This window comes from Pelophylax lessonae, assembly GCF_965119305.1.
Source record: "Pelophylax lessonae genome assembly, chromosome: 2".
Classification (NCBI taxonomy): domain Eukaryota; kingdom Metazoa; phylum Chordata; class Amphibia; order Anura; family Ranidae; genus Pelophylax; species Pelophylax lessonae.
The window spans coordinates 520,048,700-520,120,788 of record NC_138769.1 but is presented as its reverse complement, the minus strand read 5'-3'; positions in this window follow the sequence as shown (position 1 = coordinate 520,120,788).

Sequence of the window (72,089 nt, the reverse complement as noted above, 5' to 3'; positions counted from 1 at the left end):
CGTGCCCCTTCCCCTGATTTCTCCATCAATATCAATGGCATTACCATCAGCCCATCCCCACATGCCAAGGTCTTAGGTGTTGTCCTGGACTCTGAACTCTCCTTCAAACCCAACATCCAATCGCTGTCCAAATCTTGCCGCCTCAGCCTCCGCAACATCTCCAAAATACGCCCCTTTCTAACCAAAGACACAACAAAACTCCTAGTTCACTCCCTGGTCATCTCGCGCCTCGACTACTGCAATTCCCTTCTCATTGGCTTACCTTTACACAGGCTATCCCCCCTTCAATCCATCATGAATGCTGCCGCCAGACTCATCCACCTCACCAATCGCTCAGTGTCTGCTGCTCCTCTCTGTCAAGCCCTCCACTGGCTTCCGCTCACCCAACGAATTAAATTCAAAATACTTACAACATCTTACAAAGCAATCCACAGCCTAGCCCCCAGCTACATCACCAGCCTCATCTCAAAATACCAACCTAATCGCTCTCTTCGTTCCTCTCAAAACCTCCTGCTCTCTAGCTCACACATCACCTCCTCCCATGCTCGCCTCCAGGACTTTTCCAGAGCCTCTCCAATCCTATGGAACTCCTTACCCTTATCTGTCCGATTATCCCCCACTATATTAGCTTTTAGGCGATCTCTGAAAACCCTCCTTTTCAGAGAAGCCTATCCTACCAACCCCTAACAAATGTACCTCCTTTTTCTCCATCAACCCATCCCCCACGGTTATTGCCTTTTGTTTCACTTGACCCTCCCTTCTAGATTGTAAGCTCTAACGAGCAGGGCCCTCTAGTTCCTCCTGTTTTGAACTGTATTGTAACTGTATTGTCTTCCTTCACATTGTAAAGCGCTGTGCAAACTGTTGGCGCTATATAAATCCTGTATAATAAATCCTGTATAATAATTGTTTCCCCCTCTGTGCTATGTCAATAACCAGGAGGGACCGCTCTGTCTATGATTGGCTAAATTGGAGGTCTGAGGAGAGGTATGGGGTCTAATAGACCCAGTGGCGGCCGGTGCATAGGGGGCGCCAGGGCGCCGCCCCCCCTGAAAAAAGGAAGAAAAAAAAAAAAGATAAAAAAAAAAAAAGATTGCAAAACGAGCAATAAAGTTTGAAAAAAAAAAAAAATTGCGTTCGCCGCCGCTGCCAGCCGATGTGGAGGGGGTGGGGGGGTGGGGTTACCACCCAGAAGAGGCGCCGATTGGCTGCCTTCTGGGGGGCGTGGGGGGCGTAACCTGGGCGCAAGGCAGATTCCTTGGAAACCCCCACTTCGTGGATTCCTGGCTGTGATTGGTCCAGCCTCCAGCCTGGACCAATCACAGCATCCAGGACATCCAACGCTGACCAGGCTGACGTCACTCGCAGCAGTGGACCGGACCGCGGGCGATGGAGTCGGGTGGACACCGAACGGGAGTGACGGCGGCACCGGAGAGGAGACCAGACCACCGGAGGTCATCTGCTGGAAGAAGACATCACCACCGGTGAGTCCTCGTGGTCCTCCTGTCCTGTCAGTCCTCCATGACCATCCATCCAGCTTTTCCACCGCCATCCCCCTATGCTCTGCCTCATCCCATGAGTCATGGGATGAGGCAGAGCAGAGGGGGATGGCGGTGGAAAGGCTGGATGGATGGTCATCATGGGCCATGACCATCCATCCATCCATCCATCCATCCATCCAGCCTTTCCACCGCCATCCCCCTCTGCTCTGCCTCATCCCATGACCATCCATCCATCCTTTCCACCGCCATCCCCCTCTGCTCTGCCTCATCCCATGACCATCCATCCATCCATCCAGCCTTTCCACCGCCATCCCCCTCTGCTCTGCCTCATCCCATGACCATCCATCCATCCAGACTTTCCACCGCCATCCCCCTCTGCTCTGCCTCATCCCATGACCATCCATCCATCCAGCCTTTCCACCGCCATCCCCCTCTGCTCTGCCTCATCCCATGACCATCCATCCATCCAGCCTTTCCACCGCCATCCCCCTCTGCTCTGCCTCATCCCATGACCATCCCTCCCACTGCCATCCCTCTCTGCCTCATGCCCTCATCCCTCCCACCGCCATCCCTTTGCCTGATCCCATCTCTCCCACCACCATCCCTCTGCCTGATCCCATCTCTCTCACCTCCATCCCTCTGCCTGATCTCATCCCGCCCACCGCCTGATCCAATCTCTCCCACCTCCATCCCTCTGCCTGATCCCATCTCTCCCACCACCATCCCTCTGCCTGATCCCATCTCTCCCACTGCCATACCTCTGCAGGGGGCATGTACGCTGGTCACTGTATTGAAAGGGGGCATGTACGCTGGTCACTACATTGAAAGGGGGCATGTACGCTGGTCACTGTATTGAAAGGGGCATGTACGCTGGTCACTGTATTGAAAGGGGGCATGTACGCTGGTCACTGTATTGAAAGGGGCATGTACGCTGGTCACTACATTGAAAGGGGGCATGCACGCTGGTCACTGCATTGAAAGGGGGCATGTACGCTGGTCACTGTATTGAAAGGGGGCATGTACGCTGGTCACTACATTGAAAGGGGGCATGTACGCTGGTCACTACATTGAAAGGGGGCATGTATGCTGGTCACTACATTGAAAGGGGGCATGTATGCTGGTCACTACATTGAAAGGGGGCATGTACGCTGGTCAATACATTGAAAGGGGGCCTGTATACTGGTCACTACATTGAAAGGGGGCCTGTATACAGGTCACTACATTGAAAGGGGGCATGTACGCTGGTCACTACATTGAAAGGGGGCATGTACGCTGGTCACTACATTGAAAGGGGGCATGTATGCTGGTCACTACATTGAAAGGGGGCATGTATGCTGGTCACTACATTGAAAGGGGGCATGTACGCTGGTCAATACATTGAAAGGGGGCCTGTATACTGGTCACTACATTGAAAGGGGGCCTGTATACAGGTCACTACATTGAAAGGGGGCATGTACGCTGGTCACTACATTGAAAGGGGGCATGTATGCTGGTCACTACATTGAAAGGGGGCATGTATGCTGGTCACTACATTGAAAGGGGGCATGTACGCTGGTCAATACATTGAAAGGGGGCCTGTATACTGGTCACTACATTGAAAGGGGGCCTGTATACAGGTCACTACATTGAAAGGGGGCATGTACGCTGGTCACTACATTGAAAGGGGGCATGTACGCTGGTCACTACATTGAAAGGGGGCATGTATGCTGGTCACTACATTGAAAGGGGGCATGTATGCTGGTCACTACATTGAAAGGGGGCATGTACGCTGGTCAATACATTGAAAGGGGGCCTGTATACTGGTCACTACATTGAAAGGGGGCATGTACGCTGGTCAATACATTGAAAGGGGGCCTGTATACTGGTCACTACATTGAAAGGGGGCCTGTATACAGGTCACTACATTGAAAGGGGGCATGTACGCTGGTCACTACATTGAAAGGGGGCATGTACGCTGGTCACTACATTGAAAGGGGGCATGTATGCTGGTCACTACATTGAAAGGGGGCATGTATGCTGGTCACTACATTGAAAGGGGGCATGTACGCTGGTCAATACATTGAAAGGGGGCCTGTATACTGGTCACTACATTGAAAGGGGGCCTGTATACAGGTCACTACATTGAAAGGGGGCATGTACGCTGGTCACTACATTGAAAGGGGGCATGTATGCTGGTCACTACATTGAAAGGGGGCATGTATGCTGGTCACTACATTGAAAGGGGGCATGTACGCTGGTCAATACATTGAAAGGGGGCCTGTATACTGGTCACTACATTGAAAGGGGGCCTGTATACAGGTCACTACATTGAAAGGGGGCATGTACGCTGGTCACTACATTGAAAGGGGGCATGTACGCTGGTCACTACATTGAAAGGGGGCATGTATGCTGGTCACTACATTGAAAGGGGGCATGTATGCTGGTCACTACATTGAAAGGGGGCATGTACGCTGGTCAATACATTGAAAGGGGGCCTGTATACTGGTCACTACATTGAAAGGGGGCCTGTATACAGGTCACTACATTGAAAGGGGGCATGTACGCTGGTCACTACATTGAAAGGGGGCATGTACGCTGGTCACTACATTGAAAGGGGGCATGTACTGTGTGGTCTGTGCTAGGGGGTCTGTACTGTGGGGTTTGTACAAGGGGCCTGTACTGTGGGGTTTGTGCCACTCTGTCAGTGTATCCCATAATAGGGCCCCTGCTCCCTATTATGGGATATACTAGTACTGATGGAGCCCTTAATATGTGATATATTGGGAGAATTGGTTCACGCAAGCAAAATACAGGGGACAAAATGGGTGGGGTCTATAAGGGGTGTGGCTTCTGAGAAATGGGAGGGGCCCAAATAGAAGGGCGGGGTCTTGCGCCCCCCCATCTTAAAACTTCACCAGCCGCCACTGAATAGACCCCAGATCTCTCCATAAAGAGGACCTGTCCCAGACCATGTCGTCACAAGGGTATTGCCACACTCAGAAGACATAGCAGAATGTGTTTTGGGGTGTAATTCTAAGTATGCCAATGCTATGTGTGAAAAATATCTTATTCAATTGAGAACTTTGTGTAGAAAACATATTTTCATTTTCTTTCTGCATTTTCCAAAATCTTGTGGCAAAAAAATGATATCTTTAAAAGACTCCCCATGCCTCTTAAAAATACCTTGGGTGTTTACTCTCCAAAATGGGGTAATTTTGTGGGTGTTTCTTCTGTCCTGGTGCTCCAGGGCATCCAAAATGTGATAAATAGTCGGGAAATTAGATGAATAATTTATTCCCCTAGAAAGCTTGAAGTTGCTCAGTGGATTTTGGGTCCTTCTGTGTGCCCAGCCTGTTAAAAAGTCTCACACATGTGGTATCATCACACTCAGGAGAACTAGCAGAATGTGTTTTGGGGTGTATTTCCAAGTATGTCCATGCTGTTTGTTAGCTGTATCATTTTCTTTTCTACATTTCACAAAAAGTTGTGGCAAAAAATTAGAATTACTTTCCCCACTAATACCCCTCTCTTTGGGAACCTTTTGCTTCATTGTAGGATGCTTTCATGGCACTGGAAACTTGAATGTTAAGAGTTGGATTCCGGGTTTACACCATGGTTGTTGGAATCAGTCCATTGTAATTTTGCCTCTCTTTCCACACTACTGATGGCCTCTCCAGAATCTGGGTTTACTGCAATTGAACTGAGGTTTAATATACTGAACTCACATTGTACCTTGCTAAAGATGCTTGTATTTCCTAATTTTTTGTGGATGTTTTGTTATGATTAAATAACCAGGCAGACAAATGCCTGTAAAACATCTTTATTGCACTTAATAAAAATGATTGCAACTCAAAAAAACATAAACGATAAACAATTGTTTATCAAGCTAAATGCTATCCAGTCAAGTTTTAAATCTATTTTTTTGTAGTACCCTACAAGGTAGGTGCTAGGTAAGGTATTGTGGGCCTTGTCTGCTTATCAGCAGGGCCATGGTTTTCAGCTGGGCTGTCATGTCTCCCAGGTGTGGCTGTTGAGATTGGGGAGTCTCCCCACTGTGCTCCATGAGAGGATTCTCATGGGGCAGTGGAGGAAACCCAGCCAATGGCACACTCAGGCCTGTATCTACCCCATAAAGACATATTATACCACACAGCATTCTGGGAGTGGGTATAAGTTTGAGGGGAGCACATGGCGCAGTGTTTTTGGCAGGAAGCAGAGTCCCAGGAGGGAGGGTACGGCTGTCTCTCCTCCTGTCAGAAGATTCGGGTGTCCCGGGCGGCTTTCCTGTGGGGACCCAGGGCTGAGCTGAGCTGCAGAGAGGATCCAGTGTACCGAGTACCAGCGGAGCTGAGAGGGGTCAAGGTTCAGGAAAGCATTCCCAGTTCATGAGTACTGCAAACTGCCCCTGGGGTCTGTCTAGAGAGAGGGGACCACTCCGGTGAAGGTCGTAGGGATCCAGGTGCTAGCTAGCCGGTGAAGGAGCAAGTGTAAAGGGGGTTCCAGTGTTCACCCCGAAGAGCAAAGAGGGTGCCAGTGTGTGGACCCTGAAGTGTAGAGGGGGTGACTAGTGAGAGGACCCTGAAGTGTAATGGGAGTGCCTAGTGAGAGGACCCTGAAGTGTAGAGGGGGTGCCTAGTGAGAGGACCCTGAAGTACAGAGGGGGCGCCAGCAGTTGGGCCCTGAGGTGTTAAAGTGTACAGTGTGCAGTGTACAGTGTTGAGAGTTGAAGCAGCAGAAGCTACCTCAGTCAGCAAGGACTGGAGGGAGCAGTGTTCGGGACTTTTGAGCTAACCAGAGTGTCAGAAGTCAAGTTCAAGTACAGTTCAGCAAGTCAGTGTTTTTCTTTTTTTTTTTCAAATTAAATTTTTATTAAAGTTTTAAACGTACAACGAAAGTCACATGGTACTAAGCATTACAGTGACAAAGAAAAGGAATTACAAGATGAGCAACTCAAGTATAGATGGTGTACACTCCGTATGTATTGTTAGGATAAAACACAATAAGGCAGCATAATGGTAATACATGTATATACAGGAGTGGGCATGATGACACCCCCCCCCACAGCACCCCAACTGGGAACATCCTGTGCCAGGTAGGGGGACAGGCCGACGCCCCACCCCAATAATTCAACTAAGACACATTGAATAAGAAGGTTTTCAAACCATAACAACTCAATAGAACAATAAGAACAGGTAAATGCATACACAAGGAAGAAGGTAAAATTGCAACAAGCAAGTCAGTGTTTTTTAAGTGCCAGCAAACCTTGGTCGGCATCCAGCTGGTGTCAAGACAGCGCCGAAAGGTATTTTTCTTCAAAGTGTCTCATTTGTACCTAGTTGAGCCAGAGGAGTATCCCACTCATTCCCTTCTCCCATCCCCAATATAAAATAAACAAAACAAACCAAAGATGCCGGACTGGTCTTTGACTCAAAGCTCACACTTGGGTATTCAGCTTAAATGGGCTGCTGGCGTTTCCGGTAACCATGGCAGACCCACATCAGGCCCAATGCCTGGAAATTCTGCTACATTTTAATAATTGTTTATAGGAAAATTTTGTAACATACCTTGCTACATTTTATCTTTGAACCAATGGATAAATTAACCAGGCAACTAAAGCATGTGAATCTACTCAATTCCCAAAAGATATTGCCTTTCCAAACTGTCTTCTCTGACTAATTGGCATATGGTGGAAATGTGTATGTGTATGTAAAAAACATTCAGGTAACAATGGAAAATATTATACCAATTGAACTACAGATTTTTCACCAAAGCAGAGTAGGATCGAGTTAAAACATTAATCTGATGTACAGATTCAAAAATTTGCCTTAGAAGATAGAATATGAAAAGTGCAGAGCATGTGGCAAAGTCATACAATTTTCATGTCATAACCAAGTAACTATAAGTAAACAAAGCTCTATATGTGAATAAACTTCAGCATTTAATATGGCAATAATTACCAATGTGTCACCGTTCATGGTGTCACTATATATCAAACTGCTTCAATCAATAAGAAGCTGTAAAACCCTTTCCAGCAGAGATAGTCTCTTATATGTGGACATTGTTTTGCAGCCATTAATTTAAAAGCTGTGAGTCATACATACCTAACTATTTGTTAGAACTGAAAGCTGAACATCGCTGTCTTAAACTACTGCCTCCAAGAGATTTTTTTTTTGTTAAACTGATAAATGGATGTTGACAAACTGTTATAATTATATGTACTGATATGCTGCACTTAGCTGAAAGTAATGGAATGTGTAAACTCTATGCAGGTAGGCACTGATACAAATAATATATCCAACTTCAGATAATTTACCATCATGCTTCACTGTGCAAAAATTAATCACAAGCAGCATTTTTGGTGCAAGAAATATTACAAGCTAACTACATTTTAAATACAGTAGGTTTTGTTCATCATCAGAATAATTATTTTATGCTGTATTCTGCCTCTGCCTAATGCCATCCCAATGCCTGATTATTAGCCAATGTAATGAAGATCAGAGTATGTTTTAAAATAGTTTTCAGGGACACTGGGGTTGATTTACTAAAACTGGAGAGTGCAAAATCTGGTGTGGCTCTGCATAGAAACCAATCAGGTTTTAATTTTTTGTCAAAGCTTAATTACACCAGCTGAGTTTGGAAGCTGTTTAGCTACCATGCACAGCTGATGCAGATTTTGCACTCTCCAGTTTTAGTAAATCAACCTCACTGTGACTGCCAGCATTGGTGTGGTGAGTGTGTAAGGGCTCATTTACACTTGCGGTTGGGCAGCATTTGTACTGACCTCAACCATTCCTTCCTTGACTGGGAAGGTTGTGGCTGGGGGTGTACACTACTGCCAACTGAGTGCAACCCATTTAATTGAGTAGGGCCACGCTGTAACTGACCCACAATTGTACATAGCAAATGTGGTGGCTGCACAGTAGTCCAGCATTTAGGGGATAAAACAGATGGTAAGGAGGCTATACAAAGTCTCCTCACCACCTGGTAAATGCTCTCTGAAGAAAGATATGAGCACAGATCCCTCTTCAGAGAACATTACAAGTGTAAAAGAGAAAAAGGGAGTTAAAAGTTATCATTGTGTCTCTGATCATTTACCAGAGCAATACAATGTCACTATAGTGACATTGCATGAATCTAGTGACAGTAATCTTTGTGATTAGTATATATTTCCTGCTTCTTGTTGTGTAGTACAGTGCGCAAACCACAGAGGGCAGAGATCTGAAGGAAGAGTCTGCAGGTTCCTGATCATGGGTGCAATACTTTGCAAGCACCATGCAAAAAATAATAGTAGATCCTTTAACCATAAAATGTGGCTCTAGAATTATTGCTCTCACAATGAGGTTCCTGGCACACACATATAGCACAATTTATGTTTATATACACATGCACACCTATTCTGAACATTTGCATTAGGGTGTGTATGGAGGTAAGAGGAGTGCTTTTATTTATTAATTCTTTATGTGTTTTATTATAACCTATTTATTTTTTTTATATGTAAGAAATTTTTATTTGGAAGAAGATACGCGATATCAGCATACAGAAAATAAAAAAACTTGAGCACAAAAAAAAGATGGTTTACATTATTGTTATAACAGTTAGTGTTATAACAGTTAGTGTTATAATGAAGCAAAATAAACAGCCATCTGTTCTAACATCCAACGGAGGTATATGTAGCAAGTCTTGTTAGTCTTGCTTTTCTAAATTAAAGGTCCAACCAAAAATGGATCTTGTGGATAGCAAAAGAGTTAGGGGAAGTGGATGAAGAGTGGAAAACGGATGAGGGAAAGGGTGGGGATGATGACGCCTCCTCAGTCTCAACCACAAACAGGATGATATCATCCGTTTGAAGGCAGAATTGTGGGTTGGGGAATTCAAGAATGGAGATAATGGCAGGTATCTGTTCATGGTGTTTTTCCTTGACAGGGGTCCTGCCAGACTCATCCCTTGTGTAGGAGTCAGAGGCCCTTTGTCTAAAGTATGAAGTAACGTCCAGGTAAGAGGTCTCGTATATACATCTATTTGTATTCACTTGCCACACAACAAAATTTATATATGTGATTTTGTTCAAATGGTTATACTGGCCATGGCTGTGGCTGTCAGCCATAACTCCAGTACTAATCTTTTCAGGCAGTAATTACCTACATCTTTAAAAGTGATCGGAGTGGCTGAATAGCTGCTGGATCACTCCTACAGGCAGCGGGAGGGGTCAGCCCCCCTCCCGCCACCTGCCAGTGCCTCTCTGGGCTCTCCCTTGTGATCAGGAAGCCAGGCATCCAGTCCAAAAGTTTCACTGACTGACCATAGAGCTGATCAAAGACTGGAAGGTCTCTGATCATCTCTATGGTCTAGAAGACCAGAAGCAACAAGCATTTTCCCACTTCTGGTTAGGGTAGATGTAAACAGAATTTGCACTACATTAGCTCATCCCCCAGCTACAGAAGGTGGTAAACGATAGCTGTGAATCCAGAAGTAATGAAATGCACAATGCTTTTGGGTTCATTCATTGCAGGGGGGATTGGGGAAAGGCTATCATTTACTGCAGTCCTGTGCTTCCTGTATAAACTAGTCTTTTAGTTCCCCATCAAGGTCTGCCAATCCAAGAGGCACTGTAGTCATGGGGATTTGTTTTCTATCAGGTCTGCCTCCACTGTGAGGCAAATTATTTCCAAAATATGGGCATTGCCATATTTGGGTATTGACATCATCAGTATCCTCGGCTCCTTTGGTTCACATTTAGATTTCAGCCAGGGAATCTCCAAGCTGACAGCTGAATGGAGCAGAGAACAAAACCCTGTGTGGGAAGCTGTCACATTTATAACAGTTTCATCAACGCTACATACTTGTGTAAAACAACTCAGAACTGGTCTTAATTACTGCCAGTTTCCTAATACTTACTTTCGCTCAATTTTTATTGAAAAGAGAATAAAATGGACATCAATGGATGAACATCCAACAATTCAGCAAAGCATAAAATGCTCGTAGCAAATAGCCTACAACAGGCTTACAGTATCCATAGCCCTGAAAACATGGACCATCTAACCAAAACAAACTGCAGAGACTCATATCCCCTCAACAATTGTGACACCAATTTTCCTATTTTTTTTAAGAATCTGTCATAGTAGCAGGTTTCTAAAGTGGCAGTAGTTAGAACTACCTTAATTTGTCATGCTTGTAGTAATGTTTCTGAAACAGACTAGTGCTTGCCCAGATTAGATGCAGGTTGTTCTAAAACAAATTACCACCAGAAAATATTCATAAATGTTTTATTGAATTCCCAACCTGGGTCTTCTATTGTACTGTAGATGTATGAAAGATCATCATAGTTCAAAGTCGCTCAGCAAAGCATTTCTTCGTAAATGACTACATGCTCTGAATAGAGTGAAAACCCATTATGAAATATCACTAAGAATAACCCACATCTCATGATATAAAGACAACATGACATACAGTTGGAGTTAGCAAAGATGTGCCACCTTCTTGGTGACATCTGATTTCTTTGAGAATAGAGCTCTTTATTTTCTTTGAATTTATCCACCATGGCATCATCAGAAAAGGAACAATATTTGTTCCTCTGGACATGTGATAATAAGAAACTCATATTTTTGTATAAAACCAATGAACATTTTTATATATTCATACACAATAAATACAAAGAGAGATAATATTTATTTTCAAACAATAATGTAGAGCTGTCTACACATCGAAAGAATTCTGTATGGGTAGTTTGTTTTATATGTTAGAGCACCCACTCTTGTCCCTATTATATGTGGACATATAGCACATGTTCCGCCTAAATGTATGAAAATCTTAATGACATATAAAAGACTTTTCATATTCAAAGAAAAAAACTCATTATATTATTCTTTCTTTTCTTAAAAAAAAAAAAAAGATAATGCTAAGCAACATTTTGCACCCTTTAACTGTGCCTAGATAATGAGTTCATGTGATTTACTATGTTACTGTTGGAATTTGCACTAGATAAATTGTGGTTTAGATCAAATAAATACTTGATTTTTCCCTAATGTTCTTTTTAACCACTGTTAACATTTATTATTGTTCATACTATGTAGGAATGAAACTGTATTTACTGCTATCATTAATGAAGAGTAAAAGAAAAAAAGGGAACTGTATATATAGGATATTGTGCATTTTTGAAGTTCACACGTTCACATTTGGCTTACAAGTTTCGATAGGATGGCTCCAGTGATATATATGCATACATATGCTGTCTTTTTTGTTATCATAACATGGTGTACAGGTGCATTTTTTGGAACATTTCATTGTTTGGTGAGGGAATTTTTTTTAGGTAAAAGTTCAACACCTGCATGCTTAAGTGCACTATGTTAAAACAGAAGGTACAAAATTGTAAATTGTAACATTCATCTTTCCCTTGATCCTGACTAGACTCCCAGTTCCTGCTGCTAAAAAACATGACCACAGCATGATGCTGCAACCACCATGCTTCAATGTAGGGATGGTATTGGTAAGGTGATAAATGATGCCTGGTTTCCTAAAGACATGAGGCTTACCATTCAGGTCAAAGAGTTCAATCTTTATTTTATCAGACCAGAGAATTTTGTTTATCATGGTCTGAGAGTCCTTAAGGTGTCTTTTTGGCAAACTCCAGGTGGACTGTCATGTGCTTTTTACTGAGGAGTGGCTTTTGTTTGGCCACTCTACCATACAGGCCTAATTGGTGAAGTGCTGAAGAGATGGTTATTCTTCTGGAAGGTTCTCCTCTCTTCACAGAGAAATTATGGAGCTCTGTCAGAGTGACCATCAGGTTTTTTGTCATCTCCCTGACTAAGGCCCTTCTCCCCTGATCTCTGTTTGGCCGGGCGGCCCGCTCTAGGAAAAGTCCTGGTGGTTCCAAACTTCTTCCATTTATGGATGATTGAGGCCACTGTGGTCATTGGGACCTTCAATGCTTCAGAAATGTTTCTGTACCCTTCCCCAGATCTGTACCTTGATGCAATCCTGTCTCAGAGGTCTACAGACAATTTCTTGGACTACATGGCTTGGTTGGTGCTCTGACATGCACTGTTAACTTTGGGACACTATATAGACAGGTGTGTGCCTTTCCAAATCATGCCCAATCAACTGAATTTACCACAGGTGGACTCCAATCAAGTTGAAAAAACATCTCAAGAATGATCAGTGGAAACAGGATGCACCTGAGCTCAATTGTGAATGTCATGGCAAAGGCTGTGAATACTTATACACATGTGATTTTTTTTGTTTTTTATTTTTAATAAATTTGCAAAGATTTTAAACAAACTTCTTTCACATTGTCATTATGGGGTATGGTTTGTCAAATTTTGGGGAAAATAATTAATGTAAAGCAAAATTCCACCTCCCCCTCCAAAAATTAATAGTCAGCAGGTACACATACTGTAGCTGCTGACTTTTAATATCAGGACACTTACCTGTCCTGGAGTCCAGCAATGTCAGCACTGCAGCGGATGTTTCCATCAGTTGTTGGGTGCTGCTGCCTCCATTGCCAGTAAGGGAACCCGGGAGTGAAGCCTTGCAGCTTCATGGGCGGGTCCCTACTGCGCGTGCGCAAGCGAGCAATCCTGTTGGCTCGGCGGCAGAGGAGGGAGGAGGGGGCCGAACTTCAGAGGGACGGTGCCGCAGCGCCGTATTCTGGAAGTGGGGAAGGGCACCTGTCAAAAACAGGTACCCCCCCTCCCCCCTGAAAGATGCCAAATGTGGCACTGGAGGGTTGGAGGAAACAAAAGAGCGGAAGTTCCACTTTTGGGTGTAACTCCACTTTAATCCATTCTGGAATAGGGCTGTAACATAACAAAATGTTGAAAAAATTAAGCGCTGTGAATACTTTCCGGATGCACTTTATTGTAATGACTTATAAGGATTAAAAATGCTGAGGAGGAAATGGTGGCTAAAAATCATGATCATGATCAACAAGAAGTTTAGAGGGGCCTGGCTGACTTGGATAACATTCAAGGACTCTCCCCAACTACAAAACTATTTAAAACACCTTCACTGAAGTCACTGTCATGGCCCCATTGACCTGCTTGCTGATTTCACACCCACTGTTTTTTTAGCACTTTATGCTGTCACTAGGGGTTCACCCTGACATCCTCCTCACATCCACTGCCAACTCTTAATTTTAAAAAAGGGCAATACAATTATAATTAAATATAATATAAAACATATATGATAGCTTACAGATTTTTTTTTTCATGTTTTCTGGGAGTAGATAGGCTCTACTAGAACTAGTATTTACCGTACTCCAAACTAAGGCCTAAGCTATAAACACAAATTATACACTATGTATATATACTGTATATATTTTTGTTTATCCATTTTCTACAGTGTCCTGTAGTGATGTAGGAACCGCTGTACATGGTGTGTATGTGTGTGTGTGTTACAGAAGATTCATGCTCTCAGAAGTACTTTGTGGGCTGCAAAGGTAAATATTCACTTTTTTCTATACAGGGAGAGCATTTATTCCAAAGTTAAGTTTAGTTATGGATTCACTTTATTGGTCAACTTACCCTTCACTTTTTTACCCTCAAACATTTTTTCAGCAAGCCATATAAAACCATGCTGCTAAATCTAAATTGTAAAATGATAATACATTACACTTTTGAAATTAAATTACTTATTTATTTAGTCATCAAACACTTCCTTCCCCCAAGTTGCTTAATCTCATACAAAAATAAAAGTCCAGCGTTTTGTCATTTACATTACTCTTCCAACTTTTTCTTTGATTTAAAGTTGTGCCTTGGAAAATTATGTTGCTGCTTTTGCTACACAAAGGTTTAGCTGCATGAGGATTTTTGTTTTGTTTTTATTTGAAAATAAAAGGGTAAGTTGAAAGGACAGTTTTAGTTCATGGGTGTTAATGGGCTTCTTCGCATGAAGTACCTACTTCAGCTCCTTCCACGTAATTTATATAGGATAAAACAATTCCAGAATGTTACATTTTTTCTATTTAACAATTCTCTTGTAGATCACCTTATGTGTTTATTGCCATTCTCCGGCTACATAACCCATGTTTTTTTTTTTTGCTAAAGTTCATGGACAGATGCCCTAATATATATTTGCAAAATTTGCAGGTACACTTCTGCATTCATAGTTAAATCAATGACCCAAAGGCAGCAAATCAGGCCAAACCATGACACTGCCACCATGTTTGCAGATAGGATAGGGTTCTATAGGATAGGGAATCTATGTTCATTGTTGGAATAGAGTGATTACATTTTGCCAAACATAACACTCTGTCATCAGGCTCAAAAAAGTTCTCTTATTGGTCTCATACAGTAAATCAACAAAACAATCTTCCAAAGACCTTTTGACATATTCACATGATATTTAGCAAACTGTAAATGAGCAGCTATGTATTCACTGGATAGCAGATTTATCTCTGAAACCTTACTATGCACATCATTGCTGTTCAGGGGCCTCCTTATATTGAAATCATGAACAGTGACATTCACAGTGCAAATGAAGCTTTTTCCTCCTTAAATATTGGCTTGCGGTTCTTTAAAATGCATTACCTTAAAAACACCTTATTTTTCCAGTGAGATTTGTTGGGTAACCACTGCTGGAGGGTTAGCAATAATGTTAAAATACCTCTATTTGTACACCAACATCCTGACTGTACTGCTGAAAATAAAAATAGAAATATACTTCATCTATCACTCAAAGCTCATGTGAAATATGTGATCCAGACAGCCAGGTTATCAAAGTATCCATCCCATATCCAAAACCACCAGTAGAAATGAATTAAGTCCCCCCCCCCCCCGAGTATACATTCAGAGGGAGAAGAATCCACCTTTATAATAGACATTTGAGTCTTTGGATTCAGCAGTGATGCTCAGTTTTTAGTAGATTAGTGAAGTCCAAATTCCTTAGAAATTGATTTGTAACCTTTTTCAACCTTCTGAGCATCAATGCTGTTTTTCACAGGTACTGAGAAATCTAATTTGTTTGAGACCTGGATTGTTGAGGTCAGACTTGGATAAAACAGATTTTATTCCTATAAACAAGATAGGACCTTCTATACTCACACCTGATTATCATCCCATTGACTAAAATATCTAATTCCAATATCAGTTCAAAGGAACTGAGTGTAATCAATGTCACAAACCTTTGCTATACAAAAATGTTGCTACACGCAAATATATGATGTTGAATTATTATTATTTTTTTAATAATTAATTTAACATTAAAATGTGTATTGCTCATTTGTTTAATTGGGATCGTATTATCTATTTTTGAGAAATTGTGTAAAAAACTGATTATATTTAAATTGGGTTCATGCAGAAATATTTAAAATTCCAAAGGTTCACAAAGCTAATAGCACACATTTTATGCCACAGTCCAGTTGGCCATTTACCCACACCTTATGGTATATTTAATTTAGGGATTTGCAGAAACAAATACATGTTTTAGGTTTATGATCAAAGATAAATGCACTTTTTAGCAGAGTGGGGAAGGGTTATAACTCATGATGGACGAATGTGCCCCAGGTTAAATTTAAAGAGTTGGTGAATTTGTTTTAAAGTTTAGTGAACAACCAGCCCCCTACTGGTCCTTCTAAGCCTGATGGCCATAGGTCAAAGGTAATACAGTGTATTATCATTTAACGAAATTCTACCTGCAGAATTCACACATAAAGCCACCAGGAGCGTGTATCTCAAACCCATATGCTTCGACTTGAACCCATGGTAGAGATGAACCTAAATTGGGGAGATACAGTAAATTGTGATGCCATTCAAAATGGAAAATACTGCAGCACACCAACACGCATATGGTGTGTTACTGCACATTGCGGAAACGTGAGTTTTACCCTGCATTACCATAATGCAATGGTGTGAACAGCTCCAGACAGCTAACATTATATAACACTTTGCTGAACTTTTTCTCACAGTATAAAAGAAAAGTAATATCCATTACTTAATACTGAATTTACACTGTAACACAATAATATTATTCATATAAAAAAGAGGAAGCAAGAGCAATAACTAAAAGAAGGTTATTCTGGCAGTATGTTGGTGGGTCAAGTCCCACCTGTTCTATTTCAACCAAATTGTTTCTTTAAAGGCTAAGTGCACTTTTTTTTTTTTTAATAATGTACAGTTTGCCTATGTACCAATATATTACCCACCTCAGCTCCAGAAATGTTTTCTCTGTTCATGACCAGGGCATTTTTTGCTTTTCACTCTGCTACTTTAACTGGCAATTGAGTTGTCAGTCATCACTGTACCCAAATCAAGTTTATAATTTTTTTTTTCACACAAATGGAGCTTTCTTCAGGTGGTATTTGATCATCACTGTACAAATTATATTTTATTATATAAATAAAAAAAAGACCAATATTTTTGAAAAAAAAAAAAACAAACAATATTTTATATTACAAAAAAAATCCATAAAAAAACACATTTCTTCATAAATTGAGGCTAATAAGTATTCTGCTACTTGTCTTTGGTAAAAGAAAAATATCAATAAGAGTATATTAATTGGTTTGTGTGAAAGGTATAGCATCTTCAAACTATGGTATATACAGTATATTTGAAAATGGATGTACTGAAGGCCTATCTCATTTCTTGAGGCCTTTAAAATGCCAAAACAGTTTAAATATGTCCAAAATAACCCCTTTTTGGAAAGCAGATAGTCTGAGATATTTAATAGGAGGCATGGCGAGTTTTTTGAAGTTGTAATTTTTGGTCACAATTTATTGAAAAATGAAGAAATTAAATAAAAATATTTTTTTCCACATTTTTTTTTTTTTACATACTGTCACCAGAGCCATACAACATCATCATATGACTGTGTGGCAGTGATCAGGAACACTGACTGGTGTTAAAAACAAAATAATAATTTTTTTATTCAGATTTTTAATTTTTTTTTTCCATTATTATTTTTTTTTTTTTACTATTTTTTTTCTTTCATCACTTTGGGTACTGAATACTAATCAGGGATTTCTTTTTTTTGTTACACTTTTATTGCTGATACGATGAAGTTCATTTTACCAGCAATGCTTTGAGCTGTCATGAATGAGTTTCATTCATGACAGCTGTGATTACTGGTGATCTGTAATTGACCAAAGCTAATCACATGGTAAAGGCTGCTGTGATTGGCTCAGGTACCTTGTGATAGCTGTGTGCCAGTCACAGGTCCCTATTATTGTTCACTGAGGTTCATTCATAACAGTTTTGTTGACATTGTGACATGTGATTGAATAACGATAACATGATCCCTGGGCTACTCAAAATGACCTGGAACTGTGAGCTGCAATCGGCTGTTGACCGGGGGGTGGGGGTGTATTGTATCCCTCCCTTAGCATGAGCAGACACAATGACATACAAGTACTTGATTTTACCTGCATGTGCCGCCTCACCGCAATATATGAACTTTGGTGGGTTGACAAGTAGTCAATATTGTACCTGTCTTGCAGAAATGAAAAAGTTATCTCTATGTTCTAGGGCAGGCTTCACTTCAGCCTCCAGTTTCTTCTCTAGAAAACTCATCCATGACTACCCTGATATTCAAATCATGATAGCCAAATTAGTAGAGTGAGGAACTTTTCTGCATCCTCAGAACCTGTGTTCAACCCCCCCCCTCTCCTGTTCCAGAAAACCTATCCACCACTCCAGGAGATAGCTCATGCCCTCCTCTGTAGTATCCAGTGCTCCAGTGCTGATGTATTTTACTTTTCACTCCTGATTGCATGAAAACCCACCCTTCACTTTGTGTACACACAGTAGAATCCCAGCACTGCTGAACAATATTTGTGGCCATGCACACACACATTGCTCCACTTCTAGCTTAATGTCTTTTAGGCAGTATCTGTTCCCATCCACTGCTACTGCCCTCATAAATTCTGCTAGAAATGTCAAGTTGTGCTAACCTCCGATCTCTGCTGCATGCCATTTATTCCATTTGTATTGCCTTATGGTCCTCCTCTCCTCTCAGTGTACAGCTCTCTCTCCCTCTGGATGCACAGTGGAACAGATTGCCAAAAATGCAAATACAACTCCATTGTACAACTCCAATTGCCATCAATGACAATGGCAGCCCCCCTCCCTGAGCTGGATTACAAGAACAATGACACATGGATGTCTCCAGCCACTCCTTCCCATGTACTTGCAAAAATTAGGACATTAGAAAGTTAAAAAGTGGGTGGAATTAAAATAAGTGGTATAGTAATGGGGGGTGTAGAATGGTCCAGTAATAGTCCAGAGAGAAAAAACACACCCTATTCTTTTATGCAGTAAGGTATTGCATGATGGGATATAACGTTTCATGGATAATCATATGATACTACAGGAAGTCAGAGCTAATACGCATCTTTTTAAATTTTGAAAAGTGAGGGTGCAGATTGAAGGCTGTCATAGACTAGGTAAGTGAGAGATAAGCACAATGGGATGGCTTGGGGGGGGGGGACATTAGAAATGACTTTTATTTATTATGAAAAAAATAAATTCTGCCTGAAAAGGTGAATTTAGACTTTAAGAAATGTATTTATTTCCCATTCATTTATTAGCAAACAATTATTTGTATCATGAAAAACATAATGCTTAAGCCAATAACATATAATTACATATAACATACCAATAACATATAATTTCCACAGCAAGAAACCTGATGTTTAGAAAAAAAATGATATAAAGTAGTTCAGTATGTTTATGTGTCCATTTCAACTCTTTAATTAAATGCTGTGAATTTTTTCTTTTGTTAGTTTTGCAATAAACTAAAAATGTCAACATTTGTATGAAAAAAAATAAAGAAAGAAATACTGTATATACTGTATATAAAGAGAGAGAAAAAGAGAAGGGGGGGGGGCAAAAGAGTCAAGAAAAAGTGTTTTCTTGTTTTTCCAATAAGCCAGTCTGATTACTTTTCTCATTTTCTCCAGAAAGAGAACACTTGCCAACTTGTTGATAGCAGTACAATATAATGCTGTTTTTTCACTTTTTAAACTGGACAACTTTTCAAGTTGTATGATCCAGTATAACTACTTTTTCTAAACTCTGATTGGTGACATTTTTTTATTAAAATAATACCCTGGTACCTGGGTTTGGTTCTGGATACTTACGATTAACTGTACTGAAGTTTGGAAATCATTAATGCCATTTTCAAAGCTAATAGGGAAATGATTGTCAAACAAAGGGCATGGGTGACTGGGCACTGCCCAGGGGGATATGCACCAAAGTAAAAAAAAAAAAAAAAGTTAAAACAATTCTGTATGGTGGAAAGACGCTACTTTAATAATGTTTGAAGTGAAAAGTTAAATTGCAAAATTAATTTAAAAAACATGCTTGGGGGATTCCTTGACTCTGCCTGTGAAGTGGTACACCTGCACCATTTATACCACTTTTTGTTAAAAAAATGGCTAGGGATTCCTTTAATCTTCCTAGAACTATTTAAGTTTCCCAATTCTATCCATAGCTAGAAATGGACTTGGGATGGAATTGTGGTTTATGATAGTAAACCTGGCCAGATTCAGCTCAAGCGAAGTTATCCAAACCCAAGGGGAAGTCCATTAACCCCAAAATTAGTTCCAAACCTCTTTGAAGCCAAAAGCACTAAGCTTTGAGAATTTTTTGTTTCAGAGCTTTTCTGGTTTTGACACAATTGGTATCTATCAAATGTTGATCTATCAAATGTTGACAAATTTGGTATCTATTTACTCTACACTACAGAACCTCATATTTTAATATATACAAAATAAATTGGGGATTACATTGTGTTGAAATTCTTATGGAGTATCTTAAAGCTGAATGTGCTAATAAAAAGTGATACAAATGGGAAAGTGGTGTGGGATATGCCATACAAATCCAACAGAGACTCTTATCTAGGCATGACAAACAAAGCAAAAAAAAAAAAGATTATTGCTCAAGGCGATCAGACAGCAGACACCTTAATGGGTAAATAAACCTGTTTGTTTCACACCACAAAGACTACAAGGACTCAACCCTCAATAAAATGACCATTTATACACTGCACAAATAAAAATTAAAATAAAAAAAAGAGGTAATGCCTTGTGCTAAATATGAATTATCTCTCACAGACTCGACCAATTTGATTAACCACTTAAGGACTGGAAGGTTTTACCCCCTTAATGACCAGGCCATTTTTTCAATACATCACTGCATTATTTTAACTAACAATTGCATGATCGTGCAATGCTGTACCCAAATAAAATCAATGTCCTTTTTTCCCCACGAATAGAGCTTTCTTTTTGTAGTATTTGATCACCTCTGCAGTTTTTATTTTTTGTGCTATAAACAAAAAAATTTGACAATTCTGGGGAAAAAAAAACAGATTTTTTTTTTACTTTCTGCTATAAAACATTCCCAATAATAATAATAAAAAAATTAAAAAACATTTTTTTTCATCAATTTAGGCCAATATTTATTCTGCTACATGTTATTGGTAAAAAAAAAAAAAAAACCCAGTAATTGTATATTGATTGATTTGCGCAAAAGTTATTGCGTCTACAAACTAGGGGAAAGATTTATATAATTTTTGTTAATTAAATAATTTTGTACTAGTAATGGTGGTGGTCAGCAATTTTTAGCAGGACTGCAACATTGCGGTGGAGAGATCTGACACTTAATTGACACTTAGGGGGGGACCAGTGACATTAATACAATAATCGGTGCTAAAAATATGCACTGTTACTGTACTATTGACACTGGCAGGGAAAGGGTTAACACCAGGGGTGATAAAAGGGTTAAATGTGTGCCTAGGGGATGCTTTCTAACTGTGTGGGGGTTGCAATCACTGGAGAAACATAGAGACCTGTGTTCCACTGACAGAACAGCCATCTGCCCTGTTTACACTGCTGTTCTGTCGCCATGTGGAGCAATCCTGGGTGCCCGACGGACATTGCGTCCGCCGACCTGCTAATTGACTCCCCCTCTAGCCAATCGGTGCGTGTGCCCCCACTATCTGCTACATGAAGTGACATACATGTTGTTTCACGTAACAGAGCTGACATAGCTCTGACATAGATATATAAAGAACTTGTTTTACTTAGAAAATATATACATGGAGAAATCCTTATCAGTACAGGAAAATGCTATGTTATCACCTAATTTGGTATATAAAAGTTGTAAAACTAGAATATAAGGGGTGACAATATAATATTTGCATTTTTTATTTTATTTATTTATTTGTTTTCCCTTTTTTTACCTTTACAGTTTTTATATGCTTTATTTCACATCTAAGACTCTAGATTTTGATCTATTGGAGAAAAAAAATGCGAGAAGTGGTGGAAGCCAGAAATGAACAATGAATAAAGCTTAAAGGAACTTAGTGGTCGGAGTTGGTTTGGTGATGGGTAATAGAGAGAAGGAATAAGTAAAAGACCGGGATAATTGACAGTATTAAATATTGGTCTCCCTTTTCTTTGTTAATGTATAATTTATGTGTTTGTTTTTGGAAAGAAAATATTCAGAAAAAAAATAATTTTTTTTTTAAAGAATAAAAAAAAAATAATAATAATTTTTCTTTAGGAGACCCATACACTAAGTGATTTAACACTATCTCCTTTGTTTTCTTCATTATTTTCCATGTCCAGCATGGCCAAAAATATTTTAAGGATAAGAAAGGCTGGGTATTCCCCATTAAAGTTTTACCTTGTTCCTCTAGTTTTTGAGTTTACATACTGACTTGTCCTTGTGGTCTCACCTATGTGGGGAGGACCATTAGACCACTAAATGTGAGATATGGAGCATAGGGGGAAAGTCAAAAAAGGTTTGAAAGTGAAGCACATAGCCTTAAATCAGCTAGTGTATGGGTTCCTTACAGCAGGGGTCCCCAACCCCTGGGCCGCGGCCCTTTGCCTGGTATGGCCTGTTTGCAGCAGGGCCACGAAGGCTACGCTGTCTGAGGTGCAGTGGCAGGCAAGCAGAGAGATTACATCTCTCACTGCCCACCTGCATCACCACTGTTCCGCCCTCACAGCAGGGCTGCCACACTGCTCGGGGTGAGGTGGGGGAGCAGAGAAATTAGATCATCTCTCAATGCCTGCCCGCATCACTGCTGTTCTCTCTCACTCTGAAGCCACCACTCCAGGCCTGACTCTGTATTCTGTGGACTAATGTGCATGCCTGTGCTGCCACTACTGCATTGACAATCTGCATCTGGTGGCAAGTGATAAACCATGTCTGGTGGCAGGTGATATGGCAAGTGACAATCCACATCTGGTGGCAGGTGACAAGCCACATCTGGTGGCAGGTGACATGGCAAGTGGCAATCCACATCTGGTGGAAGGTGATGTGGCAAGTGACAATCCACATCTGGTGGCAGGCAACGTGGTAAGTAACAATCCACATCTGGTGGCAGGTGACATGGTAAGTGACAATCCACATCTGGTGGCAGGTGATGTGGCAAGTGTCAAACCGCTTGTGGTGGCAGATGACCTGACAAGGGACAATCAACATCTGGTGGCAGGCAATGTGGCAAGTGACAAACCACATCTGGTGGCAGGCGACATGGCAAGTGACAAACCACATCTGGTGACAGGCTAAATGGCAAGCGACAATAAACAAATGGTGGCAGGCAACATGGCAATTGATAATCTACATCTGGAGGCTGGCAACGTGTCAAGTGATGAACCGCATCTGGTGGCAAGCGACCTGGCAAGTGACAATCCACATCTGGTGGCAGTCAACGTGGAAAGTGAGAAACCACATCTGGTGGCAGGTGACGTGGTAAGTGAGAAACCACATCTGGTGGCAGGTGACGTGGCAAGTGACACGCTGCTTCTGATGGCAGATTCTGCATTATGGTGAGTTTAACTATTTAATTTCATATTACAATGTAATAATAGAAATAATGTGTGTCAATAATCCTGACACCACATCAACCATGGTGTCTAGCTGATTGAAGAGCTAACACCAGCCATTACCCTGATGAATTGATTGCGAAAAACTGCATAACCTCCCCGTACCCCCCCCACCCCCCTCGGCCTTGCCACAATTTTCTTCCACAACAACGGTCCCCGATGCCAAAAAGGTTGGGGGACCACTGCCTTACAGATTACGTCTTCTTTTTTGTATGCATTGATTTTTATTTAATGAAACAGAGTGTTTAAAGAAAATTCCCTTTTGTTATTTATATAATTTATACAATTTATTGATATACTGTATGTATTAACCTACATTCACTGATAGCTGTTGTAATAAAGATAAACACATTTTACCATTTCTGAGTATGGCACTTCTTCATTTAAAAGATGTCCTCCAATATATTTCCCCATTAGTGGGGTATAGAGAGGGTCACCAAGAGTTAACCTGTATATATACCGGATGTTATTTCTGTTAGCTAGCCTGATGAAGGAGATCCTGATGAAGGAGTGTCCCATCTTCCCCTGTGGCTAAATAGGAACAGATCAGCAATGTTCGGATGATGTTCTCCTGTCAGGATACTGGTACCTGTGTAATATAGCGAAAGTACACAGAGTGGACTGTAGGTGGCCATTGCAGCAGTTTCTCCTGCTTTATCCAGGGTGAAATCCTCATGTTCGTGAGTTGTGCCACTCTACCGCCTGTGTGGCCAGGAAAGAGAGGTCAGCGAGCTTGCCCCCCAATTTTTCTGAACCTGATCAGGCCACATGCTTTTCAACATGAGGTGGATACCTTGCAAGTGAAGCAGCCTCTCCTTGCAATGCACTTGGTCCAATGTTAGGACCTCTTTCCCCCATCCTGTCCCCTGTGAATGATCTAGGGATTTGTGGGGGGGGGGGGCTAATAAAGGAATCCAGAACTCCCATAATAATAGGAGGGCCCCATATATCCTTCCCCTCCCAGGGTAATAATAACCGATGTACATGAATTAACCTTTATTGCTTATTCCAAAATAAGGGAAAAGTAAACAAACACCCACACCATGAAAAATCCTTTAATAGCAAATTAGAAATAAATAAATAATGTCTCCCAGTGTCAGTGAAGTTACATTACAGACACATTTTAGAGGTAGTGCAGTGAGTAAATATCGCCAGTAGGGATGGGCAAACTCATGCCTGCTCTGCTTTTCACCAAACACCCGTATTTGCAGGGTGTTCGCCGGGTTTTTGCCCTGACGAACACCACTGAATAAAAAAAAAAGTGCCAGTAAAAAAATAAAGAAAAAAACGACATGGGGTCCCCCCTAAATTTTATACCAGACCCTTATCCCAACATGCAGCCTGGCATGCCGCTTTTTTCTTCATTTTTTTAAAATTGCCGGGTGCTTGGAATTGTAACCACGAGTCTTTTTAAATTGGATTTTTGAGAATGGCACTTTTGATTTTTCCTGTTCGGCTCCCATAGATTTCAATGCGGTTCACTCTTCGGGTTAGAACATTTCCCCTATTCGGGAGTTCTGCTGCAAACTGAACAGGGGGTGTTCGACCCATCCCTGAATCGCCAGATAGAAGGGTGCATATATGCTTACTACCCCCCCCCCCCCCCACACACACACACATCACAATTCCAAGCTGTCTGTTTATGTACAGCATCCAGGGATATGGACAGCTCTGGAATGGTGAACAGTCTGGGTTCATCCCATTTAAATACCATACCCTACCCAGTTCTGTGCTTGGTTTGCAAGCCAGAACTGTTCATTGTTCATATTGCAACTGTCATAGTTTTACTGTGAAACAATACAAATATTGAACAAGAAATACACAATACAAGATGTCAAAGTACCAATAATTTGTGACAGACATTTTCTTAGTAATAAACAAATAAAATTGCAGTGGTTGCATGGACAGGTTTGTTAGAGTTGTGCCATTAACAAAGGTTACAGACTTTCTTAACTGGTCATTGCAGGTAGTGTGGATCTTGGTACCTAGCCTGATTTACAGGCTGGGCATCAAGAAAAAAATGAGAGGAGAAGAGAATCTTAAAAACATGATTAGGCAAATTCAAGCCAGACAAATATATCAGGTTGGGTCTGGACTTTTAATAAAGACTACTGTATATATGACTGGAGTGTTTTTTTAACCTCTTGCTGACCGCCCACCGTAGTATTACTGCGGCTGGGCGGCTCGGCTGTGCAAAACCCCGTAGTACTAAGTGATTTTGTGCATGAGGTCACTCCCCCCCCCACAGTGAGCAAGCATATTTAGGCATACATTAACCCTTTTGATCACCTCCACTATTAACCCCTTCCCTGCCAGTGTCATTTATACAGTAACAGTGCCTAATATTTAGCACAGATCACTGTAGTAATGTCACTGGTCCCCAAAATGTGTCAAAAATGTCAGTTAGGGGTCCGATCTGTCCACCGCAACGTCACAGTCCTGCTTAAAAAAAAAAAAACGCTGATCGCCGCCATTACTAATAAAAACAAAAAAAATAAATAAAAAGTTCAAAAATCTATGCCGTAGTTTGTAAACGCTATAACTTTTGCGCAAACCCATTAAAATACGCTTTTTGGGATTTTTTTTTACCAAAAATATGTAGCAGAATGCAAATTGGCCTAAACTGATAAAAAAAATAATTTTAATTTTTTTTTTTTATTGGGAATGTTTTATAGCAGAAAGTAAAAAATATGCTGTTTTTTTTCAAAATTGTCGCTCTTTTTTTGTTTACAGCACAAAATCTAAAAACCGCAGAGTTTTTGATCAAATACCCCAAAAAGAAAGCTCTATTTGTGGGAAAAAAAGGACATCAATTGCATTTGTGTACAGCGCCGCACGACCGTGCAATTTTTCCTTAAAGTACCGCAGTGCCGAATTGCAAAACATGGCCTGGTCATTAAGGGGGTAAAACCTTCCGGGCCTGAAGTGGTTAACCATCATTTAATCACTTGTTTCTATTATTTTCATCTTAGTTTTCTATAAACTTCATAACCTATTAACAGGCACACACATTGTATTAAGTTAGTGCACTGTATGTACTTAATGTGCTATCAAATTTGAATTTAAAAGTGGTTAACCTCTGTCACCTTCCATTAGTTGCTGGGGTATTATATCAATAACCTTTACAATTTTCGAACAAAGCTCTCTTGACTTTAAATATATTTTGAAAGAAACCTCTATCCGATCTTTGTCACATAAGCTTAAGCAGTTTTAATTGCCTGCAATCACTACCAGCATGTTGTGCTATCTGATTAACCTATGCCACTACTACACTGCCTTTGTTAATAAATATTTGGCGGAGAATCAGAACACCCAGGTCACTATTGCTCTCCCTTACATACCAAGATATCTGATCTCACTCAGATAAATGAATAAGGTTGTTTTTCTGTCAAAAATGACTAATCTGTACAAGCTTGTTTTTTTTTTTTTTTTTACAAAGTTTATATAAAAAATATTGCCAACATTAAACAGAATTCTAGGTAATCCAATTAAGACTTGAACAACAGCACTCAGAACGAAAGTTACACAGCAGGTTCCTTTTAACTGTGTTGTAATAGATGAGCTGAAATAGACCTGCAACGATTGAGAATGCATTAAGTATGCCAACAGGGAAAAAAATGGAACGGTAAAGAAAGGACTAGATGGTTGAAAAAGTGATGCCTTGTTCTTAGGAAATCCAATCTGATTTCTGAAGTTAAAACATTAAAATCACTTGCATTCAATTACTACCCACTCTTCAATCTTCATACATCTTGATACATACAGCCGGAAACTGTTTAAAGACATTATTCACATAGCAAAAGAAATACAAAACCACTTTGGGGGGAGATGACACATTTCAGTGTACATGGTCACCCAGTCTTTAACGTGTTTTGTGCTATCTATCTGAGAAGTGTATTTACCAAATGGAGGCACAACTATTACAGCTTAAACAGAAATAAAATCCACAGTAAATGAACATTTTCAATGATAGGATATTCCTAGCTATTTTCTCAATCTATCCTCTGTGTTATTGGTATAGCACACAATCCATTTCAAAGCAGTATAAAACAAATGAAAGGTTTTGAATTGCAAAGGATAACATTTTGCAGAAGGTGAAGGAATCTGAATTATAGTCTTGTATTTTTTTCAGATCAAAAATCAAAAACAGAGAGCTTCACTTTTATAGAGATCACATTCGGAAACTGAGGTTTGCTCTCTGCTCAAGTTCCAAGAATATAAAGTTTGTATACAATGCTTATGCTAAGTTAAAAAGATGTTTCTAGCCACTAATCGACCATTTGTAAAGCAGCAGTATAAAAATATATAAAAATAAGTATAAAAAAGACACATGTATGACACTCAGCACTGTGAATGAAAAAAGAATGAAAAAAGAATTGCCAGGAGGAGGAGCGCTTTGCTTCATAGACTGTCAAAGTCATGTCATCAGCTTATCTTCTAATCACATTGTGTTGTACAGAAATATATAACTGATGCTGGACCAGCGCTATTAAACCCACAGTGTGAGGGGAGAATTATAAAAACGAATGAAACAATAGATATAAAAGCAGATATAGAGAATCAAAAAATATTGATAAAAAACACAATACAGTAAACCCCCCTCCATTGCGGGGGTTACGTTCCGGACCCAGCCGCGAAAAGTGAAAATCCGCGAAATAGAAAAACCCTATTAAAATGCATTGTAGGCATGTTTTTTTACTGTCACTGTACGTGTAGAAGCATTTTAAGGTCTTTAAACACACTTTTAAAACAATAGAAACTAATTGAAACACATAAAAGATACCGAGAGACATAGCAAGAGCTAAGGAAAACACAAAAATATTTCATTTTTAATGATTTATATAGTAAAATAACATTAAAAAAAAAAACGCAATATACCGGGACCGCAAAAACTGAACAGCGATGGAGCGGGGGTTTACTGCAATGATAAATGTTTCAGGTGTATATAGATACAAAGTCCATGGAGTAAAGTCTATGTAGAGATGGATGGCTGGGTGGCCGCCGGCTCTATCAGAGTTAGGAGGGGACTCTGTGCATGGCAGATAAATAAAAGAGAGAGAACCGAGCAGCGCCACCTGAGTGTAGTATTAAAACAATCCTTTATTGGCATAAAAGGTAATGCACTCACATGAGTGATAGGAAAGTAGGCTTTACAGCAAGTCATCCGATCCACTGCAGGGGAGGCAGGAGAGGTGTAGACAACCCTGGGTCCTGGCTGTGTCAGTGGCTTCTGGCACTTCCTGGTGTCCTGTCGGCATCACAGCTTCTCCCTCATCACAATCCGGTGGAAGCGGGGTGGTGCTAGCATTCGGGGCATGCGTGCCCCTTCATATATGCCAACAATCGGTGCGTGTGTACTGCAATGGTCAACCATTGATTGAGCCTTTGATAATTCCTCCCCCTATCTTTGTTCAGCAGTTGCATCTGCAAGCAGCGTAAATGAGGTTTAGGCTGGCTGTTACATTTTTTTTAAAGAACTGAACCAATTTCCCTATCTATGCAATCCAGGTGAATGTGGGAATCCTCCATGCTGTGCTATTGCATTCCGACAGAGGGGGGACTCTTGCGTTGCCAGAGTGCAGAGATCAATGCTGCAGCTATTGGATGTAGCTGCTGATTGAGCGGCTTTTTTCTAAACGGTCCATTCAGCATGTTTTTTCAAATGGTCTGTTATTGAGCGGCAGTGGCCACAGAGATCAAAATGTGGCTGGTCCCTGTTGAACTGCCTGCATTTCCATCCATCTATGGCCAGCTTCAGAGAGTTCTAGAATAGGTGCTAATATTTGTCCTGCATATTTCTTTCTAAGAAGCATACACTATCTTTTGCCTTTAACTAATTTTAGATGAACAGGTATTACTAAATTTAAATCAAACTGTTTAAAGATAAACCCCAGACAAACAACTAAATTCACAGCTGAAATACATTTATGTGAATATTCTTAAACCCTGTACACACGATAAGATTATCGAACGATCTGTCGTCTGTTTTTTTGTGGCATGCTAGTCTGATGTGGAAAGTGAAGAGGTTATTTTCATACGAATTTTCCCGTACGACAGAATTCTACTTCAGAAGTGATGTCATGTGTTGGATTGCTTTGTATGTGTTCTTTCATCTCTGAGTATGCCTAGTCTTGCTCTTAAGATTTTTATCCGTCGAAATCTGTACTAATGAGACGAAAATCGGACATTGTATTACGGACAACAAAAATTTTATAGCCTGCACATCAGGATTTTTTCGGCCAAAAAGTCTGAGTCGGCTGTCGAAAGCACCATACTAACAATCCTAAAATCGACAGATCAGTCGTCGGACGAATTTTCCCTACAGATTTTCTTATCGTGTGTACGGGCCTTTATATTCCAAAGAAGTTGCGATTTTGTGCAGCCATTTTTGTGATACAACTCTTCCAGAAAGTCCCACCAGGAAAGTTACACCACCTTCTGTGTTATAGTTAAGGAGTACAAAGGTGTCATCTCCCCACCCACATGTTGTCAACTGGACAATGAAGGAGCAGAAACAGACTATAGGTGGTCATACACACTACAATCTGATCTGTACAACCTTCATTAAAATCATGTAATATGAGGACAAACCTAATCATCCGTTCAATTCTTATCCAATCAAGTGGGCCCTAAGATGAAACGTTATTGGTAGATTTGTTAATCGGCATGTATAGTGTATGATCAGCTTTGTAAGAAACTCCTCTTTTGTAGGAAAAAAAACAACTCCTATTGGGTGATTAGTGTACATTGCAGGGATTTTAACAAACTTTTGTTTTTAACCTCTTCCCACCGATGATACACATATATGTGGCCTCTCAGTGGGTAGGCTTTACTGCTGAGAAGCTGCATACATGCAGCCCTAGGTAAACACTTTTCTGAGAGTGTGAACCCTCCACACTCCCAGCAGTCACTGGTGGGGACCAGAAAGCTCCCGATGCATACTTGCGATTTGCAGCTTTCCGCTCATGTGACTGCTGTGACAGCCACTTACAGCGGTCACGTGTCTCAAATGCCCTCTTCTGCCTCCCAGCATTTAAGCTCTTAAATTGCCAGGAGGCGGCGGTGGGAAGTGGCTAAGAAAAATCTTTATGTTCCACTATGTCCTTGGAATACTGATTTCTGAAAAGGAGTGTTCATCTAATCACTTGATACATGTTCAGTGTTCTAATGAGGAAAAGGGAAGTGTTTATATCCTGTATAGAAGTTATTAACCCTTGTGGAGTATCTAACCAAAAATGTAATTCCTAATGCAGAGGATACCTAAAATCAGCAAGCCAATCACACAAGCAGGAAATGACGTTTCTGGGGTGTTTCTGTGTACAGAATGCCTCCAGGTTGCCATATTGCATTACATATTACAGAAAATGACAGTGCTGCAGATTGAAAGGGAAAGGTATTTTTTTTTATAATTTCAATTTACAATATGGCTTGTGTAGCCATATTGCTATATATTTTAAAAGTTGCTTTTATTTATTTATTTTTTCACAAAAGTGTAATTACCCCTTAAGTCATCAACATTGCTTGCATCTCTCCTAGTCAGTCTAATTGATTGATACCTCCCCCTCACACCTCTATCTGCCTTGAACTTTTTTTAAAGCATGCCAGTCTTTTGCCAGCCACACATTTTTTTAATCAACGGAAGCATGTTTAGCATTTGATCATTAGTCAGTCTATTTAGCTTCCTATCTGGCCATCACACATATACTACATACTATGTAGTATCAGAACCTGCACTAATTATTATTGTTCTTCACACATAGATACTGAGTAAAGCTGCATGAAATGCCTTAAAGCCTCAAACTGTCTATATCCAAGTGTAAAGTCTAAGAAATGTCTTCTGGGGATTTACACTACATGTTAACACAGACATCTTAAATAAAACATCTTCCTACAGGTTCCTGATATATTATTAATAAAGATGACTTTAAAGGTGATATATAACTTTCACTTATTTGTGTTTTAGATTACAATTTAAATGATGAAACCATATTTGCTGATAATGGTAATTGCTAAATGTGTTATATTAATAAATGAGAGAGGTGTTTTCGTTTCACAGACTCTCAAAAAAGAATTTATTATCATTGGTTTGTGTGATGTATCCCCTCGTTATTATATGTCCCAAAAGTTAACATTTTCAGCCCTCAAAATATACTGTATTGATTTTTTTTTTTTATTACATGATAGTTTCAGAGCAGGAAAAGCACATTCATACAACTAGAAAAATAAACTTTTTAAAACATAAAAACTTTACTTTAAAAGTTACTTAAAGCAAACACATTTTCTATTTCACTCTTTAAACTTTTTCAGTTGTACCTACAGGTAAGTCTATAACCACTTAAGCCCCGGAAGATTTTACCCCCTTCCTGACCAGGGCCTATTTTGCGATTCGGCACTGCGTCAATTTAACGGACAATTGCGCGGCCGTGCGCCGCTGTACCTAAACGAATTTGGCGTCCTTTTTTCCCACAAACAGAGCTTTCTTTTGGCGGTATTTGATCACCTGTGCGATTTTTTGATCATGCGCTATAAACAAAAAAAGAGCGTCAATTTTGCAAAAATAACAATATTTTTTTATATGAAATTCCCCAAAAAAATGTAAAAAATCAAAATTTTTTAACATTTTAGGCCAATTTTTTTTTTACTATATGTTTGGTAAAAAAAACCCGCAAAAAGCGTATTTTGATTGGTTTGCGCAAAAGTTATTGCGTTTACTAACAAAGGGAAAGATTTTTGTCATTTTTGTTATTTTTTTTAGCGCGTAATGGCAGCGATCTGCGATTTTTTTTGCGGGATTGCGACATTGGGGTGGACAGATCGGACCCTTGACTGACATTTTTGACACTTTTGGGGGTACCAGTGACATTACTACAGTAATCAGTGCTATACATATGCACTGTTACTGTAAAAATGACACTGGCCGTGAAGGAGTTAACTGTATTGGAGAGGGAGGGGTTAAGTGTGTCCTAGGGGCGTGTTTCTAACTGTGATTGGCTGTGGCTTGATGTGTAAGAACAGTGATCAACGGTCCTACATAGTAGAACTGTTTGATCACCATTCATACACAGGGAAGACTGACAGGCGGCTTTGTTTACACTACCTTTCTCCCGCTGTCACGGACGATCGCGAGTGCCCGGCGGACATCGGGTGCGCCGGGCACACACGCGGGGGGGTCCATGACCGAGCGGGAGTGGGAGCACGCATCCGGCGGCACGCACTCGCTCCCAAAACCCTTACAGGCTAGCGACGTAGCCCTACGTCGCTTTGCTTGTGAGGGGCTGACTGCCGACCTAAATAGTCGTGCGGCAGTCGGCAAGTGGATAATAAGGCTTACCTGTAGGTACAGTGAATATCTCCTAAACCTGCACCATCTAGGAGATATGAACATTTCAATCAGCGAGTGACGTCAATAGGGCATGCGAACTGTGCTCTGAATGGACGCCACCCTCCAGTGTAGATGAAGGAAAGCTGGTATCTCAATTTTCCACAGTGAATGAGTTTATTAATCCAGGTGTGGTACAAATTAATAGGGGATTATGCGTATCGGTGGGCAGCCTTAATCATTGGCTATGATTAAGATCACACGCCAAAACACATAAGCCCTGTATTATTTTGTACCACACCTGAATTAATAAACTCTTTCATTGTGGAAAATCTAGGTGCCAGCTTTCTTTTATCTACATGTTTGCTTTGGTGCTAGAAGGACACTACAATCCAGTGCACTGACCACTCACCCCTACAGAATTACTACAGGTGTTTTCTACTATATTTAAATTCAGAGCACTGTGCTAGGATCACGACTCCTGTGGGCATGCATGGGAGTGACATAATCGTGGCCTGACCATTCAAATGGCTGGAGTGCACAAACCTGGAAGGAAAACCAGGGGAAGATGAAAGCCTTGTCAGCAGTGACAGCACACTTCTGGAGGGATCTGCTTTACAGGTAAGTCTGACATAATGTACTAGTATATGGTATATGCTAGCACATTATGACTGTCAGGACCTGTGTCATTACTGGGGTCACCTGCTGGTGGCAATGTTGTTCCTGAAATCAATGGACATAGTTCCGGAGGCCTCCAGCGGGTGTCTACCAGCCTCTGGACTATACAAGGAATTAGGCTGCACCTGATGTGCACTGCTGGGTGTATATAAGCCTGCCCTTAACTGAGACTCAGGGCTTTAACATTTTTCCTGCAAGCCATGTCCCCGTGTGATCGTGATTCATTCATGATCCTTTTACACTGAACCTGAGACCCATTCTCTGTACCTTGCTTCCTGCTTCCAGTACCTGACTTCCTGCTCCTTTTGTCTCCTGCCCCTGTCCTGTCTTGCTCATGTGTGCTCCCTTAAGTTTGTATATAGTAAGTTAGGTTATTATTTGGGGTTTTGCACATCATGTCATGTTTATTTTTCACTTACTTTGTTTATGATTTACTGGTGTTGGTATTGAATATGTGTCATTTAGCCTAAAAAACGTATTTTAACCTTATCTGGGTCCTGATTCCTTAAAGTGCAGCCAACTGATCTGATCACCTCTGCTGGATATCTGCATGTGCAAACCCAGACATACCTGTAATATTGAAGCAACTAATGATCAGATCGGCTGCACCTGGGATTTAGGAAGCTTTTGGTCATTTGTTGATTGCTGCAAGATGCAGTGAGAGGAAGTTTGGTATTATTCACTGCTTGTAACAGAAGACAGGGAATATTGCCACCAAATATTGAAGGAGCAGACTGGGGAGCAACATTTGTTGAAATACATCTGTCTGGCTCATTCTTTTATTGATCAAGGCAGAGTTTTGTTAAGTGAAGTTCAGCCCCTAATTTAGGTTTGTACAGAGTTGGCTTTGTCTTGTATTCCTAGAGGTGGGGATGATTATTCTTCTCCTTTTATCCTTTTAGTGTGTCTCAGGTGGAATCTTTAGTGTGGCTACTTGAAGATGATAAGCCCTACTTTTTAACACTATTGGTATATTCTCGAGAGGCTCTGAATATGTTACGTCAGAAGGGGTGGTGCCATTGGGTGACGTAACTGGCTGCCCCCGCCCTTTGCCTTTAAAAGAGCTGTCAAAGCTGAAGAGTGGCATATGGCGGGAAGTCTCAGAAGAGGCAAAGTGTTTTTTACATTTTTTCTATATTTTGGGTCAGTGGATGTCGGGATTGACAATGGATTTACTTCGAGGGTCACTATTTTTTTTTGTTTTTAATAAAGAACTTGTCAAAAACTGTGTTCTGTAGTCTTTCCTTTTTTACACTATTTTGGTGAATGGGTAGGGGTACCATGTACCTGATACTGATTCACATGGGGGGCAAGATCTGGGGGCCCTCTTGTTAAAGGGGACTTCCAGATTCCAATAAACCCCCACCCGCAGACCCCCACAACCATGGCCCAGGGTTGTTGGAAAGAGGCCCTTGTCCCCATCAACATGGGGACAAGGTGCTTTGGAGGGCACCCAAAGCACCCTCCCCATGTTGAGGGCAAGTGGCCTGGTATGGTTTAGGAGGGGGGGCGCTCACTCCTTCCCCCACTTTCCTGGCCTGCAAGGCTGCATGATCAGATAAGGGTCTGGTACAGATTTTGGGGGGGGGGCCCACACCGTTTGTTTTTTACATTTTAGCGTGGAGCTCCCCTTAAAATATGTACCAGACCCAAAGGGCCTGGTATGGATTTTGGGGGAACTCCACACCATTTAAAAAACAAAATGGCGTGGAGTTCCCCTTAAAATGTATACCAGACCCAAAGGGCCTGGTATAGATTTTGGGGGGACCCCATGCCATTTATATTTATTCTGTTATAGGGTTCCCCTTAACCAATTAAATACACAAATACACAGTACTTTCACTCCCTTCCTGCCCAGATTTTCAGCTTTCAGTGCTCATTGACATCTATGGGAAGTATTGGTCAATTTGGCATGGCACTGCTCCCCATCTTTAACATTGGCGTCTATGGGAAATATTGGTCAGCTTGGCATGGCACTGCTCTCAGTCTTTAACATTGGCGTCTATGGGAAATATTCTACAGCTTGATATGGCACTGCTCCCTGTCTTTACCATTGGCATCTATGGGAAATCCTGGGCAGCTTGGCATGGCACTGCTCACGAACTATAAGTGACAGGGACACCAAACTTGGGGAGCACTGAGAAGGGACTCAGGACCAAAACATATCCATACATTTTAAAAGTTGGGTATGCCTGTACACTACACTGACTTAACACAGCAGCCTTATATAGTGTGGGGTGTGGACTTAGGCACTGAGCCATGATTGGCACCCTGCCTTTGGGCAATCATGGCTCTGACAGGACATTGTGTTGTGATTGGCCAAATCATAGAGGTCAGGTGCATGCTTTGGCCAATCATCAGCAATCAATGCACTGCAACAGCGAACACACGAACAGCTAATGTTCGAGTTGAACTTACGTTTGACTCGAACATAGAGCCCATCCCTACTTCACACTCATATCTCTACCCTTCCCCCAGCTCTACTTAGACATTATTGCTCATGTGCCCAGGCGATCTGTTGATGACATGGGAACCTCACTCTTGTTTAACCATTTTATTGCAGGATTCCATTATTGGATGATTTCAATTTAAATTTGCTTTTCTGAAGTCCTGGGCTCACAAACACGATTGATGTGGATCAGTGTCTGCAAAAATATTGTTCTAAATGTACGTAGCAAACTACTACAACAACAAAGTCCCAAAATTTTCATGAAACCCATAATACATGCAATCTCCAAAATGCAAATATAATACAAAGTGGTGAAAGATATATATATATATATATATATATATATATATATATATATATATATATATATATTGTGGGTGTATATGTATATATATATATATATATATATATATATATATATATATATATATATATATATATATATATATATATATATATATATTTTTTTTTTTTTTATTAAATCAATGTTCTAAGAAAAAAAAAATATATATATATATATTTATATATATATATATTTTTTTTTTTATAGAAAATCAATTTGAAAAAAAATAAAAAATTTTCTTAAAAAAAAAGATGCAAGTATTGTAAATGGGGTAAAAAATCATCCAGCTATATCTTCTCCCTCTACCAGAATACACTGGAACACATATGTTAATGTCTTCATCTATTGAAAAAAAATGTATTAACATAACAACACGTTTGTAAAATTTAATTCCCTGACAAAGATGGTCCTTTAATAATGACACTGCATCTACTGGAGACCATTCATGCCTATCATTTGTGTAGTGAGTTTATGTGGACCTGGTTGAGCTGAATAGCCACATCCTGTATTTTTGGTAGATTATAGACATATGCAAGTGTCTAGACAGATTATTTATCAATGTATTTTGTTAACTGTGCATGCTTTTCTGTATCATAAATAATATATATTCGTATTAAGATTGCAAGGCTGTGGTTTCAAGGTAGCCAACTATAATACCACCACATTTAGGCTCCCTGCAATAATCACTGTGTGATCAGAATCTGCAACATGCTTCATTTAATCTAATCATCAATATTTTACTTCAAGCATAGCTGCAGGTTGGCGTTTCATTGTTTTACTAGTCACATCAAGTTGTCACGATCAAGATGGTAAAACACAGAAAATTTATCCTCCTGCTAAGTATGAAAATAAATTATTGATTTTAACATTCAGAGATATGGCCTGATATTATTTGTGCCCATGACTTTATAGTCTCACTAGTCATTGTGCACATTTGTAATGTGCAGTGCAATGTATGCATAGTTGATTCTCCCTTTTCTGTTTTTTTTTTTTTTTTTTTTTTGCTGTAGGAAGAACAAATGGGGAACAGAAATGCAATAAATATTTAATTTAATGTTCTTTTGAAATAGCTCACATAATTAAATTTAAAAAAAAATCTGTAGTGCAGAGACATATGGGAATGTTTCCAAATACAGTAAAACCTTGGATTGCGAGCATACAGTAATTGGTTCCGGAAACATGCTGGTAATCCAAAGCGCTCTTATATCAAAGCGAATTTCCCCATAAGAAATAATGGAAACTCAGATGATTCCTTCCACAACCATTTGTTTATAAGTCCTTCAGTCTATAGTCCATATAAAAAAATTATATAGCAATGTGATCGGTTGCGTAACCATAAAATGTCCATCCACAAATGGCAGCCTCCACAAGGGGTTTAGAAGCAAAATCCAGCAGTAGCTACACAGTATAAAAGAGAAGAGAGGTGCCTCTAATGGCTCGTTTCCGCTGAGATTTCTAGTACGGTTCGGTTCGGTACGGTACGCTATTTATGCCGTTTCCATTATGAATGGTACCCTAATTCCGAACCGTACCGTACCACTTTTTGGTACCCTTTTGTTGGGGTACCAAGCACATTAGTACCGTACCAACAGGGTGGAGCTACACTCTGCAGAACTTTGATTGGTTGACAGAGAATCGTCTATCACAGCTTTCCTGCTACACCATGCCTATCATGAAAGGGTACTATTGGCAATGGAAACACAATGTGTACCGTTCCGAACCGTACCGTTCTGAACCGAACCGTACCGTACCACTCAGTGGAAACGAGGCATTAGTGTAGCAATATGGTACATTTAATAAAGGTACAACATTTAGCAACTCACATGGTTGATGATTAAAAGAGGCACATCTAAGTGTGTAGGCATCCGGGGTAAAACTGTCCACATAGACCATTCTCCTCACCACCATCAGTTTGCAGTTGTGACCGGGAAGACTACCCTTCGGTAGAGCAATCTGAAAGTTAGGCTTAAAGCGCACGTGAAGCACAGTGTGAAAGGGTTGACGTCAATGACAGTGAGGAGGATGGCCTATGTTGCCATCTTTACCCCGGATGCCTACACACTTGTGCCTGTTGTGCCTGTTTTAATCATCAACCATGTGAGTTGCTAAATGTTTTACCTTCATTAAATGTAACAATTTTGCTTGTGCCTCTCTTCTCCATTATACTCTGTTGTAACGTAACGCTACCCTTATATTAAGACGTTTATCAAGTCAAAATTTATCGAAAAATGTTGCTTGTCTTCCAAAATGCTCTCAAACCAAGTTACTCTCAATCCAAGGTTTTACTGTACTCATACATTTATAGTATAAAGAACAGTGATTACAGTGCAGCAACCCATACTAACATATTCAGTGCTCATTAGGGGATATCTCCAGATATTATATGCAGATAAGTAAGAGGTGCTAAGAGCAACCATGGACAGATCAAAATTCGGCTAGTTTAGCAGGAACCAGACAAATTTCAATCCATCTATGGGAACACTGGTTGTACTGAAGTGGACCTATTGATTAACTTCAAAACATGAAATAAATTGCCCTAAGGCACATACTCAAGTGTTCACAAAAGATTGTTGTGTCACAAACTCAAAGTCTACTATGTGAAAGCTTGAAGTAGCAGTCAATAGGTGGCAGGAGATAAGCAGCTGTCAAGGGGAACAAATGATTGCAATAAATTGCTATGCAGTAGAAACTGGGTAAAAAATACCATTGAAAGCATAACTAGCAATACGCAACTCCAGGTGATTCAGATCAGGGAAGGATCCATGGAAGGGTGCACACAAATAGCCAGGATGTTGGATTAATAAAAGTGTCAAAGTTTGTTAAAACATCACTGGAAGACTTACATAACAATCTCTGGGAAGCACTTCAGAGGTGAAAATTATAAAGCTGTGAACAGCAGACAAAAACCAGGGACCGCCAGAGCTGGATGGTTGTATGCCACACCTCTGTGGATCAAGAAGCTGTCTCCGCATGTGCGCTGTTCCCTCTGCCAATAGACCGATGCTGCCAACTAGGAGGACTGAGTAGCACTGGGGTTAGACTCACAGGGACTCAGGACAGCAAGGTGAGTGGGGGATCCATTCAACAGCAGTGTGAGATGTAGGACTACTGGGCCAGGAGATGGAATGTCAGACATCCAGGGGTACCGCCCACTGTCAGCGTGTGAGGCTTCCCTCTGGATTAATGGAAGAGACCAAAGTCAGTAAATTGAGTGGGCTGATGAACATGTTTCATGGACCCGCTCCTTTGTTCAACTTTAGTACAATCACTCTGTTGAGTATTTTTTTGTGTGATCACGGCAGGCTACTATAGTCCAATTAGTGCAGCTTATCAGTGCCACCTTTCAGTGTCTATCAGTTCTGCCTCATCAGTGCAGCCTCAAGGGTGCTCATCAGTGCCCACCAGTGCAACTTATCAGTGCCACCCCATCAGTGCATCTTCATCAGTGTCCATCAGTACACATGAAGGCCACATCAGTGCCCATCAGTGCAACCTCATTGGCACTCATCAGTGAAGAAGAAAAATTACTTATTTGCAAAATTTTATAACAGAAACAACTTTTTTTTTTTTTAAATGTTTGGCCTTTTTTATTTATTTAGTAAAAAATAAAAAACCCCAGTTTAGTTAAATAACACCAAAAGAAAGCTCTATCTGTCTCAAACAAATGTTAAAAAATCATTTTAGTTCAGTGTTGCATGACAGCACAATTGTCATTCAAAATGTAACAGTGCTAAAAGCTGAAAATTGGCCTGGGCAGGAAATGGGTGAAAGTGCCCTGTATTGAAGTGGTTAATGCTTCCAGTCCACGTGCTTTCTACTTCTGCTCCTTATTATTGCAATCAGTCATTGGGACAACCATTTGCTGCAACTATATCTCTTAATAAAATATTGAATAGAGAATAGAAATGCTCATGGCCTATAAACTTTACTCTAAAAGTAACACTATGCTATCTGCACAGTTTTGAAGAGCTATAAGAGAACATTGTTTGGAGTAAGCACACTTAACCCTCTAAACTTATCTCCTGCCAGGGCTGGATTTATCATTAGGCTCAAGCATCTGGGTCCTGGTCTGTTCCAGATGACGTTGTAGTGACGAAATGCATAGGGTGTGGCTTATTGCGTCAGTACGTCACTTCCGGTGGAGGTGGTTCCGACCTGTGGAATGCGGAAACGATACAGTGGGGCGGACCCTGCACGCTGATAGTGAACTTCTTGAACTGTGAGTGGCTATAGCACCTTTATCATTGTACATTCAGCATACTACGCAATGGAGGCTACCTTTTAATTGCAGTACCTGAGGCAACAGAGAGTGGGAACCTGGTACCAGCAACATCTGGATGCACCCACGCCAATCTAGTGTGTGGTAAGCATTCTTGCCTAGTGGGGGACCACGGGCATAGCACCTCACCTCTATTGCACGGTACTTACCATTGAGCAAAGCCTGATTTGCAGCACTAGCACTTTGTATGGTTTTATATTGTGGCACTTCCTTGTCCTTATAGGTCCACAATAAAACGCACTGGGCACTTTACAACTATATGGCTATATGATTTTATGATACTTGGTTTTATGATATTTGGTTTATAATACTTGCACTTGGTATCAAAACGCACAGCTCACAATGTTTACCACCTTTTATACCTTTCTATACCATTTTATCATTTTACTATAACGTGGTAGCGCCTAGCACCAACAACACTTGCACTTTTTCACTTAACTCAATGCTTGTCGTCAATCAAATGGTAGGTGGTACATTCCTATTTTTCGTGAATATTTGCGACTGTGTGTGTGATTTTCATTAGTTTGAAAGTGGTTGAAATTGACTGAAAATTGCCACATCTATGATCATCTTTAGTTAACTTTATTTTAATAACATTTTCCTTCTCATTAATTTTTTTTAATTAGTATATTTTTTACTATTTTTGGTTTTTGCTCTTTTTGTAGCAAGAAACATAATCTTCATTATGACACTTATTTATGAGAGTTGGATATTAAAAACATGACAAATTAAAGAAAAAATGTACACTTCTATGAACAGTAACATTCCTTATTTTAAAAATAGCTGGTTAAATCCAAAGAAAAACATTTTTTTTCTTTTCATTTTACTATGTGTACTTGTCAATAGATTACATAAATGCACAATTATTTTTGCAACACAAAATGTGCTTTTCTTTTAAACAAAAATGTATTACTTCCTTTTCTTAAGAGGTTACATAATTATGACTGAATTAACCCTTCCACTGCCAATTTCTTTCCTATAAGAAAGCCTACTGGAATAAAAATTTAAACAAGTTTCCATAGCATCTGAAAGCTGTTTAGATGTGTGCATTTCTGACAACATAATGGTTATATCAAAAGCAGCAAAGGGGTTTGTATGCCCATAGTAGAAATTTAGAAATTGCTCCAGTCCAGTGGTCTCCAAAATACATCCCGTGGGCCAGATGTTGCCCTTTGCTTCCCTTTATCTGGCCCATGAGTCATTATTCTTTCCACTGACACCTACAATGGGCCAGTATTTTTTCCACTGATACCTAGGATCGGTCACTATTCCTCCCAATGACACCAAGGATGAGGCACTATTCCTCCCACTGACACAAACTATTTCTCACCCTAACACCAAATATTGATATTTGTGCATTGTTTACTCCCACTGGGCACAGTCTGCCCCCCCCCCTAAAGCCTGAAAGGACAGTAAACCAGCCCTTTGCGTAGAACATTTGGAGACCCCTGATTTAGTCCATAGGGGTATACAAGTGTGAGATCTAAAGTAGTTACATCTGCCTGCTGCTCCAACCACTGATTCATCCTTCCAAGTGTTCCATAAAACTGTAAATATTTTCTGGGCAGTGTGTAAGAAAATATTTAAAGCAACATATCAGAGGCTTGTGTTTGTGACCTTTTTGCATCTTGGAAAAAGAGGTTTAACTCTAGTTATTAAAATGTTTCTTTATAGTAGGTGCTGTGAAAGCTGGGAAAGGCTACCTCATTAACTAGTTCCAGTCAGCTCAGTTAAAGTGCAACTAAAGGTAAAACTTTTCTTTTTTGGGGGGGTTTTGTATATTGTGGAGAGGGATTAGATGGCCCCCAACTGGCATTCTCCTTATTAAGGCTATTTCAAAATTTATACGTGCTGCATTTAATTAATTACGTGCTGCATTTTACTAATTGGGAGAGGGCCCACCTAACCTCCCGGGGGAGCTTTTTTGTGAGTGGGGTTCTCAGGAGGCAAGGGTCTGGCAGTCATTCAGGAGTAGTTTTATTGTCCAGAGGTTGTGATTGAAGCTTTCTCTCGTGCTACCTATTGTTTTTGGTGGTAAGTGTTATACTCTTTCCTTGGCAGGGGAAGTGCTTTGGGGAAATTTTGGGATATTACATTATCTGTGTATTGTTTCCCTTTGTTTATACTTTGTGGTGTTTTGTTATTTTATTGCAGCTCTTTTTGGATCTGTTGCCAACCCCCGCCAGATCATGATGGGAATGTTGTTAATGCTATTTTTCATACTCCCTATGGTCTAAAGCCCGCAAACTCCTCTGTGACATTCTGTGTTTCCAAGAGACCCATTGTTGTCAAGATAGAGCCCCAACCATGTCTCACAAGGAATTCCCTCACATATTTTGTGCCAACTCACAAAATAAAACAAAAGAGGTGATCAAGAATACAGTAGCATTCAAGATACTATCTATTGTTACCGACCCCAGGAAGGATACCTCATACTAATATGCAAAATAAATATTACAACCTACAACATTGTAAACATCTACGCCCCCAACACTGGTCAAATACATTTCCTTCGCAAATTGTGGATGAAAGTTTGCACCCTCAAAAAAGGCAGGACATTTATGTGTGGAGATTTTAACCTTGCACCAGATGTTTCCATGGATGTCAAAAGCCCATCTCCAAAAAATTCCCATCAATCTGCCTTGATTCCCTTCCTACAAACCAACAGCTTGTTCCACGTTTGCAGGTGCAAACATTCCACGGAAAGGGACTTTACATTTTTCTCAAAACCTCAATGTACATATTCCCGAACTGATCTTTTTTTGGGAGATAAGCAAGTTCTTCAGGACACTTTTGAGGTTGATATCCAAAATATAACATGGTCGGACCATGCGCCCATTTCAATAACCCTAAGAGACAACAACACAAACTCCTTTGCCACTAATTGGAGGAATGATCTGTACATAATGGCAATTCCATCCAACACTACCTTCTTACAAAATTGTTTAAAAGAATACTTCGACCTCAACTAACCTTCCGTTATCAACCAGTCAACTCTGTGGTTAGCCCATAAGTACGTGGTACTCTTAATAAAATGAGCTTGCAAGCTAAACACCAAATTACACAGCAGCTGACAGAACTATTAGACAATATAAACACAGTGGAACTAATAAATAAAAATAATCCCACACCAGGTAATAGCAATAAAAGTTTGTAAGCCAGGAATGATCTTAGAAACCTACCCTAATGCCAAACACGCTAAACTACTTCTAAAAATAGAAGCTAATTTTTACGCAGCCAGTAACAAAGCCGGCAAACTCTTAGCCAATTAAATCAAATAAAGAAGAAACAAACAAAAAAATTCCCTACATCTTACTTCCCACTAATAACAATAAAATGTATCATTCAAAAGACATAGCAAACGCGTTTCGGGAGTACTACAAGATGCTATATAACCTAAAAGAGGATCCATCTACCACTCAACCCACCGAAAATATTATAGTGAATTTCCTGAATAGCCAAAAACTCCCCAAACTATCTACTGATCAATTATAGTGTTTGAATGCCTCATTCACAGTCAAAGAAATAAAACAAGCTATTTCAGACCTCACCAACAGTAAGGCCCCAGGCCTAGATGACTTTTCAGCCGAATACTACAAATTGTTCAGTAACACTCTAGCCCCACACTTATGTCAATTGTTCAACACTGCTGTGTCATCTGGCAAATTTCCGAGAGAAATGTTATCTGCCAACATTTTAACCCTGCCTAAACCAGGGAAGAAGCCGGTCACCCCCTCCAACTTTCATCCAATCTCTTTATTGAACACTGACCTTAAATTATATGTAAAACATGTAGCGCAAACGCTAGCTCCAATTATGCCTCATCTCATCCTGTTTTATAACAGGAAGCCCCAGATTCCACATGAAAGAAAACAAACCTCCTACATTATGCTGAAACTAAAAACATTCCGTCCCTATTTATAATGTTAGATGCTGAAAAAGCATTTGATAGGATTCACTGGGGCTACTTTAGATAAGGTCGGCTTTATAACAGGAAGACAAGCCCCAGATGCCACATGAAAGATAACAAACTTTAACAAACCTCATACATTATGATGAAAAATAAAAACATCCCGTCTCTATTTATAACGTTAGATGCTGAAAAAGTATTTGATAGGATCCACTGGGGTTAGCTTAGACAAACCCTCACAAAATTTGACTTTCAAGGCAATATAATTTCTGCTTTTTTAGCCCTATACTCCAACCCATCTGCCCGTGTCTTCTCAGAGGGGACCTTCTCTGACACATTTATCATTACTTACCTGTCCCCAATTATCTTTACGTTATTAATGAAACCCTTAGCCCAAAGAATCCGATCTTCAAATCTAATTTCGGGAATATAAATTAAAGACCAAGAATACAACATTTCTTTATTTGCAGACAATGTAATTCTCACCCTAACAAACCCAGCTGCTTCCCTGGCAAATGTATAGAATACCCTGAGGGAATTTAACTTGTGCTCATTTTTCAAGGCCAATGACTCTAAATCTAATGTCTTGAGTATAAAGATAGCCGAAATATATAAACCCCTTTTAAAATCTATAGTCCCCTTTAATGGGTAACTACCTCCATGTCTTACTTAGGCATATCTCTAAAAACACGCTCTGACAACCTGTATACACACAATTACATACCATTGGTACAGGCCTGTAAAAAATATCTCCAGCTAATTGGAAAGCAATATCTGTCATGGACTGGCAGGGTTGTGGCTTTCAAAATGATTTCCCTTCCGAAACGTTTGCACCTATATAGAGCTCTACCCATAAAAATTCCGGAGTCATTCTTTGGCTACCTCAAATGCTCTCTGAATTCCTTTGTATGGCAAGATAGGAAACCCTGTTGTCCATATACAAGCATCATTAAACATAAAAATTGCAGGAGGTATGAGCTACCCTGATATAAAAGACTGCTACATGGCAGTGATTTTAGACCAATTTAGGCACTGGTTTACACCAACCTTCAACAAACAATGGTGATTCATCAAACAAACGTTTATTACTGAAGAAGACTTAAGCTCCCTGCTATTGGCCCATTCAACTTCTAAAGTTGCAAAAAAAGTACAACATCCCACAATTTCAGCCGCTGTATCAGCCTGAAAGTTCCTCTCCTTGATCTCCTCCATAAACAAAGATAGCCAAAATATTACCTACCCCGATAGAAGTTCTTAAATTCACACTTCCCGAGCTATCTCTATTTCACTGGTCCCAAATTAAGAACCAACTGTTAAACTACATAATTCACGAGAACCACCTTTTACCCTTTTCAACTTTACACAAATCTCCCCACGAGGCTCACATACCTATAGGCAAATATCCTCCTCCCTGCAAAAAAATTCCATACTGATCATTAAAATACTGAGCAAAGGGGGGGGGGGGTGTGACGTCTGAGCTCCATGATGGCTGCTTAGGTGAGGAGCTCTGCCAGACCCCAAGGGCATCTTCATGCTGACAGCGCCCACGACCGCCATGAAAGCAGCATCCAGAGCAGGACAGAGGCAAGAACCCCCGGACATGATGCAGAAGAAGTTTGAACCGCCTCGCAAGCTGACCGAATTCTTCCCCTTCACACAGCGGCGCACACTCCAAGATGGCGGCGGCCCATGATCCCCGGAGCAGGTTGCGGCCTTCGCCAATCTAACTCCATCAGAGGCTCCCCTCCTACCTAGAGACCCCATCCACAGCAGATCAACATCAGAAGCATCTACCCCCTCTGCTAGAAGCCCTGCCAAGTCCCATCTACGCACAGGCTCGCATAATGCAGAGGATGGCCTTTCTACTATGGAGGTGAGTGAAGTCGCGCTCTCTCCTAATATCTTCAGGAGTTCTAGTGACCCCATAGCCGCATTCCCCACCACAGGGAAGCCCATATCAGACATTGTGCTTAAAGAGATGCTCATGTCTCTCAGGGACTCCTTGCACCAGGACCTTGTGGCCTCTGTATCCCAGTGCGCAGAGAAGTACATGCTGTCGGGGACAGAGTAGACAAGGTGGAGCAGGCCTTAGGAGAATACTCCCAATCTTACAACACCCTAGTATATGCACACATTGCCCATAGTGAAGACATAATGTGGATAAAAGATAATCTGGCAGATTTGGAAGAACACTCACGCAGAAACAATTTAAAGTTAAGGGGTGTCCCTGAATCTGTTGCACCAGCTCAGCTTCCGCAGTATGCTAAAGATCTATTCTTTGTTATACTGCCCAACTCCTCAGACCTTGAGCTTACTGTAGACAGAATACACAGGATCCCCAAGCCGTCCTTCCTAGCGGATGAGATCCCCAGAGATGTCTTACTGAGAGTGCACTATTTTAGAACCAAAGAAGCACTGCTAGAGCAATTCCGCAAACAAGACCAGCGTCCACTGGCCTACGCGACCATACAGATCCTACCCGACCTCTCCCGCCATACCCTCCAACGTTGGCAGAATCTGGCCACAGTCACCAAGGCCCTGAGAAATCATCAAATACTACACAAGTGGAAATATCCAGCGACGCTCACGATCACCCACAATGGATCAACTACTCCCATCTCCTCTATGGATGAAGGCATAGCACTGCTACGCCAATGAGGAATCCTCCCAGATCAACCTATGGACCCACCTGGTGCCCAGCACCATTCCCCAGCTGCACTCCAGCATGAATGGCAAGTCGTGACCCGCAAACGTTCATCACACTCCAAGAGAAACAAACCTGGCGCTAAGAACACTGCTCACCTACCCATGTAGTCCCGGTGGATCTTCAGTGGATACCCCACTGTGCCCCAGGCTCAAAAGAGCATACTATATGTTCCCGGTACCGCTTGCGGTTCCCTTTTTTATCTTTCCCCATTCCTTTTTGTTCTTTTTTCAGTTTTTGTTTTCTCAGAGGTCTTCCTGCAATACCGATATCTCCCTGATGCCAGTCGCTACGCTCCCTCTGGTTCAACCACCGTTTCCACAGCACCTCCTTACTATCGTACTGTGCCACACAGCAGCCAGAACTCGATTCCAATGTGGTCATGAAAGTCTGTGCATCTCACTGCATTCATCATCCACTATCCACACCAATGACTGTTACCTGCCTTTTCCTAAACGCCAAGGGGTTAAATTACCTGGCCAACCGGCGTTCGTTGTGGAGAAAAGCCACTGCCCACAATGCAGATATACTCTGTGTCCAGGAGACACACTTTGAGCAGTCCAAGACCCCAACCTGTTGCCATCCTTGATTCCCTCACATCTTTATGTCTAACTCAGGCAAAAAAGCAAAAGGGGTGATGATAGTGGTAAGAGACACGGTCACCTTTACTATCAAACAAGGCATCCTAGATGACTCTGGTCCCTTTATTATCTTAACATGTGACGTTAATTCTAAACCCTTCACTATAGTCTCTCTATATGCCCCTAATATGTGACAAGTCTGCTTCCTAAAGAAGGTACTTAAAAAAGTACGACGAGTTAGATATGGGCAGACCCTTATCTGTGGGTACTTTAACGCAGTTCCAGACTCTACCTTAGACTCCACAAGGGAAATTGAGAGGCGGGCCCTGCCTGCGTAACTTGTTTTACAGTGAGGACCTATATGATGTGTGGAGATGCCAACACTCCAATGAGCAAGATTACACCCACTACTCACCCAGACACGGATAATTCTCGCGGATTGACCTTTTTCTTTTGGACAAGAAACTCCTACAATGCATATCCCAATCGAACATCGGGACATCAGACATCACCTGGTCAGACCATGCCCCAATACTGATCACTTTAGAGGAAGGTGCCGCTTCCACCAGGAACCCTGTTTGGAGATGCAACACCCGCTTATTGCAGGACCCAGACTGTGCCGAAGTTATCAATGACAACCTCTTGGAATTCTTCGTCCATAATGCTTCCTCTACTCCTGATGCTTTCCTACTGTGGAATGCCCACAAAGCTTTTATTAGGGGAATTCTATTGCAACAAAGCGCCAGGTTGAGGAGACGCCACAATTCTCGCTCAGACTCCCTCCTCAGAGATATTCACTCCCTAGAAACTAAAAACAAAACAAACCCATCCCCGGTGCCATGGGACGAGCTGCAAAAGCTACAAGAAGAGCTTTGGCTCTTGCTAATGCAGCAGTACGATATGTACCTCAGATGGCTGAAACTCCAGACATATACCAACGCCAACAGAGCGGGGAAATACTTAGCCAACAGGCTAAAGGCTGCTAGATCCAAAACCAAAATAGGATACCTCATACACCCTATATCCAAACACAAAGTCCTAAATCCACAGGCCATTGCGGACCAATTAGCGGACTACTACAGCGACCTCTATAATTTAAAGAATGACCCTAATACACCCCAACCTACTGAGGATCTGATACTCCAATTCCTTAACCAGATCGATCTCCCGACGCTTACTGAAGCTCAAATCCACACCCTTAGTGCCCCAATAAAATACTGAGCAAAGCTTGGCACTTTCTGAGCTCCACCTCTCCCAAAACAAAATGGATCACCATTATGTACAACCTCCTACATAATAAAAGATACATTTATTAAATCTTTGACACACAAAAGATGGGAACAAGATCTCCAAAAATCATTCACTGATTCTAAGTGGTACAAAGCTATCCAATATAACCACAAAGCCTCTAAATGTGTCAATTACTGGGAAATATCCCAAAAAATCCAACACAGATGGTACCTCACCACAGTCCAATTACATAAATTTGCAAATATAGACAATGATCAGTGCTGGAGCGGGTGCTGCTTTGAAGGCACCCTAATCCATATCCTCTGGGACTGCCCTTATATCATCCCCTTCTGAAGAAAAGTCTTCTCATTTACTGTATATCTGAAATAACGGGTATCTTATCCAATCCCTCCCCCTCCCTGGCAATTTTAAGCATAGGAATAGACACATACCCTCCAAAATTTAGAACACTGGTAATGCACATACTATTTTCAGTAAGACTACTCATCATAGAGAAGGTCACTAACCCCAAACATCTCAGATGTCAAATACCAACTTACTTTAAGTAATGATTTAGAATATAATTTCACTCTAAAAAATAATACCATGACATCATTCACAATAGCCTGGAAACTCTGGCTACATTTACAAAATCTGAGTAAATATCCCACCCAAAAACTGTAATTGCTGACCCATTAGACTTACTCCATGTAATTTTGAATTCTTATCGGATAATGGTGCCACTGCATTATATTTTTATTTTCTTTGTTCTTTAGTTGTAACATGATAAAGGGATGGTCTGGTATGATGCTCCCCACCCCATGACACAGTTTGTTCCCATAGGGGTGTCTGGTGTGGGGGACATTTCTCATATCAAACGGGGAATATTAATGTTAATCATATCTCTATCTATGTTCAAGTTTAATCTGAAATGCTGCTATTTCCATGTACGTTCTTACAGAATGTTCTGTTACTTGTTAATTGTCAAGCGTTAGCACTCTTGTGTTACATATGCTTTATCTTACCTATGAAAACTTCAATAAAAAAGATTAAAAAAGATTAAAAAAAAGGTAAGTTTACAAACCTGGTTTTGCTGTTTGGCAAGGTGTGTAAATTTAGGCATTGGGTGGACAACAGTGCTAATCTTTTGGTAGCTGAAACAGCCCTAACTTATGTATTTGAACTGAATATTTTGCTGTTTGGAATTAAGCTTTATAAAATCAAATAACATCATCCAAAAATATTATAACTTTAGTTTAAAGCATCCTTTCCCTCATCAGGTGAAATGTGTCTCTAATAAAGGTTATTTATACAGTGCATGTGCACGTATAATATTGAATGTGTCTGTACAAATACTAGATTTCAAAATATTTCAAGAGTAACCTGTTTGTTGTTCTACAAGTGACTAAACTGTGACACTATATTTAAAATTTTGCATTTTTAATCTAAGGTTGCAACCAAGCCTGTCATTTGAATGTTAGACAATTTTCCCAGACTTCCCTAAGTAAAACTTTGACAAAAACATATAAAATAATGACCTTTAACTGTATAGGAATGAAATTCTCAATATCAAGGCTAAGAGCATGATTTATTTTTCCTAGTGCCACAAGATCCATATGCAGGTCTACAATTAATGCAAGTTAACAATTATGTTCTGTGGGAAGTGATTACTGGAAAACAAGAATATAAGCGGTTCAGCACATTCATCAAATAATCTGCTAATGTTCTAACATGCCTGCTGTGAATGTAATTGCTTTCTGTGTACCTGTTAAAAAGTTTCATTTACTTAACATTTGCTCGTTTTGGATATTGATGCATGTAAACCACCATTAGAACTTACATTCCAAATGATTAAATGAGGAATCTATATCATGTGCTTTATTTTGGCTCTAAAGTACACAGATAGGTAAATGATGTTCACCATCTCAACCAACTGTAAGATAAATGAACATACAGTAAAGGTGAAAGAGCTAATAATTACCACCAATGAACAATCCCACTATTTATTTTTTTAAAGATTTTTTTTTTCCAAATTACATATTATAAGAGATATCATTTACAGTTTAGTAATAGGTCAGTCATTTAGTTGTGTCCAACTCTTTGTGACCTCATGAACCATAGCGTGCCAGGCTTTTCTGTCCTCCACTGCCTCCCGCAGCTTGCTCAACTTCATGTTCATTGCTTTGATGATGCTATCTATCCATCTTGTTTTCTGTCGTCCTCTTCTCCTTTTTCCTTCCATGTTTCCAATGAGTCCTCTCTTCACTTTAGGTGGCCAAAATATTCAAGTTTCAGCTTCATGATCTGTCCTTCCAGTGAATATTCAGGGTTAATTTCCATCAGGATTGACTGGCTTGATCTTCTTGCCATCCAAGGGACTTTCAAGAGTCTTCTCCAGCACCGTAGTTTAAAAGCATAAATTCTTTGGCGTTCAGTCTTCCTTATGGTTGAACTTTCACAGCCAAAGATTACTACTAGATATACCATAGCTTTGACTATACAACACTTTGTAAACTATGAAGTGGACCCGGCAGAAGAGTCTGGAAAGCTTGATCGATAAAAAGGAGTGCCTGTCCCCCCTTTGGGAACACACTGTGGACAGACAATCCAGGTAAAGCTTCCACGAGGTGGCGGGGCTGCCACCGCCCACCCACTCGCTCCAGACAATGAACCTAGATTACAAAATGGCCCAACAATATGAGCATAGAACCATATGCAGGTGCCGAGCATTGTTTCAACACGACCAACATGTTGTTGAAATGTCAAAAAGGAAAAACCGTATAACCAAGAGGATATGAAGAAACAGGGGATGGGGAGGGAAGGGAAGGAAAATTAGGTACCCACCAGATGGACCAGGCCTAGAGCAATTGGTGTTATCAAAATCCTTCTAATTTACATTTTCAACAATGTTCGCCATTTTTCCCATTTGTAATGAAATGAGGGAGCTTTGCGCTCCTTATATGCTAATAATTTTTCCATTTCATATTGGTAGTTAACTCTACATTTAATTTCCCCCACTGTGGGGGAGGGTATCAGTTCTCCATCTTTTGGCTATTGCAATTCTGGTTGCAAAGAGGATGTGGATGATTATTGAAATTAATCTATACCGATAATCAAAAGAGCTAACGCAGAGTCCATTACAAATGTTTTCCCGAACAAAATTGATATAATATATGCTATTTGCTTCCACAGAGATTGGATGGAAGGGCAACTCCAAAGTATATGTAGCAAGTTCCCAATTCCATGACATTCTCTCCAGCAAAGTGGGGACAAGGTGTTGTCGATCAAATTCAGTCTGTGAGGTGTCATGTAGTATCTGTGGAGGTAGCGTTAGCTATGAAATCCGCCAACCATTGAGCAATGGAAAAAGACTCAGACAGATCCACTTCCCATTTGAGCATATTGGGAGATTTACGAAATACTGTGGAGTGATTACATATGGGATAAAATAGGGAGATACCTTTTAAGGTGGTAGGAGACCTGTTCATTAGGTAGTACCACAGCTTTACCGGTATGTGTAAGATAGGGGCTTTATTAGCTTTGTTCTAAGAATTAATTTGAAGGAGGGTCAAAGCATTCCTAGCCGTGGGGTTAGACAGTACACCAGGAGGACAATTTAACCCCTGTTTTTTCCAGTGAGCGATAGACATCCCTGAAAGTAAGAGGTGGTAAATGGCTGTCGGAATCCGGAGAGATACACAGGGCTGCTCTCCGGATTCCTGCCTCAACAGTGTGGACCAGGCAATTAGGGTAGCTAATATAGTCGGGTATTGCGGTACATCAATATTGCAATTCAGGCATTTAGCTATAGCCATTGCAGGAAGGTCATGTGTGTCAGTGACATACAGTGGGGATCGAAAGTTTGGGAACCCCAGGTAAAAATTTGTATTAATGTGCATAAAGAAGCCTAAGTAAGATGGAAAAATCTCCAAAAGGCTTAAAATTACAGATTCGACATTCTTATAATATGTCAACAAAATTTAGATTTTATTTCCTTCATTTACACTTTCAATATAACAGAAAACAAAAAAATGGCGTCTGCAAAAGTTTGGGCACCCTGCAGAGTTAAAGCGGAGTTCCGGGCACAAAAACGATATTTTTTTTTTGTGCCCCTCTGCTAGGTAGACCTCACCTGAAAAGGAATTGGATAGTTATTTTTTTTTTTTATTTACTCACCTTGTAATTGAAGATCGAAGATACTCACCTCAGAGTACTTCCTCCCTCGGAGCCGCGGCTCACCCCGTCACTTCCTGTCTCGCTATGATTCCTGGGAGCTGAACGTCATAGCTCCCAGGAATCAATGCGACGGCACCGACCCCGCTCGTCATTTCCGGGCGACGCCGCATTCCCCTGCTAAACAGCTTCTGGGCATGCCCAGAAGCTGTGGAGGAATGCAGCACCGCACTGGAAGTGACGAGAGGGGCCGGTGCGGCGCATTCTGGGACAAGAAGACGCGGAAGAAGACACAGAAGAGGACTGCGCCGGCTTCAGCTGCCCACAAGAGAGATGGAAACACTGTGGAAGAAATTTTATAAGTAAGTATTTCTTCTAAAAGGTAAGTGCGAACTGGGACAGATCAGAGGCTAGCCATTGTGGAATGTGCTAGCCCTGACTGTCCCGGGGGTATGTTTAGTAAAAAATGACTTGTGTGCCCGGAACTCCGCTTTAATATCTTGTACTGGACCCTTTGGCAAGTATCACAGCTTGTAAACGCTTTTTGTAGCCAACCAAGAGTCTTTTAATTCTTGTTTGAGGTATCTTTGCCCATTCTTCCTTACAAAAGTCTTCCAGTTCTTTGAGATTTCTGGGCTGTCTGTCACACACTGCTCTTTTAAGGTCTATCCATAGATTTTAAATTGTGTTAAGGTCAGGAGATTGTGAAGGCCATGGCAAAACCTTCAGTTTACACCTCTTGATGTAATCCCCCATGGATTTTGAGGTGTGTTTAGGATCATTATCCATTTGTAGAAGCCATCCTCTCTTTAACTTCAGCTTTTTCACAGATGGCATCAATTTACCATCCAAAATTTGATAACATTTTATTGAATCCATTTTTCCTTCTACTCATGAGATGTTCCCTGTGCCACTGGCTGCAATACAATCCCAAAGCATGATTGATCCACCCCCATGCTTAACAGTTGGACAGAGGTTCTTTAAATTCTGTGCCCCTTCTTCTCCAAACATACCTTTGCTCATTCCGGCCAAAAAGTTCAATTTTAACCTCATCGGTCCACAGAACTTGTTTCCAAAATACATCAGGCTTGTCTATATGTTCGTTTGCAAAGTTCAAACGCTGATTTTTGTGGTGAGGACATAGAACAGGTTTTCTTCTGATGACTCTTCCATGAAGACCATATTTGTACAAGTATCTCTTTATAGTGGAATAGTGTACTACAACTATAGTGTCTGCCAGATCTTTCTGGAGGGATCGTGCAGTCAAACGTGGGTTTTGAATTGTTTTTCTCACAATCCTGCGAGCTGTTCTGTCTGATATTTTTCTTGGTCTTCCAGATCTTGCTTTAACTTCCACTGTTCCTGATGACTGCCATTTCTTAATTACATTCCAAACAGAGGATATTGACATCTGAAAACGCTTTGCTATCTTCTTATAGCCTTCTCCAGCTTTGTGAGCATCAACTTCAGTTTCAGTTTTCTACACAACTGCTTAGAAGATTGCATGGTGCTGATTGTTGGGGCAAGGTCAGATGAGTCTGGGCATTTAAAACCTTTGAGATTGACATCACCTGGTCTTATCAGATGATGATTGAGAACAATCCATGACACTGGCAGGTCTCAGCCTTGCAAAGGGGGCAGTGCATGCTATAAATTCTGCAGGGTGCCCAAACTTTTGCAGACACCATTTTTTTGTTTTCTGTAATTTTGAAAATGTCAATGATGGAAATAAAATCTAACTTTTGTTGACATATTATAAGAATGTCTAATCTGTAATGTGATGCCTTTTGGAGATTTTTCCATCTTTACTTGGCTTCTTTATGCACATTAATACAAATTTTTACCTGGGTTGTCCAAACTTTCGATCACCACTGTATAGTGTATATGTGCACTGCAATTAGTTTTTTATTTCAGCCTACTATAACTGACAAAATCCATATGTAGAAAACTAGCTGATGCATAGATTTTCATCCACGGTCAAGGTTTACTGGTAAAAAAAAAAAAGTCACTCATAGTAGGATTACTCAATCAATGTGGTGCTGCTATTCTCTGATACTCCCACTGGGTAATGAAAAAAGATCTGTAACAACACAAAGAGAGGAGAGCACACAACCACCCTAGTGTAATCCAGTTTATTAGGAGGAACAATAAAAGGCTCACTCACATTGTTCCATAGTAAAGATGAGCATGTCTGCATCAACAACAACCCTCTTCGATGGCCACTGCAAGATTCAGGTCGGATATCACCTCCAAGTAGGCCAGCTGACATCTTGGATTTCCCAAGGGCCACAGATGCCAATCCCCAGCATGAAAATGCTACTGCGCATGTGCCAGATCAAGCCGGCACCACATTCCATAGCCAAAAAAACGCAAAACATAGAGGGGGCAGAGAGACAGAGACACACATCATGGTTGCCATGATGATGTGTTTTGTGGGCGTGGTCTCCTTTGTCAAGTCACGCCCACCCTTCAAACACAGTGTTTTATGTAGAAAAGCCAAATTCTTCCCCTGACTTGAATGTTAAAGAGACCGTGCTAGGAGAGGGTGGCTTTCTTACAATTCCAAAAGATAGGACACTGGCAACCATTCTAAAAAGTTAACAAATAATAAAGACTGTTAGAAAATACATGTATCATTAAAAACCATATGCAGTATTATTATAAATAAATATAAAGAGTTCTACATCATAATAATGATTCAAAGACAATCTGTTCTCTCTGTATTCAGTGGACTGGCACGTGTAAACGTCCGTTTAAACTTGCCTGCCACTGAATTGATCCAGTCCACTAAAGAAAGCAGAAAATCTGTTCCCCTCCATCTCGGTAGGTCGGTTCAGAGGGCAGTCAGGTGTAACAGGATAGCTGGTCTGTTTACACCTGAATACCCATAGATCGCTGCACGGGATTAGTGGCCAATCCCCCTGCTGAGCAGAGCAGATTCTGTCCTGTGTGAAAGGGGTCAAAGTGTTATTTATTGAAAATGGGAGACGGGTCAGAATGTACCTGTCTAACATGTATGGGGCCATGGCATGACATTATAGATATGATAGGGCATTAACCGCAGATATACTGTGGCAGGCTGGCCCTTCTGTGTGAAGCGACATAGCTCTATGACGGTCGTGCACCTGCAGCTAGGGGGTGAGCGCATGCCGCCAGCGGTGCACTCCCGCACTCCAGGGACTCCGGTGCACGGGGCTGGCAGCTCCGATTGCCGTCAGGCACCTGCAATCGCTCCCTGCTGAGAAAGAAGGATGGTCAGCTATTGTAAACACAGCTTACCGTTCTTCACTCTGGAATGATCACAGAGCGCCTTTGATCCTTCTATATAGGATCACAGGTTTCTGTGATCATTTCAAAAGCCCCCCCCCCCCCCACAGTTAGAAACACTCCTCTAGGCTTACATTTAACCCCTAGATCACCCACTGTGTTAACCTCTTCCCTGCCAGTGTCATTATTACAGTAATGGTGCATATTTGAAGCACTGATTACTGTAGTAATGTCACTGGTCCCCCCAAACATGTCAAAAATGTCAGTTAGGGGTCCGATAAGTCCGCTGCAATGTCGCAGTCCCACAAAAAATTGTAGATCACCGCCATTACTAGTAAAAAAAAAACAATAAAAATTACATAAATCTTTCCCGTAGTTAGTAGACGCGATAACATTTGCGCAAACCAACCAAAATACGCTTATTGCAATCTTTTTTTACCAAATATATGTAGCAGAAAACAAATTGGCCTAAAATGTTAAAAAAATTTGATTTTTAAATTTTTTTTTGGGAATGTTATGTGGCAGAATGTGAAAAATATTGTTTTTTTTTTTCAGAATTGTCTCTATTTTTTTGTTTATAGCACAAAAAATAAAAATCGCACAGGTGATCAAATACCACCAAAATAAAGCTCTATTTGTGGGAAAAAAAGGACATCAATTTTATTTAGGTACAGCATCGCACAACCATGCAATTGTCCGTTAAAATAACTCAGTGCCGAATCGCAAAAAAATGGCCTGGTCATTAAGGGGAAAATCCTTCTGGTCCAGAAGTGGTTAAAGAACCAGTATACAGTGAAACGGGATGTCAAACATGCTAAAACAAAGATTTACGTTTTTAGGGTGCCTTTAGATAATAGAGAGCTTGATCTGGTCATTTTTGTGTGCAGTGGGGAATATTTATATGTTTGTAGGTGCTCCGTCAGATGATTCTGTTAACAGTTATTGCATTCTTCAAACAGCCTGCTGCCTGCAGAACTCCCTTATCCCTTTCCTATAGACACATATACTGTGCCATTTGTAAGCCAAATTCAAATTTGAAAGCTTGTAAAGAGACATACATGCATTGCTAGTGACCATACAATGTTTTTAGACAGCTTTAGTTAACCACTTGCCGACCGCCGCACGACTATTTACTGCGGCGGTCAGCCCCTCACAGGCAAAGTGACGTAGGTCTACGTCGCTAGCCTGTGAGGGTCTAGGGAGCGAGCGCGCGCCGCCGGAGGCGTGCTCCCACTCCCGAGTGGTCACGGACCCCCCCCGCGCGTGTGACCGGCGGACCCGATGTCCGCCGGTCACTCGGCGATCGTCCGGGGGAGAGGGAGAAAGGTCGGGCGGCTGATGTAAACAAGCCGCCTGTCATTCTCCCCGGTGTATGAATGATGATCATACCATTCTGCTATGTAGAACCGTTGATCACTGTTCATACATCTCAAGCCACAGCCAATCACAGTTAGAATCACGCCCCTAGGGACACACATAGCCCCTCCCTCTCAAAAAAAGTTAACCCCTTCACTGCCAGTGTAATTTTACAGTAACAGTGCATATGTATAGCACTGATTACTGTATAAATGTCACTGGTACCCCCAAAAGTGTCAAAAATGTCAGTCAAGGGTCCGATCTGTCCGCCGCAATGTCGCAGAACCGCAAAAAAAATCGCAGATCGCCGCCATTACGCGTTAAAAAAAAAAACACCAAAAATTACAAAAACCTTTTCCTTTGTTAATAAACGCGATAACTTTTGCGCAAACCAATCAAAATACGCTTTTTCCGATTTTTTTTACCAAACATATGTAGCATAAAACAAATTGGCTGAAAATGTTAAAAAATTTTGATTTTTACTTTTTTTTGGGGGGGAATTTCATATAAAAAATGTGAAAATATTGTTATTTTTGCAAAATTGACGCTCTTTTTTTGTTTATAGCGCATGATCAAAAAATCGCACAGGTGATCAAATACCACTAAAAGAAAGCTCTGTTTGTGGGGAAAAAAAGGACGTCAAATTCGTTTAGGTACAGCGTCGCACGACCGCGCAATTGTCCGTTAAAGTCACGCAGTGCCGAATCGTAAAATACCCCCTGGTCTTTTAGCAGCCAAATCCTCCGGGGCTTAAGTGGTTAAGCAGGCCAAAGATGAGTACAAAAACAAACGTGTATTTAGATAGTTAGATCAATCATTTGTTTTTTGCATAATTAGTGTGCCCATTGTCACACCTTCATTGAAACTGAACAAACAAAAATGTTGCACATTTTTTTTAAGAACAAACCCCATGCGCATTTTTAAAATCAATTTTAAAAAATTGTCCATGTTGAATCTGAAAAATATTGTACAAATTCCAAAATAAAGATGGGACTATCGCATGGTTAATTGAATGGACATTTCTATTTTTGTTTGAGCAATCATTCATTTTCTACCCCATGGCCCTTATCACCTATGGCCTGCTATGTAATATTACAGTTCACAAGCAATCACTTAGCAAAAAAAAAAAACACATTGATAAAATAGAAAAACAGAAATGCAAATTAGATAATGCTAGTAGCTTCTCACACAGATTTCTAATTATTTAACATTTCTCATATCTGATTCACCCTTGCACATTGATTATAGGCTAATTATTCTTAGGATTTTTTTTGTCTACCAATTATTTGGCAACCTTATATTTGTACAATATCTTTTCACCTTTACATTTAAAGTACTTTATGAATACAATACATTAATCCATTATTACATACCGTAATTATATTTACTGTACAATGATACACTAAATTTCCACAATAATAAAGCAAAGCATTGACCTTGCAGATATTCAAGTGGTTACAATCCCGCATCACTTAGCATGTTATTGCTATGAAAACTAACACAAATGTATATTTTACCAGTTGCTTTTAAGTTCTTTATACCTTTATCTTTTACAAAATAAAACATTATATGATAATTTGCTTTTTAAAGTCATTGTTAAAGATGAATAGTTTCAAGTTCAACGAGTAGGCATTATCTGACAGTGCTCTCAGCAAAGTTTCACTAAACTACAATACAATAAAAACAGACTAACAAAACTTTAGTCACCTGTTCCAATTCAGGTAATCATTTGTTACTCATTTATGATAAAAAAAAAATCATGGCAATCACGTTAAAATGTAACATTTAAAAAATGTGTGTATTAAAGGGGTTGTAAAGGCAAAGGGTTTTTTTTTTTATCTTAATGTATTCTATGCATTAAAATAAAAAAAAAAAAAAACCTTCTGTTTGCAGCAGCTCCCCTCAGCCCCTCTAATACTTACCTGAGTCCATCTCTATCCAGTGATATTGCGGGAGTTTCTCAGCTGTCTGGGACTCCCTTCCTCATTGGTTGGGACAGCAGTGAAGTGTTATTGCCTCCCACTGCTGTTAATCAAAGTCAGTCAGCCAGTCAGGAGAGATAGGGGGCAGGGACGAGTCATGGCTCCATGTCAGGGAGCTGTGACTTGGTTTAGATGCCCCCATAGCAAGCTGCTTGCTGTGGGGGCACTCAACAGGAGGGAGAGGTCAGGAGCAAAGAAGAGGGACCCGAGAAGAGGAGGATCTGGGCTGCTCTGTGAAAAACCAACTGGACAGAGCAGGAAGGTATAACATGTTTGTTATAAAAAAATGAGACTTACAATAACTTTAATAGTTAATTTGCATATCATTCAGCAACACCCTTATTAAATTAACTTTTTGTACAAAGAAAACAAACTGTATTTGGAATATCAAAAGTACTGTATATGTCTAATTTCTCAACTAGTGATACCATACTCCTTCATGGATGGTACGATGAAGAAGATGTGTTATTTTCAACTTATATGTCCCCAAAATATAATTTCTACTTAAATGTTGTACAGAGCACAATAAGCATCACCCTAATTAATGTGAGTGGGAAATATCTAATGCACAGGTACAATAAGCTTGAAACCCTCTAGGTCTATAATTGTAGCAAATACACACACACACACACACACACACACACACACACACACACACACACACACACACACACACACACACACACACACACACACACACACTTTATTTTTTTCAGTTTACAAAATTGAGAGATTAGAAGAAAAATTCAAATCAAATCAATATTTGGTGGTACTGTCCTTTGGCTTCGCACCAGCATCAGTTATTCTAGGTATCAATAGTGCTTGTGCACACAGTTTTTAAACGAATTCAGCAGGTAGGTTGTTCCAAACATCTTAAAGAACTAACCACAGATCTTCTGTGGATGTAAGCTGCCTCAAATCCTTCTGCCTCTTCATGTAATTCCAGTTAGACTCTATGATGTTGAGATCAGGGCTCTGTGGGGGCCAAACCATCACTTCATGGACTTTTTGTTCTTCTTTACACTGAAGATAGTTCTTAATGACATTGGCTGTATGTTCGGGGTCATTGTCCGGCTGCAGAATGAATTTGGGGCCAGTCACTTGCCTCCCTGATGGTATGGCATGATGGATAAGTATCTGCCTGTATTTATCAGCATTGAGGACACCATTGATCGGGCAACATTGAGGACCATAGACATAGTTCAATTGTCAAGGAAACTTAATGCAGCAGATGAAACATAAGACCTTTTGGTTTTACAGCCAAATGGTAGTTACCCCAAATATTGATTTGATTTGTATTTCTCTATTCATTTTTTTCCATTTTGTTAATTGATACAAATAAACTATTAACACTTCTTTTTCTGAAAGCATTCATAACCACTTGCCCTCTGGAAATTGCTGGCGATGCTTTAACTGACAATTGCAAGGTCATGCAACACTGTGCCAAATTCAATTTATATATTTTATTTCACTCAAATAGAGCTTTCTTGGTTTTTTATTTTTTATTATATATATGAAAAAATACCCCAAATTTTGATAGAAACAAAACAAAAAGCCTTTGTTTTAACCCTTTCCCATTTAATCCAAAACCAAAGAAAATCATGTTTTGGCTTTAGACATACTTTCTGATTAGTGTGATTTAATGGTCCTATTTACAATACAGAGTCAGCGTTCACAGTTTTATTAATTCCAGGTTGCCCTATATTTTCTAAAGAGGAGATACATATTACCAAAATTCACACCTACAAACAAACACACATATATAGTATTATACTGCAATTTGGGAACACAGTAGCAGAAGTGATAGGGGCAGTAAAAAAAGTAGCTATAGATCCCTTGATTGCATCCCCTACTTATTGTGATCCCCTTTACTGCCTAAAACAAAACTTACAATAGTAAAACGTATAAATCCCAGTGGAATTTAGATCATATTTTCTCAAAAGGATTCATTGCACAGCTGCTCAGGTAAGGCAACTTGTAGTAACTGGAGAATAGAGCTGTAATGCTTTCCTAAGTATATTCTGCACAGCTATGTAGGAGGAGGCACACACATCTAAGATTTCAATACAATCCCAAATGGGAATACATTTGCTAGCATATGTTTTACAGATATCAATGTGTTTAAGTAGGAGGAAGTCAGATGTTTGACTGTAAAAAAATGGGTGGTTGGTAGTTTGGGATAATTTGGTTCCTATCACTCAACAGATTTCAGAGTGAGCAAGGAGACCAAGCTCTCATACATGATGACCTTTTACATGTAATTACTTAGATGAGGCTCCTGTCATGGTGTGGAAGTGATACTGTGATCAGAGGTTTGCTAAGGAAGATGGGGGAGGGAGGATATAAGTAAAATACACTGAATCTTAAGTTTCAATAATACAAACTGGGTTGTCAATTGCCAACCTAATTCACTGGCCTGGGAAGATAAATGCCCCCCTGCCTTTCAGTCTTGTACAATCATGAGTATAGGAAATCCCATAAATACATTTTTCTCCTTGTTAAAACTTTCTGAGTGTAATTATAAATTGTAGGCATTTTAAAAAGTCAGTACCAGTAAGATGAACTTTTCACAAGTAAGACATGACTGCACTAGACTGCTTTTTGAGCCTTCATATCTTCTGAGTCTTCAAATCTTAATGACAGATTTTGTGATACAAAGCTTTTACTTATAAAACACAGTGACTGTGCCTCATTATGATTGTGCTAAAAAGTTATAAAAAACAAGAAAATTATTTATTGCAACTTACTCTAAAACAGAAACTTGGAATTAAATTCTTTGTCACTTGAACTAACTTTTTTGTTAAAGGAAACGTGTTCTTCAGTTATGCTTGACATGTTACCTGCGACAACTTTCTGGCTGTTTGGTTGTTAAAAAAACAAGAGAAGCCCATTTTCTAGCAACCTCTACTATTATTTATGGTTATGCTAGATCAAATTGGCTTGTCTATAGGTTTATACCCTGAATCTGAGAGCTGTAATTTGAGCCCTTGGGTATTAAATACCTGTCCTTTTGTCTCTGAGCTTCAGGTTTCTGATCCTTGTATCCTTGTACGCCTTATTCTACGAAGGGCAGTGTCTCTCTTTGAATTTAAAAATGAACTGGGAGAGCCTAAAGCCCCGTACACACGCAACGATTATCGGCCGACCGATCGTCCGTCTTTTGTCCAGAGTTGTGTTTTGTTGGTTGCACTCGAATTATCTCGCCCAACAAAAATCTGCTTCAGAAGTGATTTCATGTGTTGGTTTGCTTTCTTTGTGTTCTTTCTTATCTGAGCATGCCCAGTCTTGCTCATAAGATTTTTCCCTGTCGAAATCAGGCCAACAAAAATTTTATAGTCTGCACACCAGATTTTTTTCGGCCGAAAAGTCGGAGTCGGTTGTCGGAAGCATCATACTAATAAGCCGAAAATCGGCAGATCGGACGTTGGACGAAAATTCCCTGCCAATTTTCGATGCATGTGTACGGGGCTTAAGGCTGGAGGTTAAAAAGCAAGGTGGGAAATACTCTTTACACTTCTTACTTGCTTAAACTTTTAAAGCCTGTGTTAAAGAAAGAATGGAATAGGTTACACCATATAACAGACAGTATTGAAAAAAAGCATTAGTATTGAAAAAGCATTATAAAAAGTAACAATCAAAAATACTTACATTTGAATTTAGAATTACATTTATTAATCAGTTGCGTGTCGTATAAAACAATATTTTTTTTTTCCTAACAATGCTATGGCATTACCCAAAGTGGAACTTTACCTTAAAAAAAGTCTGAATGCAGCAAGGCATTTTATTTTAGAAGATATGAGGAGAAATAGGCTCTTCACTTTGCAAGGGTAAAAACACTATGCAAGGACATTTTCCCCAGAGCTTAGTGAATGAGGTGAAGCTTTACTGACTTCCATCATCGAATCACGTACAAGATTTTTTTCTCTTTGTTTTATTTTTTTTTTTTGCATGTGAATTCGCTAAGCTCTAGGGCAAATTCCCTTGAAAAGGTAACGGCCTAGTTGCCTTTAGTAAAAAAGCTGCACTGTGCCTTATATGCAATAAAAGCTTCTTACCCCTCACAAACATCTTTAGAATGCACAATGAGCTGTGCATGCACAGCTCATTGTAAATTCTCAGCATTTTTTGTGTCAGGATGAATAAACCCAAATGTGCATACACAGGATTTGTGTTCTAGGCCAGCCAGTAAATATTTCTATGATGCCGAATCCAGGAAAAGGGGGGGGGGGGGATATCTGCACTCGCAAGAGAGCTTTTGACAATGCATCACTGAAGGAGAGGAAAGTATAAGAGTTCCACTTTAATATATGTGACCTTGACAGTTTAATGTGATTTAATTTAAATATTAGAATTTTGGAATGCATGCTTTTTCCTTTATAAGTAAAGTCTTTCAGAGTTTTTTTTTTTTTTTTTGTTCAAAGCTTTTATGTTAATTTTATTAGCTTAGTGTAAATGTTGTGCTAATGATTAAAAAAAAAACATATTTGTGTGTAGTTGGAAATACATGCACTATATTACCAAAAGTATTAGGACGCCTGCCTTTTCATGCACATGAACTTTTAAGGCATCCCAGTCTTATTCCGTAGGATTCAATATTGAGTTGGCGGACCCTTTGCAGCTATAACAGCTTCAACTCTTCTGGGAAGGCTGTCCACAGGGTTTAGGAGTGTGTTTACGGGAATGTTTGACGATTCTTCCATAAGGGCATTTGTGAGGTCAGGCACTAATGGGGATGAGAAGGCCTGGCTCACAGTATCCGCTCTAATTCATCCCAAAGGTCTTCTATCGGGTTGAGGTCAGGACTCTGTCAAGGCCAGTCAAGTTCCTTCACCACAAACATACTCATCCATGTCTTTATGGACCTTGCTTTGTGAACTGGTGCACAGTCATGCTGAGACAGGGAGGAGCCATCCCTAAACTGTTGCCACAAAGTTATGAGAATACATTTGTTCAAAATGTCTTAGTATAATGACTCCTTAGGAGTTCCCTTCACTGGAACTAAGGGTCCAAGCTCAACCTGAAAAACAACCCCACACCACAATCCTTCCTCCACCAAATGATTGGGACCAGTGCACAAAGCAAGGTTCATAAAGACATAGGTGAGCGATTTTGGGGTGGAGGAGCTTGACTGACCTGCACAGTAATGAGCTCAACTTGATAGAACACCTTTGGGATGAATTATAGTGGAGATTGCGAGACAGGCCTTCTCATCCACATCAGTGCCTGACCTCACAAATGTGCTTTTGGAAGAATGTTCAAATATTCCCATAGACACACTCCTAAACCTTGTGGAGAACCTTCCCAGAAGAGTTGAAGCTGTTATAGCTGCAAAGGGTGGGCCAACTCAATATTGAACCCTACAGACTAAGACTGGGATGCCATTAAAGGTCATGTGAGTGTATGTGCATGTGTCCTGATAGGGTTCAGTATCAAAACCCACAGTAAGCTCATTGGCTGATTCAATCAATTCCATGACTTTTGATCATGCTATACTGTGTTCAGTAGCAACTAGTGTTGAGCGAACACGGACTGTATTATTCGTGTTCGTACCGAATAATTGGATTTTTTGTACCCGAACACGGACACGGACACTTTACTGTATGTTCGGGTAAAAATCCGTGTTCGGTCGTTTTATTTCCGGGTTTTGCATGCTTTGGCGCTCTTTTCATGGCGGGCTTTCAACAGCCAATCAACAATCGTTTAACTGGTGTGCCTTAAGCCATCCCAGCCATGCCTGCAAATGTCTCAGTAGCTGTGATTGGCCGTCTGAAGCATGTGACCAAGTCTTTATAAGTTCGAGGCAGCCGCAGCGGCGTCATTATGCTGCTTAGATTCAGGGACAGAGCACACATCAACGTGCTGGCTGCTGATTAGGGAAAGATAGGCAGGAAAAAACCATTTGTGTCCGGATAGAATTGAGGGACAGGTCGGAGTGTTTAGGCAGGGCGAGTTGTAGGCATTTTAGGGATAGAGTCTGCTGAATTATATAGGGTCAGTGTCTTCTACAAACTACAATCGATATTGCTGTGTGGGGGGTGGGGTCTGCACTCAATCCTGATCTACGATCTCTTCTCAATCCTGTTAGGGACAGAGTCTGCTGAATTTTAGGGAAACTGTGTTCTACAAACTACAATCGATATTGCTGTGTGGTGTGGGATTGGAGATAGGCAGGTGTCAGTGATCCACATCCATTTTTCTGTGTGTGAGCTGCAGTGAACACAATCTTTTTGGGCTGCAGTGAACACAATCTTTTTGGGCTGCAGTGAACACAATCTTTTTGGGCTGCAGTGAACACAATCTTTTTGGGCTGCAGTGAACACAATCTTTTTGGGCTGCAGTGAACACAATCTTTTTGGGGTGCAGTGAACAAAATCTTTTTGGGGTGCAGTGAACACAATCCTTTTTGGTGTGCAGTGAACACAATCTTTGTGGGGTGCAGTGAACAAAATCCTTTGTGGGGTGCAGTGAACACAATCTTTTTGGGGTGCAGTGAACAAAATCCTTTTTGGGGTGCAGTGAACAACATCCTTTTTGGGGTGCAGTGAACACAATCTTTTTGGGGTGCAGTGAACAAAATCCTTTGTGGGGTGCAGTGAACACAATCTTTTTGGGGTGCAGTGAACACAATCTTTTTGGGGTGCAGTGAACAACATCCTTTTTGGGGTGCAGTGAACAAAATCCTTTTTGGGGTGCAGTGAACAAAATCATTTTTGGGGTGCAGTGAACACAATCTTTTTGGGGTGCAGTGAACACAATCTTTGTGGGGTGCAGTGAACACAATCTTTTTGGGGTGGAGTGAACAACATCCTTTTTGGGGTGCAGTGAACAACATCCTTTTTGGGGTGCAGTGAACACAATCTTTTTGGGGTGCAGTGAACACAATCTTTGTGGGGTACAGTGAACAGAATCTTTGTGGGGTGCAGTGAACACAATCTTTGGGGGGTACAGTGAACACAATCTTTGTGAGGTGCAGTGAACACAATCTTTGTGGGGTGCAGTGAACACAATCATTGTGGGGTGCAGTGAACTCAATCTTTGTGGGGTACAGTGAACACAATCTCATACTTCTGAAGGTTTGAGGGTGCTGCCTGTTCCATACTCCCCCTACTCCTCATCTAGCCTTTTAGGGGTACAAACAATAGTAATTGGGGCCTAGTGTGGTTGTGTACGTGTGATATACATACACTTTTTTGGGATCATATTTTCTATTCCGCTATTTAATCAAAAACCTTTGGGGATCAGTTAAATTGGGGGATAGTCTGTGTTGGTACGTGTGAGAGAGATCCACCTTTCCAAGTTGTTGGGGTTCATCTCATACTTCTGAAGGTTTGAGGGTGCTGCCTGTTCCATACTCCCCCTACTCCTAGCCTTTTAGGGGTACAAACAATAGTAATTGGGGCCTAGTGTGGTTGTGTACGTGTGATATACATACACTTTTTTGGGATCATATTTTCTATTCCGCTATTTAATCAAAAACCTCTGGGGATCAGTTAAATTGGGGGATAGTCTGTGTTGGTACGTGTGAGAGAGATCCACCTTTCCAAGTTGTTGGGGTTCATCTCATACTTCTGAAGGTTTGAGGGTGCTGCCTGTTCCATACTCCCCCTACTCCTAGCCTTTTAGGGGTACAAACAATAGTAATTGGGGCCTAGTGTGGTTGTGTACGTGTGATATACATACACTTTTTTGGGATCATATTTTCTATTCCGCTATTTAATCAAAAACCTTTGGGGATCAGTTAAATTGGGGGATAGTCTGTGTTGGTACGTGTGAGAGAGATCCACCTTTCCAAGTTGTTGAGGTTCATCTCATACTTCTGAAGGTTTGAGGGTGCTGCCTGTTCCATACTCCCCCTACTCCTAGCCTTTTAGGGGTACAAACAATAGTAATTGGGGCCTAGTGTGGTTGTGTACGTGTGATATACATACACTTTTTTGGGATCATATTTTCTATTCCGCTATTTAATCAAAAACCTTTGGGGATCAGTTAAATTGGGGGATAGTCTGTGTTGGTACGTGTGAGAGAGATCCACCTTTCCAAGTTGTTGGGGTTCATCTCATACTTCTGAAGGTTTGAGGGTGCTGCCTGTTCCATACTCCCCCTACTCCTAGCCTTTTAGGGGTACAAACAATAGTAATTGGGGCCTAGTGTGGTTGTGTACGTGTGATATACATACACTTTTTTGGGATCATATTTTCTATTCCGCTATTTAATCAAAAACCTTTGGGGATCAGTTAAATTGGGGGATAGTCTGTGTTGGTACGTGTGAGAGAGATCCACCTTTCCAAGTTGTTGAGGTTCATCTCATACTTCTGAAGGTTTGAGGGTGCTGCCTGTTCCATACTCCCCCTACTCCTAGCCTTTTAGGGGTACAAACAATAGTAATTGGGGCCTAGTGTGGTTGTGTACGTGTGATATACATACACTTTTTTGGGATCATATTTTCTATTCCGCTATTTAATCAAAAACCTTTGGGGATCAGTTAAATTGGGGGATAGTCTGTGTTGGTACGTGTGAGAGAGATCCACCTTTCCAAGTTGTTGAGGTTCATCTCATACTTCTGAAGGTTTGAGGGTGCTGCCTGTTCCATACTCCCCCTACTCCTAGCCTTTTAGGGGTACAAACAATAGTAATTGGGGCCTAGTGTGGTTGTGTACGTGTGATATACATACACTTTTTTGGGATCATATTTTCTATTCCGCTATTTAATCAAAAACCTTTGGGGATCAGTTAAATTGGGGGATAGTCTGTGTTGGTACGTGTGAGAGAGATCCACCTTTCCAAGTTGTTGGGGTTCATCTCATACTTCTGAAGGTTTGAGGGTGCTGCCTGTTCCATACTCCCCCTACTCCTAGCCTTTTAGGGGTACAAACAATAGTAATTGGGGCCTAGTGTGGTTGTGTACGTGTGATATACATACACTTTTTTGGGATCATATTTTCTATTCCGCTATTTAATCAAAAACCTTTGGGGATCAGTTAAATTGGGGGATAGTCTGTGTTGGTACGTGTGAGAGAGATCCACCTTTCCAAGTTGTTGAGGTTCATCTCATACTTCTGAAGGTTTGAGGGTGCTGCCTGTTCCATACTCCCCCTACTCCTAGCCTTTTAGGGGTACAAACAATAGTAATTGGGGCCTAGTGTGGTTGTGTACGTGTGATATACATACACTTTTTTGGGATCATATTTTCTATTCCGCTATTTAATCAAAAACCTTTGGGGATCAGTTAAATTGGGGGATAGTCTGTGTTGGTACGTGTGAGAGAGATCCACCTTTCCAAGTTGTTGGGGTTCATCTCATACTTCTGAAGGTTTGAGGGTGCTGCCTGTTCCATACTCCCCCTACTCCTAGCCTTTTAGGGGTACAAACAATAGTAATTGGGGCCTAGTGTGGTTGTGTACGTGTGATATACATACACTTTTTTGGGATCATATTTTCTATTCCGCTATTTAATCAAAAACCTTTGGGGATCAGTTAAATTGGGGGATAGTCTGTGTTGGTACGTGTGAGAGAGATCCACCTTTCCAAGTTGTTGAGGTTCATCTCATACTTCTGAAGGTTTGAGGGTGCTGCCTGTTCCATACTCCCCCTACTCCTAGCCTTTTAGGGGTACAAACAATAGTAATTGGGGCCTAGTGTGGTTGTGTACGTGTGATATACATACACTTTTTTGGGATCATATTTTCTATTCCGCTATTTAATCAAAAACCTTTGGGGATCAGTTAAATTGGGGGATAGTCTGTGTTGGTACGTGTGAGAGAGATCCACCTTTCCAAGTTGTTGAGGTTCATCTCATACTTCTGAAGGTTTGAGGGTGCTGCCTGTTCCATACTCCCCCTACTCCTAGCCTTTTAGGGGTACAAACAATAGTAATTGGGGCCTAGTGTGGTTGTGTACGTGTGATATACATACACTTTTTTGGGATCATATTTTCTATTCCGCTATTTAATCAAAAACCTTTGGGGATCAGTTAAATTGGGGGATAGTCTGTGTTGGTACGTGTGAGAGAGATCCACCTTTCCAAGTTGTTGGGGTTCATCTCATACTTCTGAAGGTTTGAGGGTGCTGCCTGTTCCATACTCCCCCTACTCCTCATCTAGCCTTTTAGGGGTACAAACAATAGTAATTGGGGCCTAGTGTGGTTGTGTACGTGTGATATACATACACTTTTTTGGGATCATATTTTCTATTCCGCTATTTAATCAAAAACCTTTGGGGATCAGTTAAATTGGGGGATAGTCTGTGTTGGTACGTGTGAGAGAGATCCACCTTTCCAAGTTGTTGGGGTTCATCTCATACTTCTGAAGGTTTGAGGGTGCTGCCTGTTCCATACTCCCCCTACTCCTAGCCTTTTAGGGGTACAAACAATAGTAATTGGGGCCTAGTGTGGTTGTGTACGTGTGATATACATACACTTTTTTGGGATCATATTTTCTATTCCGCTATTTAATCAAAAACCTTTGGGGATCAGTTAAATTGGGGGATAGTCTGTGTTGGTACGTGTGAGAGAGATCCACCTTTCCAAGTTGTTGGGGTTCATCTCATACTTCTGAAGGTTTGAGGGTGCTGCCTGTTCCATACTCCCCCTACTCCTAGCCTTTTAGGGGTACAAACAATAGTAATTGGGGCCTAGTGTGGTTGTGTACGTGTGATATACATACACTTTTTTGGGATCATATTTTCTATTCCGCTATTTAATCAAAAACCTTTGGGGATCAGTTAAATTGGGGGATAGTCTGTGTTGGTACGTGTGAGAGAGATCCACCTTTCCAAGTTGTTGGGGTTCATCTCATACTTCTGAAGGTTTGAGGGTGCTGCCTGTTCCATACTCCCCCTACTCCTAGCCTTTTAGGGGTACAAACAATAGTAATTGGGGCCTAGTGTGGTTGTGTACGTGTGATATACATACACTTTTTTGGGATCATATTTTCTATTCCGCTATTTAATCAAAAACCTTTGGGGATCAGTTAAATTGGGGGATAGTCTGTGTTGGTACGTGTGAGAGAGATCCACCTTTCCAAGTTGTTGGGGTTCATCTCATACTTCTGAAGGTTTGAGGGTGCTGCCTGTTCCATACTCCCCCTACTCCTAGCCTTTTAGGGGTACAAACAATAGTAATTGGGGCCTAGTGTGGTTGTGTACGTGTGATATACATACACTTTTTTGGGATCATATTTTCTATTCCGCTATTTAATCAAAAACCTCTGGGGATCAGTTAAATTGGGGGATAGTCTGTGTTGGTACGTGTGAGAGAGATCCACCTTTCCAAGTTGTTGGGGTTCATCTCATACTTCTGAAGGTTTGAGGGTGCTGCCTGTTCCATACTCCCCCTACTCCTAGCCTTTTAGGGGTACAAACAATAGTAATTGGGGCCTAGTGTGGTTGTGTACGTGTGATATACATACACTTTTTTGGGATCATATTTTCTATTCCGCTATTTAATCAAAAACCTTTGGGGATCAGTTAAATTGGGGGATAGTCTGTGTTGGTACGTGTGAGAGAGATCCACCTTTCCAAGTTGTTGGGGTTCATCTCATACTTCTGAAGGTTTGAGGGTGCTGCCTGTTCCATACTCCCCCTACTCCTAGCCTTTTAGGGGTACAAACAATAGTAATTGGGGCCTAGTGTGGTTGTGTACGTGTGATATACATACACTTTTTTGGGATCATATTTTCTATTCCGCTATTTAATCAAAAACCTCTGGGGATCAGTTAAATTGGGGGATAGTCTGTGTTGGTACGTGTGAGAGAGATCCACCTTTCCAAGTTGTTGGGGTTCATCTCATACTTCTGAAGGTTTGAGGGTGCTGCCTGTTCCATACCCCCCCTACTCCTCATCTAGCCTTTTAGGGGTACAAACAATAGTAATTGGGGCCTAGTGTGGTTGTGTACGTGCGAGATACATACACTTTTTTTGATCATATTTCCTATTCCGCTATTCAATAAAAACCTTTGAGGATCAATTGAATTGCGGGATAGTCTGTGTCGGTACGTGTGAGAGAGATCCACCTTTCCAAGTTGTTGGGGTTCATCTCATACTTCTGAAGGTTTGAGGGTGCTGCCTGTTCCATACCCCCCCTACTCCTCATCTAGCCTTTTAGGGGTACAAACAATAGTAATTGGGGCCTAGTGTGGTTGTGTACGTGCGAGATACATACACTTTTTTTGATCATATTTCCTATTCCGCTATTCAATAAAAACCTTCGAGGATCAATTGAATTGCGGGATAGTCTGTGTCGGTACGTGTGAGAGAGATCCACCTTTCCAAGTTGTTGGGGTTCATCTCATACTTCTGAAGGTTTGAGGGTGCTGCCTGTTCCATACCCCCCCTACTCCTCATCTAGCCTTTTAGGGGTACAAACAATAGTAATTGGGGCCTAGTGTGGTTGTGTACGTGCGAGATACATACACTTTTTTTGATCATATTTCCTATTCCGCTATTCAATAAAAACCTTTGAGGATCAATTGAATTGCGGGATAGTCTGTGTCGGTACGTGTGAGAGAGATCC